The following is a 72,089-nucleotide window of genomic DNA, read 5'->3' on the forward strand; positions in this document are numbered from 1 at the left end:
TGCCGTCACGGCATGCTGCTGAACTATAATCAGCTGGGAAGCTTGGTGAAGTTCACAAAAGCTTTTTTTTTTCACATGCTCTCCGCTGTAAGTAGGTATAGTTTGTTACTGCGTCAGTGAAAATTAACGGGATCATCGCAGAATGCTTAGCTGCCATTTGCAGTTTTGCGCGACCAGATGTTTACAAGCCATAAGTCAACCACAATTGACAGCCGCCCTATGGAAGCCAAAATGTAATTTTCGGTAGCGTGAAAAAAAATAAACAATTGAGACCAATCAAACTTTCTGCATGAATTTTACCCGTGCAAAAAGCGTAAGTTTAATAATTTCAAATTGTTTCAATGGGTTTTATCTTTTTCGCCAGCTTCGACTTTGTTTTTCAAGTGAACTTAGCGAAAATCGGTTAACCGCAACCGGCAAGACAAGCCTATTTCGGAGTCATTTGTGAATATGGCGCTTGTGGGTTGTGCGATGGGTTTTGTTGCTAGTGTTGTGCTACCTGGTTTATGCGTTTTCTGCGTGCAGCTTCTATGTCTGTCCAAACTGTGCGGCAGGTGTGAAACTGATGTGGTTCAGCAAAACCGTGAAAATTCATTTGAACTGCGGGGTGCACCAAAAGTCACGTTCATCGTTTGCGTAGATGGTTACCGCGCCATTGGGGACAAGCTCGTAAAACGCTTCATTTCGCTGAGCCTTGCCGATATGGCAAAAAAGGCGTTTATCGGCAAATTTAGCTGGGTAAGTACATGAAGAATAGCTGCTTTCACACGCTTATGGAGGGGAGTTGTATTTTATTTTCTATGACATTTTCGCTAGCATGTGTTTAGATGAACAAAGAAAGGCACAACAAAAACGTGGTTGAGTGTGTGTGTGTTTTGTTTTTTATGTGCCACATTTTGTCCGTGTGTTGTGTATGTTGGCGTGCGGCACCTGATACCGCGCGCTCGTGTCCCATGGGATCTTTCGATAGTGATCATGACCGATCTGGATTAAAATGTCTCTATTATGAGTGGCTGCACAGTGACATAAATTGTAGTTGCCACTGTTGATCGCGATCAAAATGCCACAATTGGGTCGGCCCTGATGGCGCTGGAAATGTCCGGTGTGACACCGGTAGAGTTATTATTATAAATATGAACAAGTCGACGTCGCTATTCCTGACGACAAACCTGCATTACATTGCATGTATTATTGTTCGCGTGTACTAGTCCCACATTCTCCGTTTTCATTTCTGCGTGGTTATTTATAGTAGCCTGCTCTCCAACTTTAAGTGATCTCTGGTTAAACTATATTTACTGACCTCGTGCACATTGAGAAAAAAATCACTGGCCATGCAACACAATCTTTTCTACCCTAGTGACTGTGAAAATAATGTGAGAACTTGGAACGTAATTGTGCTTTAATAGTTAAACTGATTTTAACAACATATACAAAATGCTAACTTCCATTGTCCTGGTTGCTTTCTCAAGCCCTATGTCTATACAGTACTCGCTCATTCAAGTACGTTTGTGCTAATTGTCAAAGCAAGAATCACTCATCCTGTGTTACATATATTTTTCAAGTTCTGTTTGGTCGCGAAGTAGTAACGCAGAGCGAAAATAAAGACTGCTTCATTTGAAACATTTAGGTACATATGCCAGCTACATCTCTACATGTTCACCATTTTGATTCAGACATGTGTTAGTGTGTAGCACCAACTCATTTATTTATTTATTTAACAACACTGCAGGCTAGCTTGACCCAAGCTGCAGTGGACTTACAAGAAAGGAGAATGGTAAGAAATAATTATTAACAATACTGGCACCATACGCAAATATGTCAGTTTAGCCAGAATTATTGTTACACAGAAAAAAAACAGTACCTATAGTTAACAACTACACTTGTGACTTAGTAATGTAAGAATTTCAGTGATTTAGTACTCAGCACAACAAATGTTTATTACGGGCTTCATTAGAACAGGCTGCCTTGCAACTTCCTTTACTCTCTGCCTAGAAGTTTGGTAAGCGAGTCTGCAACAAGCAGCAGAGCGGAGAACAGGACTGGGTGAAAGCACAGGCCTCCTAGCCAGCATTTTATGTTAGCAAATATATGGTAATCAAAGATAGCTAAGTCGAGTCTGTATGGTGATTGGTGACTGAAAACTTCTCACTGCTTCCTCTGTGGCCCAACGTTGTCTTGAAAAAAAAGACAGTGTCTTATGACATCATCTCTGCTTATTCCTAATTGCGCTCTGTAGGCATTTGAGAGTTAGACCTACAGCTGCAGTGAGGGCCATGCCATGTCCCATGAATAAGTGAAGCATAAACTTGTAAAGGCTCATGGAATGCACCCAGTCTGCACCAGCTGCCATTTCAATGGCTCTCCGTGTGCTGCACCACTCCTTGGGTATAAGCGTTATCGCTGTCACTCACTTCTCATAGTAACCCGACGCGTATGCTGAAAATTTCAAGCACACAATAGCACGGCCGCATCTTCGACTGACGACGAAAGAGAAGCATGTGCTGTGATTGCCAAATAATATTTTCATTTGAAGCTGCAAATAACCGACTGTACGTGCTATCACTATTATTCGTTTTTTTTTCAGTGGCATGGCCTTAGTTGTCACTTTTTTCAACTAACTTTACACTTGTATATTAACGCACATCACTAACTAATGGGCTTATTTTTACGTGTTTGCTTCAGTGAGGGCGCTCAGCTGTTTTTCCATTTGCAGTTGCACCACTCTGTCGCTGTCACACATTGTTGGGTATTGAGTATCTTGTATCAATGTTCACCGTGTGCAATGAGTATCATATGTTACTAAAACCACGTGTTCAGCAGTGACGGCCTGGCTATTGTTCAAATGTTTGTGAATGACATCGACTAGAATGCAGTACTGAAAAAGCTTCGAAAGCGAAATCTGCGGTAACTTTTTTTCAGCAAAGGTGAGCTTCTTTGGCGTTTCCGCATTGCATCGTTTTGGTGAATAAGCTGGTCTGGACAACGCTCACCTCACAGTCAGGGACCATGTTGTTAGGCCTAGTTACCTATTTGCTTGCATGTGCACCAGATCAGGTATGAATAAAGTGACTACTACGATACAAATCCTTCGAGGAACAGTTGACAATATTAGCAACACAATGTATGCCTATTCTACGAGTAGAATAGTGGGGCGCCTTTTCTTGTCTACATAGCGTTACTGACACATCATTTTCTTCAACTGGTAGGAGGTCTTCGCCTTCTTAACCACTACTGATTGGTAACACATCGCTGCAATTGATCTCATTGACAAATGCTGCGTCCGTGGATTCCACGGTGTCACCCCTGGCGTAATGTCGTGCGGCTGTTGGCTGCTCTGTCTTGCTATTTTCTGTATCAAGCTCACAGCTGGCTGCACGTTGCATGGCGGCGATACGTTTTAGGGCAAATACCGTATGCTTATCATGGCTGTGAAGATAGTGATTGTGGTTGTGCTGATGAAAAGTGCACATCCAAATGACTTTCGTACTTAAGTCTTGACGCCTTAGATTCTGTTTCGACGTGCCAAAAAGTTGATGGCCTGTAGTCAACCTGCCATTGATCTTTGCTTGGAGCGCGTGTACGTAAATACCGAATGTGTCAAACGAAACCATCTACGCAGGATTTCCGATAGATATTACCCACCTGACGCAAAGAATTCAAAGGCTATGTCTCTCCACTAAATCCCTTTCAATTTTCTATCTTCGTTCCAAGAGAATCTGAACATTTTTCCCGTTTGGCACTGTTTTCGACAGCTGCACAGCCGGCTATGAATATGCAAGTGACTAGATTGCAACACAATGGAAATGAAAGCCCTGTCTACGGCTCCAAAAACGTGGCCAGCGAAACAGAGTGCCACGGACATCTTGAACTAGAAGCCGATGCAGATGGCGAACATCATGAGCCTTTGGGAGTTTACGCCTCACCTATTTTACCAAAGAAACGCCACTATTTCCCTCCCCAAACACAGCAACCATGCAATTCTTCTTGGAGAAGGTTCACTCGAACTTCTTTGCGCTCATCGGAATGCTTGCACTGTTTGTATTGCACCTTCGTTTTTTCAGTTTTGAAGTGGGCCGATGGCTTGTTACTTGTGACTATTCTGTTCAGAGACTCTTCTTTTTCATCATGGTAGTCCTAGAGAATTGTCAAAATGGCACCCGTTTGTCGTTTTTTTTCATGACCAGTCAGCATTCTAGGGACTGAATTTGCACGCAGTTTGCAGCACTGGAGCTCTCGCTGTGTGCAATCGTGGTATGCAATATGTGGTGTATTGAGCTGACTGTAAGAGTTTGAGAAATGAATTACTCAGCCCGAAAACTCTTACCCATTTATTTTCCCGAATTATCTGATCCGTTCACTCAACAAGATCATTGTTTTACGCTTGCTTCATTCCCAGTCGGTCTGCATTGTAAACATAGTGCATCATGCTTCTCGTTTCCTACACTATTGCAGTGCCTTGCTGTCATGTATTGAAAGTCGTGCTGCACACACTGCTCAATATTCGATGAATTTCAGCTGCACTACACTGTTTATCACCCTGAAATCGAATTGTAGCACACATTTATCACTTATCTGAGGCATGCTTACATGGGCGCTTTGCACCCAGAACTCAGAGCTGTGGCCTCCTAAGATAGACAGGTACACTAAAGAAATACAACACATATGCGAAATATGCATCACAAAATTGCATCACAAATGTGCATCACATATGCATCACGAAATTTTAATTGCTTTTTTTTCGCGGGCTATTTGGATTTTGAAAATTATAGGCATCGTATTTTATGAGCTAAATTGTTTCTCTAGAGTGTCAACACGCCAAAGCAAGCTTCTCAAGTTATACTTATACTGACTGTGTGTTTGTTACGTTCACGAAGCAGTTAATCTTAGCATAAATTCATTTGGCTAAATCATTGCATAAACATCAGCATGCAAATATGATGTGCAACAATTGCATAGTTACAAATTTAAGAGCACATGCAGCTGTTGCTATCAGCGACAAAGCAGGCAGTATGATATTTGACAAGTGAATATTCATGGTTACCTATGAAGTAGTAGGTGACTTAAGTAAGGCTGTTACTGCAACTCTAGTTTTCAGGAAGGTATGTGTTACTAGAAAGTACAGACTTCCTATTACGTTGCCTTTACCGAAAAATTCTCAGCAAGTGCTCCTGGAGAGTGACTGATAATTCGACAAAATTTCAAAAGTAGGTTCTTGCTCAGTCATTGATATATTCTAAGTGAATGCTCCTGGAGAGTAAATGATAATTTGACAAGATTTGAAGAGTAGGCCCTTGCTCAGTCATTGGTAAATATTTCACGTGGAAGTGGAAGAATCACTGAAAATAAAAACATGCACATCTGTGCTTCTGCTTCAACAATTTCTTGAATGCCCATGCATACACAGCTTTCATTCGCACTCACTGAGCAAATGGAAACAGTTAAGATGGTGCTAGAGGAGAAGAGGCTACTTATTTAAAACTTCTTGAAGAAAGTGAGGAGGTGCTTGCTCTGTTAGGAGTGCTTACTCTGGATTATATCGCATTGAGAGCATCTTTACTAAGTGGTAATATTTTGGGTTTATATATATATAGGCAGGCATGGTGGTTGAGTAGCCGTAGCGTTGCTTAGAGTCAAGTAGATCCTCCGTGAGCGGTCACAACGTGGTTTATTTCGACGTTTTGGCCTAGAGTATGGCCTTCATCAGGATTGAAGGTACAGTTTGTTGGTGTTTTTGTTGGTGTTTTAATGCTTTATACAATCTCAAATCAGAGGGGGAGAGAAAAAGAGGAAAAAGAGAAAAAAGAAGAAAAAAGAAAAAAGAAGGAAAAAAGATGAAAAGAGTAAAAGGTGGACTCCTCCTCTGGGCGCCCCCTTCCACTCTTCCTTCCACTTCCTCCTCCATCTCTCTCGCCTTTCTCCTTTTCACCTTTCCGCTCTCTGCGGTCTGTGTATGCTTCCTTTCACTAACGCATTCTTCCCGACCAGACAGGTTCGGGGATTGCACTGATGAGGTGAGCAGGTGAGGTGTGCAGATGAGGTTCCCCGCACCCTAAAAAAGATTGACTTCTGAAATGTCAATCCAGCTCACGCTTCCCAGTTGCAGTGCCACTTTCTTTAAAGTACGAAAACTTGCTGACAAACGAATTAGACTTGAAATGCATAAATCATCATTGCAAGTGTACCTTCGTGCTAGAATAGCCCCCAAGGGTATGACACTCTCCCTCACACAAGCCGCTACAAACCGAGATAAACACGACCAAATAACATGAAAAAATGTCCTCCTTGAGGCATCTCCTAAATAACCCGAGATCGCTCTTAATCGCGGTGATAAGCAGGTAAAGAAACTGGTCGCTATGACCAAAACCATTCTCCGCCACAACGCTTTAACGAACGAAGAAATCACCCGATTGACAGAATTTGAACAGAATAAATACCAAGCCACCATGACCACAAAAATTCATAAACTCAAAAGAGACCATGTGCCCAACCCCGCATTCCCTGATATAGTTCCTTATCACTACAACACCACCACGCAGGAAACCACCAACGGTACAAACGAGCACCCATCTAGGAACACACCCTGTGACACTGTGGTTGTAAACCTATCGGACACGAGCTTGTCACCTGACGAAGAAAAACTGCGATCTAAAGGACTAGGCTTCTGCCCGACCACAAAGTTTTTCGATGAATTCCACTTGCTCCGAGACCTCGACAACTTCGCTCGAAGCTTAAGGTTGCACAAATATTTCTTGCACAGGCCTTCTAACCACGAATTAACTCACTGTCGTAAAACAAATGATTGGACACCGAAAAGTATTCGAGACAAGTGCCTGGACCTTTATATCACCGCAGTACAGAAAGATATAGTACACGAATACCACAGACAGAAAGAAAACCGAGAAAACTTGACAAAATGTGAAATAATAAGTATGAGAAATTTGGCATCTAGGAGAGACATAACGTAAAACCCGCTGACAAAGGAGGAGCAATTGTAGTCCTTAATACAACCAACTACTTACAAGAAGCATACCACCAACTAGACGACTCAAGATTTTACGAACGCCTCCCAGGTGATTCGACAGACGAATACGAACGTATCGTATCAACAGAACTAAAGAAACTGTTGGATACAGAAAATATAACCAACACTGACCCCAAACAAATACAAGCAGCATAACCTCGTCCAGGTCGCTTTTACATCCTCCCAAAAATTCATAAACCCGGTAATCCAGGTTGACCAATCATATCAGGCATCAGTACAATAACTAAACCCATATCAGAGTACGTGAACAAACTAATAAGCCAGATTCCATGCACCCTCGCGTCGTACATAAAAGACACCACACATTTTCTTCGAGACATTGTGGGTCTGTGTGTGCCGAAAAACTCGTACTTGGTTACTCTAGATGTATCTTCATTGTATACAAATATTCCTCACGATGACGGCATGGCTGCATTACAAAACATGTACACAAACCAAAGACAATCTAACACCCCAGATCTCTCTGCCATCGCAACTTTGACGAGGATGGTCCTCAAATTAAATTCATTCGAGTTTAACCAAGAGTATTTTCGACTAATCAGCGGGACCTCTATGGGCACCAAAATGGCAGCTAATTATGCCAACATATTTATGGGAAATCTAGAATCAGAATTTCTTGCACAAAGTTTCTTGAAACCAGTGTATACAGAAGATACATAGACATCTTTCTTATTTGAACTTACAGCGAGGACGAACTTCTCAGCTTTATCGACACTTACAACGCTGTACATCCGTACAAACACTTCACACACACGTACTCGCAAGTAACCGTAAACTTTCTTGATGTTACCACAACCATAGAAGAAGAGAAGCTCTCTACAACCCTATATCGCAAACCAACGGATTGACAACAATACCTTCATTACCAAAGCGATCACCCACGCCACTTTAAAAACAGTATTCCATACAGTCAGGCTCACCGGTTTAAGCGAATCTGCTCTAGAGACGCTGACTTTGACACGAGCTCACAGAGGCTAAAACTTATGTTCGAGAAACTAAATTACCCCCACATGTATTTGATGACGCTGTACAAAAAGCGAGAAAACTAAAGCTTGAAGACTTACTTATGAAGCGACCACCGCAAGAAGACCCACAACAAACAAGCCTCTGCTTGACTTATAGCACAAACTTCCCCAATGTAAACAAAATCCTTAAACGACATTACAACATTCTGGAACAAAGTGAACGTCTGAAACGCGAATTCCCATCCGCTCCAGGCGTTGTTTACCGATGACCACGTAACCTCAAAGACACACTTGTTCACTCTCAAACTAATACATCAGCCCCCAATTATTCATGCCAATCTTGTGTAAAGCCACGATGTCTTGTATGTAAGGCGATGCGAGAAACACACAAAGCAACCAGCACACAATCCATAATAAAACTTGTTGTTGGGCTAGTTGGTTATACATCATATACTTAGAAAAGCGCTGCGTGTCGTGTGTGTTGCTCTGGTGTAAGTGTGTGTGCTTGTGTGAGTGTTTGCGTGAGTCGAGGTTGCGCCAAATTTCTAAGTATATGACACAATCCATGTTTTCGAATAACATACGAGGAAACCTAACATGCGATTTCTCTAATGTGGTATAAATACTCGAACGCAACGTGTGTAGTATACAGTACATCGGACAAACAGAAACACCATTTAGGATTCACTTCAATAATCACAGAGCCCATGCGAAATCAGCCCCCAGTCTACCTCTATCAAAACATCTCAATCTTCCCGACCATGCATTCGACAAACTATCAGTAACGCTCTTAGAGACAGGATTTAAATCAAATCGAGAACGTGAACAACGAGAGTCATACCTTATCCACCGATTTAACACCCTCGATGAGAATCCTGGTACACTTTCTGCAATTAAAGCATTAGAAAACAATAACGGTAATAATGAAAATATTAACTGAGTTAACGGCACTGCAGCTGCGAAGGGCACTGGACAACTCAAAACAATGCCAAGTGTGACTACTCTTCCTAAGTACCGCTGTCGTCTGTTTTCTGTTTTTACTTTACTACCCAATCAATTGTGCCAAGCATGACATGCCGAACAGCAACCCTGTACACAGTTGGGAGGCCCCTACTGCACGCGTAATCCAGAAGCGGGCAAGGAATTCGCATTGCGCCCGCTTGCCAGCCTCTGCGGCAATACGCGGCCACCCTCTTTCGACGACGAATTGTCGACGGGTGCTGAGTAGTTAAAGGCCAAAACTTCTTAAGAAAGCTCTTTTTGCCCCACACCGAACCGCCAGAGCCAGGAGGCGCCATCTGGTCGGGAAGAATGCGTTAGTTAAAGGAAGCATACACAGACCGCAGAGAGCAGAAAGGTGAAAATGAGAAAGGGGAGAGAGATGAAGGGGGATGTGGTAGGGGGCGCCCCGGAGGAGGGGGAGTCCACCTTATGCTCTTTTTATCTTTTCTCCCTTTTTTTTCTTTTCGCTCTCTTTCTTTTTCTTCTCTTTTTTTCCCGTTTTCTCTCCACACTCTGATTTGAGATTGTGTAAAGCTGAACACCAACAAACTGTGCCTTCAATCCTGATGAAGGCCAGACTCTAGGCCGAAACGTCGAAATATACCACGTTGTGACCGCTCAAGGAGGATCTACTTCTCTATATATATATATACACACACACACACACACACACACACACACACACACACACACACACACACACACATATATATATATATATATATATATATATATATATATATATATATATATATATATATGTATATATATATATGTGTGTGTGTGTATGTATATAAGGGAAAGAAGTGTATACCTAAGGGCTCGTTTTTTCGTGTTTTGTCTGTTAGATCTCTCTCTCTCTCTCTCTCTCTCTCTCTCTCTATATATATATATATATATATATATATATATATGGGAGAGAAGTGCATACCTAAGGGCTCGTTTTTCCGTGTTTTGACACAATATTAATGAGATCTAACAGACAGTAATGCCAAAGAGTGTATATATATATATATATACGTATATATATATATATATAGTCCAGTAGATCCTCCGTGAGCGGTCACAACGTGGTTTATTTCGACGTTTCGGCCTAGAGTCTCGCCTTCATAACGTCGAAATAAACCACGTTGTGACCACTGATGGAGGATCTTCTGGACTATATGCAACGCTACGGCCACCCAACCACCATGCCTGCCTATATATATATATATATATATATATATATATATATATATATACATACATACACTCCCATGACCCCCGCCCTCCCGCAGTAAAAAGTAACAGAAGGCAACCATTTAAGAAAAAAAAGAGCCCTGAATGATGATAGCTCTGGCAATTATAAGCTTGTTTGATTGAGCCTCTTCTAGAAAGGGAAGAAAATTATTAAAATGGAACGAGTGGCTAGAGCAACAAATAGAGGCTTTGGAGGAAAGCAATTGCAGACTTCGGAACCTTTCTCAGCCATAGGTCGGCCAACTCCCTCACAAGCCGAGTAACTCAAACTCGGATTGGGCCATAAATGACAATCTGAATCAGCCATATGTGGAAATACATTTTCTATTTGAGTGAACTTCACTTTTTTTTCGGTCAGCCTGCGCTTTCGATTGTCACCTTCGACAATTTAAAGATGGAGTATTCGGTGAGCCTACAGCTTGCATTCTCTTATATTTCATTATTCTCTATTTAACGCTGACCCCTCTGTTCTATGTAAGTACGTCCGAAGCTAAAATGAACATTTTACTTTGCGCATGTAATATAATGAACAAACTTTTGGTGTGCTTACGAAACAAATGAAAGTACAGCTTCTTGTCCACTCGCATTTTTGACAACACGACGGCGCATGTCTCACCTAGTACCTAGTCGATTGGTGGCCATAATACATTGAAGTTGTATCTATTTATCACTTTCTTTAGCCTGCGAGCTAGGTTGTGAATGTAAGGACTACCCACGAAACACCCGCTACTTGCTACGCTTCTTACTTATTATGTTCACAGAAGTCCAGCATAAGTCTCTACCAACAAGCTCAGCTGTTTGTCACTCTAGGATGTGAATATCCATAATGTAGTTAACATTCTTTTTCATGATTTCTTGGTACCTATAATCGGCCACCCCGTAAGTTTCAGTCATATCCTCCAGGTGCCACCTTCGGCACAAGCACTGCAGCTTGTGCCACCACCACCACAGCCTAGATTTCACTTCAGTAATTGCTGAATCACAACCAGTAATACCACTTCTGAGCCGCTACCACAGTCCTTACCAATAATGCCTCACATTGACAGGGCTTCACGCACTTCCAAAAGAAGCTTTCAGGCAAGTGTGCACTGTTAAGAACTTTAGCTTCCAATGGCATTGATGTTTACAATAGACGCAATAGTGTACAAGTCTGCCAACTACATGCTTCTTGAACATAGTTGAATCTACATGTTCTCTTAGTGCAGGGAAAAAACTTTATGTGAATTTCAATCTGGCTTATTTTTATTTTATTTCACAATACTGGAGGCCGTATCTCGGGCCCATGCAGGAATGGGTAGAACTTGAATACACAAAAAAGGCAGGAAAAAAATAGAACTTATGTACGAGCAAGTAAGAGCAAGAAATATGCACATTGTACAGTAAACAAGGTGTTCATATACGTTCTTAATTCTGCTCATGAATTTGACAGAAAAGTAGTTCACAATATCAGCGGGCACCATATTCTATTGCGAAATGGTGGACAGAATAAATAATATTTGTAAAGGTTATGTTAATATTTTGTGCATGAAGGGAGCAGGGCAAGCAAAATTGAGAAAAAAAGTACTTTTTCATTGTTTACTAGATATGACAGCACACTCTTTTTCCATAATTTTCATGTACCGTGCAATCCTGAGCAAGTGCTCCCACTATGGTGAAAGTGACAAGATTTGGAGGGGGGGAGTGGGGTTCTTGCTCGGCCTTGCATCACAAATCATCATGATGGTGGTGAAGTCACATGTGTTTCCAACGAAACTGAAACACTTCAATGAATATGCATGCATGCATTCGCTATAATTTTGCAACCTCGTTGCGCTTCTAAATAAAGAAATTGAAGGAAACTGCAGAAATTGCAGGAAGGCGGGGGGAGGGGTAGCTTGCTCAGTTGTTGGCGCATGTTTTAACTATCTTAAAAGAGCGAGGATGGCACTTGCTTAGGTGGGGGGTTCGCTTAAAATATTACAGCACTGCTCCTTATCCTACGTATCTTTTTTTTAATCAGCTGAAAAAAGCGACCTGAAAGCAAATGGTCTTTTTACAGATGGTATAATCGTAGCTTATTTTTTTTCGTAAATTGACAAAAAGCATCAAGTTTAGCATTTTTTAGGGAAAAGAAAAAGCCGTCCAACTAGTATGTTTAATTTGTTATAGAAGTCAGACACAGTGAAATAGATAAATTGGCACAGTAAAAATTATAGTTTGGCACAGTAAAAACTGTGCAATTTCCATTGCTTAAATTGAACTCTATCTTCTCGAAATGGCATTTTTTGTTATTTCAGTATGATAACTTTAAAATAGCAAAATATGTCATGCTGACTGTTTGTGCACATGCTCAAGCAACACATGATGGTGTACTGAACTGAAATTGACGGTTTATAATAGCTTTCATTTGATCTGAAGCACGTGTACAAAACTTGTCTAAAGTCATGTACAGGAGTAACAAATGCATTTTACTTAAAAAATAAACCATAATTTGGTTAGATCAATAGAACACAAGACTCTGAACAAATTAGTATAAACATGTGGTTGCTATTATCATTACATGCTCAACAATGACCACAATAGGGTCAAAAATACGTGGAAGTCTGGGACTTGCCCGCTCTTCTCTAAGTGACACAGTGCTCTGAAATGGGGCAGAGTTTTCATACACCAGCAGACCTGTCTTATTCAATAATTGTAAAGTAGTCACGTGGTCCAGAAAAGTTATGGTCACAACCCCTTAATAGGAGGCAGTAACCGGGTAGACTTCAATGACTCACTTGCGTCTCTCATAATCATATGGTGGTTTTTGGACGATAAACCCCACATATCAATCAATCAAATGGCTGACTTACCAGCCCACCAAAATACACTGCTAAAACTTGAATTGTTTAATATCGGGTCCTTTTATCAGGGGTGCAACAGCTACGCCGATTGCGCCAATTTGATACCATTCTCGATTGCTGCACCGAGCTGCGTCAAACCCGTGAAATTGTTGTAATTGCATCAGGCCGCACCAAAATGTCCAGTCAGCCTCAATTTTTTTTCAGGTGTTTTAATTTCGGTGAGCAATGCAGCCCATGTCGGCCACCTGCAGCTTCGCGCCATCAGTCAAAGCGTGCAGACCCGAACTACAGTGTCTAGAATACACCTAAAATAATCTAGCCACCCACTCTATGCTCGTGAGACGTGATCGACCAGATAAAGTTATAACAGTGCATCCCCTTTGGTCCGCTGACCGCAACAGATACGTATCGGTGGGACGACCGAACTTCAAAACAAAAATGTGTTGATGTAGCCCCCAACGCTTCGCGGACAATGTAAGTTTTTTTGCCAGAAAACGCGACTATGGCTTATTAAGGCTCGAACAAACTTGACGTGCTGCGAATGCCGGCGTTGATTACCTTATCAGTGGCACATAAAACATTTCTCTCTTGAAGCTGCGTCGTCCTTCCCACGGTCCTGGCGATAGATATCGGGTACCGTTGCCGGGACAACGGGCGCACTGTTGTTACTTTATCTGGTCGAACACGCCTTGCAAGGTAGCCGAAGCGGCACAAGCCTCACGGTGAAAAAAAAGGGGGGGGGGGGGGGTAGGAGGGTGGTGGGTTGTTACAAAATTTGTTGACATTGCTCACATAGACTTTGGTTTTAAAGCTGTTTATCCACCTTTGCCGGACTACACCGATGCCCCCCAAAAAAAAAACGTGTTGAGATTTACAAGGGGCAGTTCGCGATACTGAGACGCTGTACAATTTGCCCAGTTACTCATGCGTTTGTACACCGTTCAATTCTAAATACCAGTATAATGACTGACGTCTAAATAAGCATCCGGTAGTCATTTGAAGCAAAGTGGGACTTTATGCTTGTCTGCAGGAACGAATGCCAGTGAGCCAGAATTGTTTTTCGCCACCCCTACTTCTCGGATTTACGAATCTCCGAAAGTTCAAGGTCGTTATCTCGGCAGATTGATATCGAAATTCTCGGAGTTTGTCAAACAATTTAGCAGGCGCAGTAAGTGCTAATAAGGACTTTATCATTGGGTCCTTAGCGATGTGGTTCAAAATACTACCTTCATTGAAACAGTAGTAAATGGTATGCTCACACTACACAATTTAGGCTATGTTGACTTGTTGACAACTCTTTTTTTCTCTGAATGTAAGCCTTTTTTACACTTCTCTAAAGTGGCTACGTCATGACAAATATGCATGTTTTTTTTGTTCCGTAACCTCCTCCAAACTTGGAATTTAGTGCTCCAAAAGGAACATTTTGCTGCTCTAAAAATTGCTCCAAATTGTACTTCGGCTAATGCACCTCTGTTTTAGCACACGAGCAAATGCCGATCGTGGTCCAAAGATAAATTCTGAGCTCAGAGTTTTGTTACAAGCACGAAGCAATGAATGAAATAGGAGCAAATGGGAATGCTGTACAAAGATTAGCAGCTAACTCTTCAGATTGAATCTCACAAAACAAAGCACTGGTGAAAGTCAATGTGAGTGCTTGAAAGAGTGAGGTGTTTTCGTGCTGTCAGTAGTCTCAGCGAATAGATGAAGTTGAGAGCACACCACGTGAACAAGCCGTGTAGTGATATTTATCTAATTAGGATAAATATCATTAGCACGCGTAACTGCGCCGTTATATTCAAAGGTAGCAGCTGTTGAACGTGTAATATATTTGCTATTGCAATAATTTATTCTGAATGAACGGGTAGGTAGATCACCGAACACCTCAGATGGGTTTAACAATAATGGTGACATAATCAAGTATTGCTCATCACAAGCATGAAACTCGGGCGCTCTACAATATTCAACCCTTCAAGCAATGATTTCATCACCAGCCTGACTAAGTCCCTTCATGTAGACTGCAGTGTTGACCAGGCGCTCCCCTGCTGCAGTCGGTGAATCGTCATTTCTCCTCAGTTTCACTTTGTAAGACTCTGTTTCAAAACACCTCCTCAGTGACTGCACAGCACCATCTAATAAATCTTCTTCATAGACTGACTGACTGATGCCCTAATAAGGTGGCATTAGGAGCTGTTTGGTATGTAAAACATCACACTGTGTTGTTTTTAATTTTTTCTGGTCACTGTTTTTCTCGGCAGCGATGTAAGATGATCGATGGCACTACTTAATAATGCAACACGTTTCTGGCCAACCGAAGCACTCTTCTACATCATAACACAATTTCTCACCAACTGAACCACTTCTTCATTTACCCTGCCTCTGCGTGCTTATATTGAGCAGCACCCTTCATAGGTTAAAAAGAAATGTCGCAGTCATTCACACTCACCCATGAAGAGAGAGAGGAAACTTTATTAGAACTTGGCCGGCAGCTTGGTCTTGGTGGCCTCAGATGGCGGCGCTGAGTCCCTGAACTCGGGCGGCATCTTCGGCCTGCCGGACAGCCCAGAGCTGGTCGTTGAGCTCCGAGCTTCTGAGCGCCGCCTCCCAGCCCATGAAGCTTATTTTTTCCTTTGGCCTTACTCGTGGACTCACATTCGTGGCTCAATGCGAGTTTGACAAAGTCTGGTGAGTCGACTTCCCAGTCCGTTAAAATATGGTGATCTTTTCTACACAAGAATTCAATGCTCCTTAACAGCAATATGTGGCATACTTGGTGCTCCAGTTGATGATCTTTTCAACACATAGTTTCATTGCTCCTTAACAGCAATATGTTGCGTATTTGGTGCCTTAGTTACAACCTTTTAATCTCGAACCTTTATTAAGTGACTGCAACCCAGTAATTTCATCTCTATTCAAAGAGATGGAGCCTCCGATATTTTCATTAGAACATGCCGAAAAAAAATTCACAGAAGGGCATGTTAAGGCACCTTGACTCTCCTCCCCTCCCTCAATGTTGTTCTTGCCTATCAGCTATAAATATTGAGTAGGTGTACAAATGCTTGTGCATTGAGACATTGTGAGCTGTGAAAATTGAGAGCTCAAGGCGCAATGCCCTGTGGAGGGAGGCCGCTACACTGACAAGAGACACTGCAAGGTGCACTGGAGCACCGAATATGCAATATATTGCTTTTATTGAGCATTAAAATCATAGATGAAAAAGGTAATCATATTTTAAGGGGCTCGGAAGTTGACTCACCAGACTTGGTCATACTTTCATTGAGCTGCGAGTCTGAGTGAGGCCAAAAGACCAATTATATTTCATGAGTGAGTGCGAGTATTTCCAGGTTTTTTTGCAAACCTATGCAGGGCACTGATCAACATGAGTGAACAGAGACAGGGATAACGCAGAAGTGTTTTGGTCTGACAGAAAAGTGTTGCATCTCAAGTAGTGCCATTATTCATCATGCTTGTGATGCGCTGTAGACTAATACCAGAAAAAACGAAACACAGGGTGATGTTTCATGTACAAATTAGCCCCTATTGCTGCTTTTTTTTTAGGCATGAGGCACTCAGTCTATGAAGAAGAGAGAAGACGTGACGCTGCGAAGTCACAGAGAAAGTGTTTTGAAAAAGAGTCTCAGACAGGGACACTAAGGACAAACAAGTATTCACCAACTTCAAAAAGGGAACCGCTGCTGAGCAATGCAATCTACGTGGTGGGACTGGTCTTGCTGGCGAATATGAAATTATTGCTTGAACTGTTGTTTATTATTCTGGAATGCCTCAGTTTATCTGAACACAATTTGATTTCTTCCTCAACATTAATGAATTCATCTGATTTGTATTCTATTTTAAGTAGGTATGTGTATGCATTTAAGATGGATGGGTGGATGGATAGATGGTAGAACTTGATGGTCCTGAAAGACGTGGCTAGCACACAGTGAGCTAGTAATTCTTTATTCATTTAGAATACATTATTGCAATAACAATGATATGGACCTAAAGGCGCAGTTGCTAGCGCTGACAGGTGCTATTTTGGTAACTATCACTAGACGGCTTCTTTACATGGTGTTCTCTCAGCACTTAGTTTTTGTTGAGACTACCAACAGCACAAAAAACCCTTCACTCTTGGGAGCGCACACATTTGCTTTAACCAGCGATTTCTTTTGTAGAGTTAAGTGAGATTGAATCCAGAAGACGTATATGCTAATCTCAATTCTCAATTGCTATGATTCCTGAAAAAGGGGACCAATAGTTGCCATTTGCACCCTGGTTCGAGGAATATTGACATGACTCATCCATGCATAGCTTAACAAAAACAAATACTTGAAAGGAACAAGTTCCTTGCATGCTTTCCTCATAGCACTGTAGCGGCTAGTGAGCTTCAAAGGGCTCTTTAGGGGCTGTGCTTGGGGACCTCTCTTTTAATGTTGTTTAAGTGCTCGTGTTTGTCAGCTATGGTTGCATGCTTGTGTAGAATCACCTTATTTCATGACTGACAAAACTATCCAATTTTTTCGCTTTTAGGGGGGCAGGTGCCAGTGCGAGGGGGGGGGATGCCCCTTACAGCTTTGACTCTTATAAATAACAAGGTAGGCAGCAGCGCTTCTTTGAAATGTTTGCTTGCTGTTGATGCATTAGTACTCATCATTACCAGTTCCACGACATTCCTCATACAGCCTGAATATGCCCTTTACACTGCTGCTGCTTGCACTTGTCTTTTTTCAATGCATGTACTATATTTTCTCATATATTAATCGCATTTTTCTTCATTTTTGGACAATTTACTGATTTGAAGGTGTGGTTTGTACAGTGCGTAAAGTTTCGGAACAGGTCGACTAAGTCTGAAACTGGAAGCTGGATATTTGATGGCTGCGTTGTGCCATAACCAAACCATATCAGAAATGCTCAGAATCAGAAATGATTTTATTTTCCAACAAAATTGTTGGGGGTCCTTCAGGCGAAAAGCTGCATAGTACAACTTGAATGTGCCTGAAGGCCCTCACATGGCAGCAGTAACACTAAAAGCAACATAAATACAGATGTTTAGCATATATCAAAATAAAATACACCATTTTAATTGAAACTAGGAACTTGCAACATGTTGAATTACACTAGTGATCTCTCACAAACACATGGTACTTCAAATAACATAAAAATGTAATACATATGTGAGAAGAGATGTGACAGTACATTGTGATACATAAGAAACAATAGAATTTACAACGCTAAGAAAAGCACTACTATAAATATGAATATGATGCACAATATGATGATACTTTGTATACTGAAACACTGAGCGCGAAGTAGATAATATAACCGAAAATGCGAAAATGTAATAACGATGTCTTTTATATGTTCATTTTCATTTACAAAAGTATTGTCTAATTTGTTTGCGAGTCAAAATATTCGGATTAAATGTTTCCCCTTGCACTTTATTTAACAACGAATGTAGGCTATGTCGTAGTGACTGCATAAGATAATTTGTGCGTCTGAATGGTACTAACCACCTGTCGTGGCTACGAGTGCGCGAGTCACTTTTTTTGTATTCGAGTCATGACGTATGTTTTAGGAAGGATTTGATATTGTCGGAGCTGAAACAAACTGAATATAAAAGTCGGTATTCGTAAAGATTTGTTGCACGTATTATATTATGTTTTTGAAAAATTTGAGCGCTAGGATGAAAATAGGGTACATTGGCTATTTGTCGAAGTGCGCGTTTTTGAAGTAGAAGAACTGTACGAATATTAGCTTTCGTGGTGGTGGCTCATACAAGCGCACAATAGTGAATATGCGATTTAAACAAGACGTAATATATTTGCAACTTCACCTTTTCAGGAAAAAATTGCTGACGGCGAGACAGCACACCAGCGGCAGATGACAACGATTTTGATATTAGTTCAACGTGATCGGTCCAAGTCATGTGTTCTGAAAACGTAACGCCTAACACTTGGTATTTTCTCAAAATTTCAATGGGAGCACCGTCTAAGAATAATTCTTGATTGAAACAAGATTGGCTGCGTCTCGCCTTGAACAATATGGCTTTCGATTTCGAGCTGTAAATTGTTAGAGCATTATTACGAGACCCCGCCGACAGATTAGAAAGAATATTGCGAGATTTCTGCGACAGATGAGCAAGTTCATGGCCATAGACAAACAAACTTGTATTGTCAGCGTACAGCACAATGGATGCATCACTAACAATTTCAGAAATGTCATTTACATACACATTAAATAAGAATGGTCCAAATACGCTACCCTGCGGTACTCCCGATTTAATTTCGCGATATGAAGAGCAGAAATTTTCCATAGCCACGCACTGAGTCCGCCCGGACAGATATGATCGAAACAACAAGTTTGCCACGCCCCGAATACCGTAGCTGTCAAGCTTTCTTATTAAAAGTTCATGATTTAAGCGATCGAATGCCTTGCTATAGTCTACAAATATACCTAAAGTTAGTTTTCCTGCATCAATGTTATCAATCACTAGCTCCTTTTGACATAGCAATGCTGTCTCTGTCGACCTGCCTGGGTGGAATCCGTGCTGACAGTCAGACGGAATGTTATTCCTTAAAGAAAAGTAACTGATTCTAACGGAGATCTCCTTCACTAAACCCTTAGAAAAGGTGGACAGAATAGAAATAGGCCTAGAGTTCCCTAAGTCATTTCGATTACCGCCTTTAAATATCACTGAGACCCTGGCTTTCTTCATAGCACTTGGAAAATGGCCAGTTTCTAGAAAAAGATTAAACACACAAGCAAGGTGGATTGCGATGACGTCGATTACAAATTTTATTCGTCTGATTTGAATGCCACCTGCATTAACAGCATTGCTGTTCTTTAGGCCCAAAAAGTACGAGAAATCTCAGTATCATCAGTTGGCTCGAAAAAAATGCTATGCATACATTTATTAACAGCTATGCTAGTGACCACGCCATTCGATGACGTCCTCATATCCACGAAGTGATTATTGAAGCGTTCCGTTAAAGCGACGCCTGTGACCTTTTTATTGTTTAGGGTGACTTCATGGAAAGGCTGTTTCACATTTCATGTCTTACGGCATTGTTGATAATTTTCCACGTTTTTTTCTGGATTTTTCCTCTGTACCGAAGCCAAAAGGGTTTCATAATAGTGGGCATTAGCCTTTCACAGTTCTTTGTTTATTGAATTTCGTAACTTCCTAAATGCAACAAGATCGCTTTCTTCACGCATGCGTGAAAATCTATTGAATAACCTATTTTTCTTACTTATCATCCTAACGTGTTGAGGCTGCACTCAAGGCTTTATAATACGTTTCTTTACTTTGCCTTTTTTGAGTGGAAAAGATAAATTGTAAAGATGAGTGAAAATTGACAGGAATGCGCTGTATGCCTCACTAGCATCTTTTTCGTTATATAAAAATGACCAGTCTGTGCGCAGTGCAAGTGCACGAAAATGTTGCATGTTTTCCTTTGATAGACATCTATAACTGAACGTGGTATCAGGCAAGCATTTTTCATTAACATAAAATGAGCATACTACGTATATTGGGCAGTGGTCGCTGATATCAAAGCTGATGGTTGCGGCTGTATGAATCTGTGTAACAGCGTTATTTATGAAATTATGGAGAGCCGATTGACAAGATGCCGTTGCACGAGCAGGTGTTTTGACAACGCTACAGACACAGAAGAATCCATAAGGTTAACAGTTGCACGGGTCGAAGTGCCATCATCGAGCATGTTAATGTTGAAGTCACCACCAAGAACAACTTTGTACTTGTGAAGAGAAGCCTGCTCTAAAAGTTTTTCAGTGAATTTTAATTAGACACGTTGCCAGTAGGTTGTCATTAAATCACGACAAACAGAATGTTGTCCGATTTAACGCTGAGCACTTCATAATTGGGCGTGGTGCAGGTGAATTCCTCAAGCACATCGCAATGTATTCCGCGCTTAACATGCAGTGCAACGCCACCACCACGTTTTCCTGCGCGATTAACAAAGAAGTGGCTATACCCATCTATGATAAGCAATTCACCGTATTCTTGATACCATGTTTCAGAGAACATAATAACATCAAATGAAAAAATAAACTCGGCAAGAAACATTGCTTGAACGTCTTGCTCATGAGCGAGTGAACGCGAGTTCACATGAAGGCCAGAAATATTTCTCCCGTGTGAAGGCAGGGATATTTCAGATGGTAGGCTAAATTCTCTATACATTGTGCAGTAAAAAGGAATATGAAAACTTTAAGATTACGTATACCGTATTCTACGAGATCTTTTGAAGGTCAGCCTCCGAAGCAATATAAATGACACTGCTAGCCTCAGTTTTGCCCGCAAGTACCTTTCTGTTTTGCGTCCAGACAAAGCGCCATTGATATTCATGCCTTCTTGCCAAGGCAAGTGAAAGAAGACGCTTCAACGCCCGGCAGAGATGCTCATTAACAAATACTCTGGCATCATCAGGAATTCCAACCTGGTGATTTCGCACCCTGGCCTTCCGCGCCTTCTCAAAAAACAGTGTCCCTCTTCTGTACGTTCTTGAACTGAACAATTATGTTAGACTTTCCAGCTTCTCGGGTGGGCACCCTACTGATTATTCCTACATGTACAGGACCTGTACATACGATGTTATTGGATACGGGGCATACAGGTGTCACGGGTCATACGGGTGGTACGGGTCATGCGGGTGGTACAGGTCATGCGGGTGGTGCGGGTCATGCGGGTGGTGCAGGTTATGCGGGTGGTGCGGGTCATACAGGTGGTATAAGTGTAACAAATGTATGGGTATTACAGGTTATGCAGGTGATATGGGTTGGATTAGCTATTGGGGTCAAAATTAACATGCAGTAAAAGAATGTATACATAAGAAAGGCATGCTAGTTCATGAAGCACACAGTAAAATAAACAATGTAATGTAGGTTCTGCAATGATATCAAATAAACACGATCAGGCTAGAGTAATGTTTTGACGACTCACTTATTTAGGTCGTTCAACATTTCAGCAATGAATCTGTTCATTTTTCTTAACCTCTCCATTGGTGCCGTTTCACTGGGTCTCCCAGCAATGTACTTGCTGAAGGCATCTGTAAAAATGAGCAGGAATATGTAGCAATTAGGGACTTACTGGTTCATATAAATGATAAATTTTATTGTCCCTAAATTCAGCAAAATATACTAAGCATGAAACACTTACTTCCGACTGCCTCCAATTTCTTAGGCGTGAGTGCCCTCCTGGGTGGTGCCTGGTTTTCTGAGCGCACATAGCGCCGACAAGGGGCTCCTGTGATGCTCCTGTTGTGGAGGACACTCACACCCCACAGAAGCTTGGTCGCCTCCTTACAGAACAAGCTGTCTCTCGGACGCGAAAGCAGCCATGCCCATTTTTCCTGCTCCAGGAATATGCCGTTTCCTAGGTGAATCTGCGCGAAAAAATGTGGAATCATAATAAAAGACTCAAGAGATATCTTGTTTTTGAAAATGTTATTTGCGTTCTTTGGTCGTGCGAGTATAGTTTTGCTGGTATGTATTCAAATAGTTCTGATGAATCTTACAATTCACTTCTGCAACAGCATGCCATCTTGTATAACACTGGCATACTAAACGTTATCCAAATATTCTTTTACTAAAGCAAATACAGTTCACAGAATGTATGTAAGTCTACAGGTGCATATAGTGCTCAATAATGGCAATACTACACCAGCCTTCACAAGGAGAATCATTAATTTTTAGATACTAAAAGACTGGGCAAAAAGTGGGGTGGCATAGTAAGTTAGAAAAACATCAACACAATCCCTATTTAAAATTTTACACTAATGTGGCTCCAGCGAAACAAAAAAGCATTCGTTTCAATGATCAATGAAAAGCAAATCACATACATCATTGCTGTCTTTACGTCTCACCTGAACAGTTTGAGAGAAGCTGTAAGACATTTTAAGAAAAAAGCTTATTTACAATTTTGAGTGCTCTATATATGTGTGAAAGTTAAATTAACAACTATGTAACATATCTTACAGTTGTGTTACAGTTGTTAGTAATGTTGAGTCCATAATATTCTACTAAAGACCACCAGACACCCTAAAAGGCACTTAGAGCTGGCACTGACAAAAAGTGCTCTGGCACATTGCAGATAAAAATTTCTTTTGTCAACTCCAATAATGAGGAACTCAGGAATCAAACAGACAGAGCCTCAATTCATTCCCCTTTTTCCTGACATTAGGACTTGTCACAAAAATATTTATGAAGCTTTTACTGATTGCCGTGACATTCCAAAAAAGGGTAATGCAGAAGATTGCACTGGTCATTCGTGAAATAACCTCCTGAATGTCTAAATTCACCAGTTCATAATTTACAAAATTATCCGTAGTAGATGAATAAACTAAGCATAAACATACAAGGAAGTGAAAGTACAATGCAAGTTGCATAACCATGTATTCAACCCAGTAGTGAAAGTATTGCACTGAATAAACATAAATTTACAAAATGTAGAGCTACTTCATCGTTTAACTGAATAAGGGCATGCACACAGAGACGGACACTAGGAGAAGAAAATGCACACAACATAAGCGGTGTTCAAGTGTCTGTATGTGCCCTTATTCCGTTAAAAGATGAACGAATACAACTAGCCTAACTATCCAAGCTAATGTAAAGCTACTTACTTGATTGTCCACCTGGAAAAACAGCGGCAGTTCATCACTGGCACCCAAACCCTAAAAGGCAGAACAAAGGAAAAGTCGATCAGCTATAAAAAATATTAGGCACACATATGCCCGCATGGCTTCTGGGTATGAAAGTTAGGCATCATTTCCAAAACTTTTTTTTTATTTTCAGACACAACATAACTATCAGCCCTCATTTGTGCTTTGTTCAGCCCAATAACAGCTGCTGAAACTTTTAACCCTATTGTTTTTCCAGCTTATGCTCCATAAATTGTTAAAAGCCCAATCACTGAGCTGCACAACAAACTGATCAGTGTTCTACATTGTGTTATTAAAACAACCTAATTTTAATCCCACTTAGGTTCATTGTTTATACAGTTTCTAAAACAAAGCTCCCTTTTAATTGGCTATCACAATTTAATTCCTGCAATTCGGTGTGTTTTCTAGGCCAAAAACTTGAGCCTAACGTGAGGTTTACCCATCATATTGCTTATGCTAAACAAAAAACTGCCTTCGGTGTACGAGCCCTCATTAAATCTTCTTTATTTATCTCCTGTTATGCCTTATTGTGGCCCTGCTTTCATAAACAGTCAAATCACCTAGCATTATTACATGGGCAAATATGCATAACAATAATCTTTTGCCAATAGAGAACATTCAGAATACACATAATTCAGGACATACAGGAGAACATTCAGGAGAACATTCAGGACATACACATTATTACCAACAGTTCTTTTTACTCTAATGCTGCTCACCTTGTCTAGGCTAACTTCATACTACTTGCATCTGACTTGTTATCACTTAATCATAACGGTATTCAAACTAGCTTTTGTGTGAACTGAGTTATATAAAATGTTCAAAAATAATAATTGTGCAAAGTTTGCCCATAATTACAACTTCCTTACAACAAAACATACATTAACTATGGCAGAATGACATCCTACTTTACAGTGATTAAATTATAGAACTTACTCCACACACTTGAAGAATTTCATCTCCTAAAAATAGCTTGTCAAGAATGTTTGTTAATGCAAAAAGCATATGCAATTACCGTATTTACTCGATTCTACCACGCCCTCGATTGTAACGCGCACCCGATTTCCACCGCGAAAAAAAAAACGTAAGACATCAATTGCAACGCGCACCCATATTTCTCGCCGGCCCGCACGATCACACCACTCGAAAAAACTACTTCTTTCGGGAGCGTATTCTATTTAAATATGAGGTACGGGCGAAGCTTATGCCCATCTGACGTGTAACAGAGCTTTCCGTCACGGTAGTTTTACCGTGGACCGATGTCAGCACGCGAAGTTGCGTCGCGCCCTTCTTCTCGACGGTTGTGGTGCCAGGCATGTCGAAGTAAAGAGGCGTCTGATGGGCATTCCCGATTTGCCCAAGCAGGTAGCCGTTGTTGCGCCGCAAGTTTAGGACGAACCTCTGAAAACTGTGAAGCTTTTCATCGTACTCCTCCGCAAAACTTTTCGCATATGCATGTTCCCCTTCGGAGGGAAAAGCCTTTCCTCTAAATAAAGTTAGTTAGCCAGCACCTGCTCGCTTTAAACTGGCTCTGCATTAGACCTTTTTCCAAGACTAATTGCATAGCCCGCACTTGGAGCAGTTCTGTCGTCACGGGCTGCTGTGCCGCTCGCTGCTCAAACACATACTTGCCGAGCAGCTCTTTAATTTGCGGAAACCGGCACTGCTGTGGTCCACTGAAGCCTTTGCGTGAAGCTTTGCTGTCGAGAATCTTCTGCTTTTGTTTCCGCCGGTCCCGCACGCACGTTTCGGGAACTCCGAACGACCCCGATGCGGCCCGATTTCCGTCCGTTTCTGCACACGCCATAACTTTTCTTTTATAAGCGGCATCGTGGTGCTATCGAGTTTTTGGAGTCGGCCCTTCCACGCCGTCTATGCTAATGCACTACTAGATGACGAACTCCTCAGCACACGTACGAAGTGCCGCACATGGGAAACACATAGGCAGAAATGGCCGACGCGCCATGCCGACGCACGCAGGGGGCGGCCATTTTGGATTTGCCGATGGCAATAGATTGATCGTAATTTTTTTGTTTGTACTCGATTCTAACGATCATGCAATTTATAAACTCGCTTAACCGGAAAAAAGGTGCGCGTTAGATTCGAGTAATTACGGTAGCTTAAAAATCTTTGTAAATTTACATTTAGGTATTATGGTGAGTAAAGCTACGTGTACAACTATTATTATGTTGAATTCGACTGAGAGATCCAGAACAGCCGCCCAAGTCTTGAAGCGAGCACACGGCTTACACCGTTTTTAGATACTGTCAGTTGGGAAAGCCCGCTATGTAGGTGGCACCGACTCGTACACGCTCAGAGGGGCGCGGTGCTAACGTAGCTTTGAGAACGAGCTACCGCTGGCTTCCCGCGGCAGCGTTGAATTTGTTTTTTTCTTTTAGTTTGCTTGCTCAGATTACAGAGGCGGGAACTTGAAGGTTAGATTTCTGTCACGCAAATCGTATTTAACATGGTACACAACAATCAAGCAAGCTTGAGTGAATTAGCAGTTTAACACAGTAAACATGCTGACCTTCAGTGCGCCGGGCTGTCTAAGTGGCTATGCCTATGAGGAAAACACTTGTGATCAGCAGTACTTCTTCAAACCCCCCAATTACCCTGCAGTTCTCAAGGACTGAACAGCTGCTATTCCATGAAAAGTCTTGCAGGTAATGGTCAAAACATGCATAAATAATCATACATTTCTTAGGTACAGGCCCGAACCTTATTTATCACTAAGTAGTACAGTCGATCCCACATATAACGGCACCACTTAAAACGAACTTTCGCTTCAAACGAACACTATCCGCGTGACCATTAAAATATATATTGGTTCAACGGCACAAAATCGCACTTACAACAAACGTCTCCGAGCGCCGCTGATCGGTTACAGCGAACAGTCAGCGGTCTCCCAACTTCCCGGGAAACCAATTTCGACCACCGATCAGGCATCGGCGAGGTGCCTATACATTCTTATTTTTAAACGCAGACCCTGCGCCCGCGAGCCTCTAGTTGCTGCTCCCCAACCCATGAAGAAAGGAAAGTGCCGACTGCTTTTTGTTATGCACCCCTCCGTCCTTTGTCCCGCCGCTACCCTGAGCCAGGCGAGGCCCGCGTTTTCACACTGTCACCGATCTTTCGAAGACCGGTCGGCCATCTACCCCGTTTTTAATCGCTGGTCCTGTCGTTGGCATCCCCGGCCTGGAGTGACCAGACCATTTGCCAACATCGTCGGCCACCGACTGCATCCGAAAGTCTGCGTCTAGTGCACGGGCGTACGCTACCCCACCGACTCTGATATTTTGTGATTCGTTTCGTGTCAAGGACTTGTTCTCGCTCGCTCACCACTCGACTCGGCATGCCTTCCGCTCACGTGCGGAAGCACGAAAACGGCTGTTAATTTGCGCGGGACGAACAGCGAAATATCGAAGTTTGTGAGGCCACGCGAACTCGCCGGCGCAACAAAAAATTTTTTGACCACGGCTGCCGATTGTTCGAAAACCCCGCGCACTGAACCAGGCGGCCATGCTTTGACTTCTGCGCGCGCAGGCACTCTTTCCAAGTTTTTCTACGTGCGAGTTTCGCGGACCTATCAAGCAAGCTACCCAACCTGCCTCCTTCTCATGCGTTTTGGTTTTCAAGGTCACCCTTCCGCCGCATCCTCTCCTCTCTTGTCGCAATTTGGAAACTAATTTCCGGCTGTTTCACATGCAGAGGTAGCAGACGACGCTCCTTCACCAATCTCAAAGCGACAGCAGCGCCGCCTCCACCGGATACGAGAGGGGGCAGTCCTCGCGGCTGCGATAGCGCGTGCTTACCCAACTGACAGTATCTAAAAACGTCTTACACCAAGCCAAATCTGCCACTGGAACATATGAATGCTGTGCATGGGGTGTCCAGAAGCTGTTTATGCTTACGACACTTAAACCGGCTCCTGAACTTTTCCGACGTAGCCGATTATCTTCGGGCATCTGCACAGCCGGTCGGGCAACTTGTTCTTAAAATTCACTTCCACACACGGTTTGTGGTCGCTGCTGCTACAACTGTCAAAACTGAACCGCCAGTTCATTCAGCAAAGTCAAACGATGCCATTTTTAAAATGTAAAGAAATCCATAGGGTGATGAGACACCACCTAAAAAAACGTTGGAGATAACCTTATTCCCCGATCGTACCAAAAATGACAGCCCTGCATTGCCGGAGTTCCAGAAAAATCTACCTTTGCCAGATGAAACAACATGGAAGCCCCATTGCGGAGTGGTTTGCTCCGAATCTGCCAGTAGAAAGCGGGAAATTGCTCCGAATTGACCAGGGGATTCCGGCAAGAAAATTTTTATCCTGCTCAACCAGTGCGATTCGACATTGACAGATGGTCACACTGCATTTGCTCAACTTTAAAATACTTGTCTACATACCACTAACAATGACCAGATGTATATTGATTAAATAAACAAACTGAAAATGTACAGGAGGCTAGCTTGACAATATAACCCCTAAATCGAATTGAAAAAAAAACAACAACAAAGAAACAGCCATTTCAATTATAAAGTACACCCCTGGCTGGTAGGTTCTTGAGAACCACTTGAAGTGGTTCCAGGGTGTGGTACCGGTGGCATCAATGGGCATGGCTGCATCCGTGGCTGCTCTGAAGAAGGCGACGGAGGCTCTGGTAGCAATAAGTGCTGCGGCGGTGGCAAAGGCAGCGTTGCTGACCACCCTTGTGGAGACAACGGCGAGCACGGCCATAGTGGTGGTGGCGACGGTAGTGGTGGCGACGGTGGCGGTGGCGACGGTGGCGATGGCTGCATGAACTGCAACGGCCTTGCCTGAAAATGCAAAAAAAATCTAAATTACACTTTTGAAGCATACAGCTTTCTTTTTGCAAGTTGAATCGAATTTGTTTTTGTCAGTTTTATAATTGTATCTAACTTGTCTAAACTCACTCCATTATGCTTTTGTCCCTTTGTTTTTGGTGCAATATAGTGAAATATCATTAACTCAAACATGCTTAATTAACAAATAACAATTCAGGGGACAGTGACAGCTCATTGTATGTCATCTAAAACGACAGTATTATCAACAGCAGTGCCCTACTTACCGAGAAATTGAGGTAAATGCACGGGAACAAATGCGCCGCAGTAGGACGTTCGCGAAATGATCCTTATGACGTCAGACAAACTGCCTACAATTAATCACTGGTAATTAAACTAGCTCACTAAATAAAGAACCTTCCAAGTATCAAAAGACGTAAAAAATGCTGCTTGTTGAGTTGTTTCTCATGAAAAAAGAACCGCCGGGATTTACAATGAAGAATAGCGCAAGTGGTTAGAAAATTCAACTTTTTCCTGGTTAAACTAGACAGGCCGTGCCATCTTGAGCCAAAACATGTCTGTCATTTCGGAGCCTATTGTAGGAAATTGATCGATGGCCGCTGTTGCTGATGCGGCTCCTGGTGCTTTAGTTTCGCTAGTAGTGTCGGCAACCGTACAATAAAAAGCCGGGCAACGTTGTGCACGGCAACAGTGACGTGAGACTTTCCGCTTCTTGAGGCAGGTAAATTAAAGTTCACTAGCTGATACATACCACTAAAACACAATTTTATTTCAAAATAAGCACTTCCTTGGCACAAAAGGCTTCTGGACCGGTAATCCAACAATAAAGGTCGACAACTTTGATTCTCCAGCTCGCACATTTGCCTTAACTGTACTGCTGACATCACTTCAAGTCGACCTATGAGAAGTCTCCGTTAACAAAACATGGCAGCACAGCCATGTTTGCCAAGTCATAGTTGAGTGAGGTTTGTAGTACCATACTGGTTCGATTGTGCCACCATAAAGATATTTCCTCTTTCATAAGTTGTGCAGCAATGTGGGATGATGCACACGGTTGACTGAATATTGCATCGAAATGTTTTGAAATCGGCATGTCTAATCATTACTGAAGCAGGAAAATAACTGGGCACAGCTTCAATCCCCTTCACGGCTGCTTTAAAACAACAGATAACGAAAATCTTCCTTTTCCTTTAAGTCGATTGTATTGACCCGCCACGACTCCCAACAGCTTTCTGCACTCCCAGTTGTTTCGCAAGTGCCTCCGGGATAGGCAACCTTAGAACAAGCAATGACATCATGTGACGTCGTGATGACACGACCAATTTGGGAAACTTATTTCTGATGCCACGACGATGGCATCACAAGTTATTATTTGTCACTTTTGTTGGTGCTGACGGCCACTTTTCGCACTTGATGAAGCATCTTAATGCGTTGTCATAAGCTCATACCTTCTCTTGAATGCTCCTGTGGGTGGCCTCATGTTCATAGGCGCCATGATTAGTAGATGTGCTGCATTGGTGGCCGCAACAGGAACGGCTGGCCAATGTTTCTGTAAGAGAGCAAATGTGAAAAATAGAGAGCGCACATTTCTTAATTGCATCCTGAACGAAGCATTACTTTTTCAGAACTTCAAAATATTACAACATGATTAATACAAACATAATTATGTTGTATTTGCTCAAAGCTACACCAGCGCGTCAGGCTGATATTTTGCCCGATTTTACCGGAGTGCTTTTTGCTAAAATCCTCGGGTGCCATAAAACTCTTTCATACTCTGAAGTGCTCCAACCAAGTTGCCTTACCAATTTACTCTCTAGAAAACGTGTTATAAACAAAAAGAAATTAATCCCATGCATAGTGTAGTATACATTCTACTCAAACAGATGGGTGAAGTTGAGATATTGACTGAAGCCTGTTAGGGTGAGAACATGATAAATCAATGACACCAACCATAAAAAGGAATACAAATAAGACATTTCAGCTCTCATGATGGGAGTCTTGTTCAGAGTGACAACTAGACGGAGTGAAAATATGCTTATGAGGACTTAAAAAGTGACTCAAAACCGCGAGTGTAGATAAGAATGAAGGTTCCATGTGTTATCAATGGTTCAATGTGTTATGTGTATCCATTGTTTAAATCAGCATTCATTGCAAGTGGTGTCCTGAAGAGTTTTTTTTTCTAAGCTTATGCCGTTATTCTAATATATTTTATTGCTCAAGTTTTCAGGGTGTTTTGCCATTCATTGATATTTGTTTTGCCATTGATTGAGTGGGGTTTAACGTCCCAAAACCACTAAATAATTATGAGAGACGCCGTAGTGGAGGGCTCCGGAAATTTAGACCACCTGGGGTTCTTTAACGTGCACCCAAATCTGAGCACACGGGCCTACAACATTTCCGCCTCCATCGGAAATGCAGCCGCCACAGCCGGGATTCCAACCCGCGCCCTGCGGGTTAGCAGCCGAGTACCTTAGCCACTAGACCACCCCGGTGGGGCAGGGTGTTTTGCCAAGGCATTGGAAGACACCTTTACCTCGTTGACATCATTTTACATGCCTTCTGACCTGATCTTCAAAATTTCCAGTCTCACTGATATATACACAATCACAGTCCACAAGGTATCCAATAAGCATCAAGATACCTTTCTTTTTTGTCCTTCATCTTTACCAGCCGATAATGCGATTTGTAGGAACGGAACTACTTGGACATCGTAATGGTTTTTGAACTAGTGCCTGACTCGCACGCATCAGACACGTACAGTATAGCGGCACGTTATCTTGGGAACACACGATCAGATCTTTGCGGCTGAAAGAGCTGGCGTTTAACCAGAGTTCGAGTAGCCGGATGCTAAGAGATCTCTGTGCACTTGCTGTAGGTCAGCAGCCCTGCTAGTCTGCATTGTGCAGATGCTGTTGGTTCTAGCGACAAGTGAGACACCACCGATATATTCTGGTTTGTCAGTTGCACCAAGTCAATGCCGGTACCTGATGTTGTGTGTTTTTTTCTGCAGACGGGAAACTTCAAACTGTTCTGGTCCCATTTGACTAGGATTAGCAAGCGTGTGGCCGCACTTGCTGTCTTCCAGAAATGCTTTGGAGAAAGAAGTATCGTTGATGGCTTACGGCACCACACACCAAATTTTTTGGGTGGTTTGTGGCTTCCTCGATAAGTTCCGCTTTTTCAAATAGATGCCACAAAAAACAAGAAAAAAAAACAAGAAAAAAGAAGCACTGCTCGTTAAATTGGCATGAGGGAACACATTTTAAAAACGACGCTGTTGGTTGGCGCCCAATGTGCCATATTCAATGCTCCTCACTGCTGGAATTCAAAATTGCAGCATAACATTATTGGCAAGCTCCCAAGCAGGTGATTATTCAAACACATTCCAGTTCTGCATGCACAATGAAATGCGGGTAGAAAAGCAACTAGCTTTTATCAAAAAGGTAGGAGTCAGTTACCCCCTGAAAATAAATGTAGAAATGGTGGGTGCATATCTCGCCACACAATGCTAAGGTCACAGCATATGTTTTTTTTTTGCCATTGTAAACACGTCTCAGCTCATTTCTAAAAAAAAGTAACCACATACCCATGCCCTGGATAGTATTGCGATACGGGCGATACATCGTAAAAGTATTTCACTACTGAGATACAAATACATTTTTAAGAAGTATCTCGATACAGCAATACAGACACTCAAACGTATCTCTGAAATACTATCGCGATACTGCCCAGCCCTGCCCTTGAGACAGTTGTACACTAACAACTCCTCTAAGGGTCAGACAATTCAAACTGTTCCTTATAGTTTTCAAAGGCAGTCCTCTCTAATGGTCGAATCCTACTAAAGAGATTCATTTTTGTTACGGAATTTTTTTGAAGAAAACTAATAGTTCCAGCAGGGTGGGTCATGACGTTATATGCTCCTCCTCTGCTAAGCCGCCTGAATCCCCCCCCCCCCGGTACATATGAATATAATGAGAAAGAATGCACTTTGATGGGTGGTGTCTGATGGCATCGTGCCTGAAGCCACAATTTTTTCTGTTACCTTGCTGGAGCCGTCTAGAGTTTGGTGAAAAAGGGTAGGAGGAGCGGAGTCCATTCATACAGAACATATGCTTTGCTGGCTGCTGTTTCCTGCTAGTGCTGCTGTAACTACTGCACTGTCGTAGAAGGAAACAACATTCAGCAACTATCACAGCTGTTTCCATACTAAGTGGCCACTCTCTCACACAAATCTGATTCTATAAAGGGCTGCATTGTTTTGGTTTTCTTAACTCTGATCATACAGTTAACATCCGATTTCTCGGACTACCGAAATACTGGACATGCCTGATTTCTCGGACTGATCTGTGGCACCATCAAGTTCCCCATACAGTCAATGTATTAAAAAGTCAAAAATTTCGGACATTTATAGCTTTCACCGTGCGATTTTCCTGCTAACTTTTTACTGCTAACAGCGAAGTTGAACTCACTATCAGCACCACTATTTTGGTTCTTTTCGTACCCTCGAACCCACTGTGACGTGGCAGCCGTACCCTTGACACCAGAAATGCCGGAATCCAGCGCACGCCAATTTGTAGCCAGCCGTGGCTTAGACAAACCTGTGGCCACAACTGCATGGTGCTGTTACTAATGTTACTATAAGGCTGTGATTCGGCGGGAAAGCTACGCTGTTGACCTATAGTCTGCCGCCGGCATGCTTCCCTACTCATAGAAGGCGGTAACACAACAGACTCCCAGGAACTGTTTTTGCCACGCCAGCTTTAAAATGTACGCCGAGACGACAGTCTCACCTAGAGAGGGCAGCGTGTGTAAAGAACTTCCAAATGCGGTCGTTGCTTCAACGACCCACACCGTGCTGGTGTTTCGATTTCAGCCAAGATAACCTTGGAGGGCTTTGCCGACGCTAGCGAAAATCTTGAGCTGTGTGCGGAATTTACCGGTGATGAAATCATTCGAGTTACTAAAGGTTTCGACAACTCCGACACATAGATCAAAGAGGCAGAGCCTACACGGGCAACAAGTTCGGTGTTGACGCGAGCATGACATCGTCATAGGTGTACAGTGACAGCATGACATCAGCTGATATTGAGGCAAACATAATCGGGGCAAGTGGAACTCCGTGCAAACGAAAATAAGAGAGTCCTTTTAGCACTTAATTTTTACAAATGCAGTAGCGTCGGTCACATAAAATTTTTTCTTTTCGCTTTTTTTCTATTACAAACGGCTTTTTTCGGGGCAACCTAAATGATGCACTTGCTGAATTGCAACGAGAATCCTGTACTCTTGCTGTGACCTTTTCTGCCAGTGAAAAATACCAATTCAAAAAGTGTAATTTTACTTGCATTCGTTTTTCCAGACTGCCTGATTTTCCGGACCTTTCGCAATCCCTTGAGTGTCCGCGAAATCGGATGTCGACTGTACAACATTAATCCAAAGGGTTTTTCAGGTACTACATCCTTATTGTGGAACAAAAAGCATCGAAATAACATGAAGATGCCAAAGTAAATGTGTTAGGGTACACATAACCACAGCACTCACTGACTGCATGAAAATGTTTTTTAAAAATTCTAAAAGGCAGCATGGAATAAATATAACTTACTGAGTTCGTTTTGCAGCATGTCTTGCAGCTTGTCATTTCTTTTCTCGAGTACTTCTATTCTTTCCTCTAGTCTTTTGTTTTTTTTTCTTGAGCTGCCTCGTAATGTTCCTCTCTTTTTCGAGCCGACTCAGTTCGACAAGCTCTTCTTCGGAACTCGCACTGCTTCGGCGCCTCTTTGTTCTTGGTTGCTGATTTTTTTCTTTTTTCTTTTTTTGAATGCTAGCAAATAAACACATCAACCCAAAGCCAACATCACTGATTAGAAGCCGAAAACGAGCAAATATGCCAGGAAACATACACGCTCCATTGATACAAACATAATTCAGGTTGTAGCAACTACCTAGCATATGAAGTTCAGTAGGGTTGAAAGCTGGGCTAGTTGGTGAGATATCATTTCAACATATGGTATAGTAGCGCAACTTCGACGAGGACCTGAGGACAAGAAAACACGCCACTGTTTGTGAGACTAGCGAGTGCAGTGTTTTCTTGTCCTCAGTGTCCCCATCAAATTTGCGCTACTGCACCATATGTCAAAATGATATGTAGCGTATTCCAGCCATGACTAGTGAGCATCCTAACACCCTGTCACACAGCAAATCTAATGTCCTTCGTTTGCAATATCCTTTCTTTGCAGTCACACGTGGAAACTAATGCCATTTGATGAAAACGACCTTTTCTGTGGAACGAGTTCCTGCAACACAATCGCATTCGATTTCTGACTGAGTAGTCTCAATGTCAGAGACTTTTAGGGAAATGGCTATAACTTCAGTATATATACATTTTATAATTTATGAAGATCTCGTTCCTTACTAGCTCAACTTATTACTGGCTTGATGACATAATAGCAGGTGCATAAGTTAAAAAAAACAAATTAAGGGACCCTAACCCCCGAATGCAGAGATGTTACTTGGCTCGCGACTTCAACTTAACTTGAGCAAGTCGGCGCGAAGCAAGCAGCGGACTTCAAAACGCCCAAGTCAGCCTTTGCGTTTCATAGATGCTCAGGCTGTCTTGCTTGATCAAGTCAAGAACGAGCTTCAAAGCAGAAACACGCTGCTCGCCTGCTAACGAGGGTAATAATGAAGTTGTTCGCGTAAGGCATGCATTACACCAAAAAAGACGCTACGTTTTAAAATAACTATAAAAACGAAGAGTCACAAGCATATTGTTGCCATTTTACGGCTAACGAGCGGCACGTGGCGCCTGCCACCACAACGATGCGCAGTGTTGCTTCTGTAAAGCGTTCGTTGCCCGCTGGTATTAGTGGCCACCCAAATGCGGTGCGTTTCTCCACGGTTGCTTGTTTGGAGGAGAAACAAGCATCGCGTTGGGTTCCTTCGTCGTTTTTTTTTTCTCATTCGAACGCCATGGCATGTATTTGTGCTGACCTGGCTCACGAGGTGACGCGATTTTCACGGTATTTGCCTCTCTGTTCGCATGTGTGCATGCCTGTAACGGGCTAGGTCGCAGTTATTATGAAAAAAAAAACAAGTTCTAGGAACAAATGTGATTGGTATCCTTTTGTTGAGCTCGGTAAACAAGAGAAAAAGCGGGGGTCAGGACATTGCCCTCAGCAGAATTCTGTCTCGCGGGGTGCAGCAATGTATCGCTGCATGATGGTGACGCAGATAAAAAAACCCGTGATAGGGGCACCTCTTTTTTTGTGTGTGTAATTTTACGTAGCGTTGTACTACAAGCAATGCCTTTCTGACCGAGAAACAGCGCATTAGACGGGACGAAAGGATAGACGACGCACACGGACACAGCACCAAGTCAATTTTTTTTTTACCGAAAGAGGCGGAAAGTGTCGTCGTGTTATAGAAAAACAGAAATAGCCTTTGCGGTTACGGAACACTTCGGCGTTGTCGACACCGGGGCTAATAATACGCACGTGTGTGTAGTCGACACAACCTGTAACGCAAGGGAACTCAGCCACTTCATAACAGTCCGCCGGCTGCGGAAAGCACACCAGCATCGCGTACCGGTGCTTTGCGATGAGTAGCGTAACTTTTCCGACTGCACGGCACACTGTCGACTACGGAATGCGGACGAAATTTCCGGTGACTGGTTCGAATGTGCCAGCGCTGTAAAACCTGAGAGCCATCAGCAGCTATAACACTGGATGCACGGGCTGTCTTCGGTTGTCCCCACTTTCACGAAGTGGCAACATAACGAGCAGCTGCCCCATGACGTTCTTCATGAATCTGTACCTAGCGTGGAATTGTTGCTCGTCGTACAACTCCATCGGATTTCCTTGGTCACGTAAAGCGGTTCCGATAATCTTCGGCAGGCAGTGCGCCTCAAAAAATGCTACGCTTATGGCGAGGCAAGCAAACTCAAAAGCGGCCACCTTTCACGCGACGTCCATTCGAGAGGTGGCCATGTTGCAATGACGCGTGAAGTCGCTTTCAAGTTAGCCCCGCAGCTGACTTGAAACTTGTCCTGACTTCGACCGAGCCAAGTCGCCTTCAAGTCATTCGCAAGTTCGAGAACGATTTATGGCGACCGGCAAGACTGTCTTGAGTCAAGAACGAGTCAAGTACGAGTCGAGTAACATCTCTGCATTCGGGGGTAAAGCTTTGTTTTTAGGAGTTGAAGGCAATATGTATATCCTGTTGCTACTACGTGCATCGAACACTTGGTGCATGAAACCTTTTCGAACTTCTTACGCACCCACTACGTGGCCTTAAGGGAATAGGTACAGTAGCGCATGTGCCTTTGGTAGTGGGTGACCAGTTTTAAACCTCCAAGGCATTATGATAATGACATGTTATGATGCCCGCTAGAAATGGCAGGTTGTACCACGCATTATTACTGCAATATTTCATGTTGCATTGTAAAGCATGTATACAGGATGTGTGTGTTTGTTAAGTATGAATGGTAATTCCACTGCATTTCCAAGCAGAGGAAGTTCGTTCATTGTATTTCTAAACAGATGCGTGGCCGTGTGGTAGAACATCCGCTTGCCATGCGAACGAACTGCGTCTCAAGAATTTTTATTGTTTATTTTATTTGCATCATTCTCAGTTTTTCAGTAGCGCATAAGATGATTTTTCGCTCACAACCAATGATGCCTATGCCGGAATTTCTGCAAATCGAGCTCTCTAATGCCATAGCGTTAAAAAGAAGCTTCTCTCCATGACAGCAGCTGAACGCAGGGCATGTTTCGTTTGTGCCCTGTTGTCATTATTGCCTGTATTGTGGATAATATTCATGTGGTTACCAAGGTGGTGACTACACGAAATCGTTGCTGCCGTCTCATTTCTGCAGCGGGGGAGGAGGTTGTGCACCTTGCTTCAGTTGACTGTACTCATGCCCGGTCATACCATCGGCCAACGATATTTGAGTGTGTCGTGCAGCTGTGGCAAGGTTTTATTTAAAACTGCCACTTTTTTTATTATAGGTGCACCTTTCCACCCATAAAAATTATTTTTTGTGGATACACGCATGTTACATACAAGTTTTATTATATGTTTATTTTTCCCAAAGCCATGGGTCAGGAGGGCTGAGGTCATGGTCATCATTTCAAAATGACATTTGTTTTTGTCATGGGACAGCACGCAGGTAAAATGAAATTAGGTCCGCTTAATGTAATTTGTTGTGAATGGCATTGAATTTGCCATGTGGCAAGGGTATAACATCTCTCACATTGCAAAACGTCCCGATAACCACCACAGTTGCAGTGATATTCGATTTCAAACAGTGCAATTTCCACACACCCCAGACTTGTGCTAAATTGTCGAGAAAAATTCTTAGCTGCATCACAACATCAATAAACACATAGTTACCATGACTGCAACAAAAACAACTATGCCACACCAACTTTTGCCACATAATAGGATAAAAGCAACAACACTAACACACAATGTCATCTAAAAAGCTGACAAATGCATATCTGTGAAATTTAACATAGGTCACTATGTAAATTGTAACCAAAATGCTGGAAGTTGCTGCTCTGTGCCTGCTATTCTCTCTAATGTCACTCTGTGCAAGGCAAAGTTACCATTTGTGTAACAAGCAGCCATATTATGCCTACCTAGCTTAGTGTACACTGATCAGATTTATACACAAGTTTCAAATAAATCAATTACTTTTCGAAAACTAACATTCTGGGTAACTCAATTAGGTTTACTTGTCATTGATTACCAGTTATCACTGACTTTTTCATAAATAATCAAGTTATAACCAGTATTCTACAGCACTTCTTGTCCTAATACCCTGTAAGGACAACCCTCCCCTCTTTGTCAGACAATAGCCACAACAGACTGCACATGCATGCTCCTTTCCTTAAGGCCTTCTCAGCTGTTGCGAAAGCAATGGGAGAGTTTCTCAGTATGTTTTGCCACCTATCGGTTGTAAGAGTGCTGCAACCCTGACTTTGCATCTCCTGTGTCCCGTACACATCAGAAGACTGTTGCTCGATATAAAACCGCGAAATGGGAATTGTCCACTGGGAGGGTGATTATTCAAGAAGCTGTAATTTGATCACCACTTCAAAATTGATGCTCAGTGTACACTAGCTGCATTATCTACACATAGTGCCCCTTAAGAAGAGCTCTCCAAGACTTTTGTCCTTTCAAAGAACTTCTGAGCAACTTCCACTGCTATAAAACTGCCAAACGCAGTCACGAGGGAACATGTCGTCCTTGTTTTGCAGCTTCATGAAATTTAGAAATATGCCATTTCAATACAGTTATAAGTGCTATAAGTACCAAATCTGGCAGCATAGTATTAGCACCTATATTTGAAAATGCAGTAGTCATTTCTTGCCCAGGTGCCTGATGCAGGTCACGGACGATTTCAAGAAAACAAAGTTTCATGTATGTTACCTTTTCAGTTGTCTCTTCTTCACTCTCTATGTCGTAAAAGACAGTGCCAGGAACCGACAGCCGTTTCTTGCCCATCTTCTGGATCAGGTCACTGAAGGTGGCTACAGAAATTATCAAACGAAATTGAATTTTAGCAGGCCACTAAAGCACCAATGTGGTATGAAGACCACAAATGCATGCAAAGTACAACTACATATCTATTCTACCACAAAAGCTTGGTTCTGCAGAAAGAAAGCTGTGCTGTACATGCATTCGCTTCTAGATGATGCAAGTCAATAACTGATGGTAAGAGTTATGCAAGTATTTAAACCTTGAGACAAACCACATGTTGCTAGTTATAGCACAATCTCAATTAATTTACCAGGTGATCACATATGAGCTATTGGAACACATCAAAACAATTAGTCAAAGCTTTTGAACGTAATTCAGTCTGTGTGAGCAACTAGGAATGCTTATTAACTGTTCCGCAGTAGCTTTTTGAAGTTTTATTTTATTACCATTGCAATCTATTCCAGAGAAAAAAATATCTAATTATATTAAACTCATCAAAATACTTTTGGCATTGCCATTTACTTATAGCTTCCGCATGCAGCAGTTCAAAGATCTTGTCAATTGAAATGTCTAGGTGCAAAGATTGCATCAACTTAAAATAGAACAAGATAATCAGAAAATATGTGTAGCTCAGCTGATCGCAAGTTGGGCATTCAGTTCAGTTTATTACCTTAAAGGCCCCCCTTTCTAGGAGGGGCATTACATAAGGGGTGGGGTTTTATTTAGGTTAACAATAAGCAGTAAGAGTTGTTTTAGCATTGAAATGATTAATAATACGATCTTGAAAGGCAGATGATGACATTTATGGCGTTGTTACAAAGTATATACCTGCATTACCGAACAGGCCTAACCAGCCTGAACTGCCTATATGCCAACGGACCGCACGCTTTAAACTACTCGACCAGCTGCACAATATAACATTCCACGGACATTCTAATTATCTTTGCGTCCACCGGGATGACTGTCACTGTGAATAAGTGCACAATTTGTCTTCTGGTTTTCTACATTACAGAATGATCACTTGCTCGCTGTTTTTCCTGCTGCGCACGTGTTTTGATTAAGCCCAATTGTGGTGCGTTTGTGGACTGAAAGACTGCTGAAACATTCCAATGACATTTAGAGTATACATGAAAAATGTTTTGCCTCTTTGTATAGCAGCCCGCAAGATCATACCGTATTCCAAATCATAAATTGAGTGCCCGAGACGACCACCACGTGCACACGAAAAGAGCTACGTGGGCTAATAAGCATGAACAACTTAGTAGTAGTTGCGCAACCACCACCAACGGGTCAAATAAGGCACACTGAAAACACAGAAGCCATTCCGTGCGTCTTATTTTGACTACGCACCGAATAACGCACGTGCAAGCAGCGACGTCTGCCACACATTTTTCCTGTATTGTAAAACGGATTCCTAAATGCCACCAAAATTAACACCTCAAAGAAGGCAGAACTCACCACCAAGGAGGATGACGTCTCCTCGATAATACCCTTCGTCGACGTGCCCTGCTTCATTGGTCTTCCAATATATTTCTTTGTGTTTTTGGCAGTCAGCCACACTCGCCGGCTTGAAGTCCTTAACGAGCTTCACGCTCCCTATAGCCCGGTAGCCATCGTCGTAAACGACGTAGGCCACCTTCGGTGCTGCCGGCATAATTAAGCGGGAGCGCAAAATCAACACTCACCTTCAAAAACAAAAAAAGAAAGACTTCAGGGACTACTGCCGTGGCACGTCTCACAGGACTCATCCAAAACATCCAGTACTTCAAACGTAGAGTACTGCTCTTGGATTGGCTAAACTGAACAAGCCAACGACCTGACTTGAAAAACGTTTAGTGTTTGTGGCGCCACCTATTGTGTAAGAAATATACCATAGTATGTGTATTGTGAAGTAAATGTGCGCGTAAAATAGTGCATTTTTGCCTTTAGATGACAAAGCATACTAGTAAGTTTTTAAAAAGAAAGGATTGTGTTTGAGTTTTCATGATTTGGACTGTTGTAGAACAATGTAATCACAACTCATTAAACTCGAAAGGTCTGCTTAGTATTTTTAGTTTACTTACCTGTATTGCTTCTTGAGGGTGTTTTTTACTTCTATTTTGAGAAAGGGCTGGTGGGTTTGTGGGGCGAACATGTTATAAGGTAGCGTTATGTTTAAGGAAATGAGTTACGATACCAGCTGGAACATTACAAAACTTGTAGTTTGCTCGGATCCAAAATGCGAACACACGCCACATCTACCGCGTAACAGGACACTGGAGGAATAAATAAAATGTACTTGATTGCATCTTTTTTTTCTTGCTTATTTTTCAAGACGTTGGTAGACGTGCGTGTTTTACACATCACCCATAATGTTATTTATGAATATACAGGCACGACAAGATAATACCAATCAATTAAGGAAGAAACCAGCCTATAAACCACCGCACTGCTTTTATGCGATATTCACTGAACGACACAATAAAAAAGAAAAGTGCACGGCTTGCTATGATTATCGAAACGATAGGCATTCGCATATTTGAAATGTAATTGCGGAATGATAACACTCACAATAACAATATAAATGTTGCTGTTTAACGTTCCGAAACAATGACAAATGAGAGATGCACCTTAGCGGCGACCACATGGAATCCATAAACGTCCACCGAAATCTAAATACAAGGGCCTCAAGCATATTCGCCTCTACTAGAAATCCGGATTCAAACGCAGACCTTCGGGATCAGCAGTGGAGCAACGGGAAAGAATTGATGCACATGCCACACGGCATGTGAATGTCCACCTTCGGGATTGTATTAGGCTAATTTAGGGATAAGTATTGAGTCCATCTTGGTAGAAAGTGCAGCCACTATTACACAGGACACACAACACAAGCGCTTATGTTGTGTCTTCTGTGTAATAGTGCCTACACTTCCTACCAAGATGGATTCATGCCAACTGGCCCGATACAATTGTTTATTGACTTACATTTCTAGTTCGGCGGGCTCTTCATTATTAACGTCTCTTAAGCGCTTGTGTTGTTTGTTCTGTGTAATAGTGACTGCGCTTTCTACACAGATGGATTCATAAGAACTGGTCCGATACAATTGTTTATTAAGTAATGAGCCCATCTTGAAATATCGGCATATAATTTCGACTCGGACGCGAAGATCAGAGCCAACATTGCCTTTATAGAAACCACATTCGTCACGACATAATATTTCTATCTCGAGTACTTGCGCGTACAAGTCGTCAAAGCAAAAAAAATAATAATAGCACGTTTTATCCCGTGAGTATACTCATGTGAGTAACACGTACATGTACTTCAGATCGGCAAAGGAGGACCAACAGTAATGCTGCAGCGATCGATGGTGCCCTGCGGCATAACTAAAATTGAGGTAGTTGCATGTCGACATGTCGACATTGGCCAGCAATCACGTCTGCATCTTTACATGTTAAATTAATGCAAATATATGCATGTGCACTGAGGGCAACTATAAGCGGCAACATTTTCTTACGTCAATCTCCAGCGTGTTCACTATCTCAGGTTATCCGAGGTGTCTACCTGTACCCAGGACCCAGGATGCAGCCAAAGATTTCTTTTGGGGTGGGGGCAGAAGTTTAACCCCCCCCCCCAGCTTCTGCAGTGACCTGCATGGTAGTAATGCAGGTGTGACCTGGGGTGGCTCGAGTGCGTGGAAAGTGGATATGCGGGCTTGAAGCATTGCGCTCAGAGAACTGCAAACATGGAGAAAAGACGGATATACAGAATCGGTAGTGTTTAGTGATTTTACTTAGTCCTTTTTCCGGCTCTTTCAGTTGATTCAGCGGATAAACTTTGGGGTCAGGTTTCCGGGAAGTGCTGTTGAGACATGACAAATTTAGACAATCGACAGCTGCCGGTGGAAAATTCTCGTTTCGGAGCTGGCTCTTTATACAGAGGCATTCAATGATAGGCTTATGAAGGAAAGTACTTTTAGGTAGCCATATCAGTGGGCAATAATAACAGTTATGAGCAGACCATTATTTTATGAAACTCTAACCATGGACAGACAATCTCTCGGTCCCGTCCTTTGTTAAAAAAAGTCTGTGCAGTGATAAACTTGCAGATAACAAAAATAGTGCATTCCTTGAAGCGACTACTTTTATGACCACCTGTTACGTGCTCTACATAACAAAAGTACACGTCAATCGCAAGAATCTAAACACCACTATCTACCACAGCGCCAACTTTTATTTAGTGGGTTGCTGATCGTTACATGTTTTGCTTTTACATTGTCTGCATTCCGCCACTATGTTTATTTTTCATACGTTTACATTCCAGGCACTATACCGACTATATTGCTACTGCGGTTAATGCTGTCATTCATCCGTCGTCATCCGTATCGTTACCTCCACTATCGTATCGTGGTCTTCAGTTGTGCTTTGCTTAGCTAGTCATGAGTCAACTAACTGCAAAGAAACGTCGAAAGCTGTATTTAAAACCAGACATTGAATTTGTAGTACCCCGTTCGACGCGATGGTACAGCCAGCAGTCGACCAGCAGTGCTTCGGCGACCGCTACGACTCGTCTCGCGGGTGTTTTGAACCCGCCACCAGACAGTTCTCACGCGTCCCAGACATCACCAGGAGATCGATGTCTCACGGACGGCTGTTCTGTTGACACGAGTTCTATAGGAGTACGAACAGAGGTGCCAGAAGGAAGCGACGACTTTTTCAACAGCGCGCATGGCGTGGGCGACAATGCATACCAAAGCCCCGAGGAATGCCCTGACAACGAAAGCAATCGTTCAGAAAATGACAGTGAAGACGGTGACACTCGATCTTTCCGAGATACAGATCAAGACCCAAGCTCCGGAACCGAAGAAGATAGTGGTGACTATCTTTGTGAAGACGACGCTTCTGTAAATCGAGACCAAAACCCTGGAGCCGAAGGAGATATTTCTGGCGACCGTAGTTCTGTGGCCTCGTTCGACGAATCAGAATTGCTTGCCAGATGCGTCACGGATTTTAGAACAAAAACACTTCCGGGATCAGCAACCACAATTGCAGTCGCTATCGTTCTAATAATGTCGTTCATAGCGGCTCACGGCCTTTCCTGGTCTGCTGTGGACGACTTGTTAAAACTTGTGGAAGCCTTGTTCGGTTTCGAAAAGTGCGGCCTGCCGCAGTCGAAATACCTACTGAGGAAATTGTGGTCCGCGAAATGCGATTCCGTCAGCAAATACCAATATTGCTGTAGTCAGTGTGGCAAGCTGCTCGACATTTCTAGCGACAAAATCCACCTGACTTGCAGTGTCTGCCAGAGTACTGTGAAGGTGTCGGACGTAAAAAGCGGGGGCACATTTTTTTCCATTCTGGATGTTGGAATGCAACTTTCCAGCACTATAGAAAGTCTCTCTGGTGTTTTGTTTGAGAACCTCAGCAAGTTGAAGCAGCAGGCAGAAGTCGGATGCCACTTGATTCGTGACATCACTAGTGGCATGATGCACCGCACTTTGCGAGAAAAGGGTGTGTTAAGGTGGAGCGATTTGACTATTACCTTGAACACCGATGGCAGCCCTTTATACAAATCATCTTATTTCTCAATATGGCCCATACAAATGATAATAAATGAACTTCCTGCACCCTACAGGTATAAGAATGTTATTCTTGGAGGCTTATGGTACGGACGAAAAAACCGCAACATGCTGGTCTTTCTGGAGAAGTTTGTTGAATCCTTGTGTAGGACTGGCGAACTTATTTGGAAATACTCTTCAACTGTTATTCACAGCAAGATTTACACCATCTGTGTCTGTGTTGATGCACCGGCGAGGGCAGCAGTTGGAAACCAAGTTCAGTTCAACGGCTTTTTTGGCTGCCCGTGGTGCCTGGCTTGTGGAGAAAGCCAAGAGGGTAAGTGCACGAAAATTCATAAAGCAGAGTGCCTAAACAAGCTTTCATAATGCTTGAGCATCATCAGTAGTCTTTTTTTCAGGCAATTCGAGAATTCCCAATAGTTCTGTATGAGGAAAAGTGTTTGTGTGGCGTAAGTACACTTTGCAGCTGCTCACTGTTCGTTCAGTGTGTGGGAGTGCAAAAAAGAAAGAACATGTTGCCATTTAGTGAATATTCTTACAAATGCACCTACATGTGTCTTCTCTGTGCGCAAAATTTGGAAAAAATAATTCAGTCAGTGTAGGTACTACCGAAAGAATGTATGTCGAATATGGCATTTGAGCAGTATGTGCTCATTGTGCCGATGTTGTCAAAAGGCATTGTGAGCAATATGAGTTGAAATACCAAATTGATGTTTAGTCAATGACAGAGGCATAGCCAGAAATTTCTTGGAAGGAGGGAAGGTAGTAAAGTCACATTTTTGAAATGGTAATTTTTTTGTTTTGTGCCACAACAAAATAAAATTTCCCGGGTCGTGCGCAGGTCCGGTGCTCCACCCTCTAGCTTGTACAGAGGTGAATGTGACGTAAGCGCAATAATATTAACAGTAAATATAAGTACATGAAGTATTTAACATCCTAAAAACCATATGAAAATGAGGGATGCCGTGATGGAGGGCTGTGGAAATTTCAACCATTTTATGTTCCTCTAACCTGCACTGGGAACACACAGGCCCCTACCATTTTGCATCCATAGAAATGCAACCATTGCAGTTGAGATCGAACCCGTGACACTATGGCGTTGCTAAAGATATCGTTTCTCTCTATAGAGCAGTCAATTTCATGAACAATTTTGCACTCACCAACTGCATTTAAACAGTACTATTAGTGTTGCATCTCATATTGCTTATGTCAGTACATATATCTACGGTATTATGGTCACCTTTGCGCAAACACTTCACAACAGCATCGGCAACTGTAAAATCCAACACCTGCTGTTAAAACGAACAAAGGGTGGTAGATGGTCATCATTTGTTGCTTCTAGTGGGGATGAAAGCTAACTGTCTAGATTAGGTATCTCATTTTAATAAATTGAAACTGTACCCTCTCACATTCTCAACAGAACCTCGCCTTTGCTCATTGAGTGTTCATGAACCTTTATTCCAAATGCATCCGTTAATTTCATTGACTGATCCTGGACGTTATCTAGAAAGCTGACTTGAATCCTCCTTTTTTTTTATCCCGGCTGTGGCAGCTGCGTTTCCGATGGAGGCGGAAATGTTGTAGGCCCGTGTGCTCAGATTTGGGTGCACGTTAAAGAACCACAGGTGGTCGAAATTTCCGGAGCCTTTCACTATGGTGTCTCTCATAATCATTTGGTGGTTTCGGGACAATAAACACCACATATAAATCAACTTGAATCTTTTTGTTTTAATCTATGCCATGTAGCAAACGGGTGAAAAAAAAGAAAAACGATACTTCAGAACCACTCAGCTGGTTCAACAGTGGCACACATAAACACTAGACAGCGGAAATCACAGACACTATCGAAGGTGAACACAGAAATTCACGACTGAATACACTGCAATATGCTGCACCTTGCAAAATTTGCTTCATTTCAAAAGTGCTGGCACGGTACAGGTTCAAAAGTAAACGTGTGAAGGCAGTGTGCTTGTCATGGCAGTTGTTGGGGCGTACCCACTTTCCCATGAACAAGTAGCTTGTGCGCCTGTTTGGTGGTGCTTGTGCCCTTAAGGAATCTCTATAGCATTTACTCAGTGAAATACTTATCTTGTTTCTGCTTTATTTCATTGCAGGGCGCCTAATATACTTGAATGCAGAACCTGATGTGGAGAGGACATCAGCAGGCATCCGAAGAGACATGACCCTGGCATCTAGACTAAAGACCCCAGTCAATGGCTTGAAAGGGGTGTCACCACTGGTGAAATTCCCACATTTCGACCTTGTGTTGGGCTATACAGTGGAGTATATGCATAGTGTTCTGATGGGCGTAACAAGGCAGTTTGCTGAGTATTGGTTCGACTCGTCAAACAGCAATGAGCCATACTACATGGGTGAGTGCACCATACAGCTCATGGTTGAAGTATTACGGATAAATATTTTAGAACAGTGCATATGGCCCACTTTTGTATTGCTGCCAAATTTTTGACATACATGTGTTTGTATGAAGCCGTCTCATGTACACTTTGGCATCTTCCCCTATTTGAAGGTTTGCTTGCTTGAACGGGCGATACTTTTTTTTTCTCGAAAGCTTCTTCTGGAAAATGATGGAAATCGGTATCAGAAAAGCCTGGCATTTGACCAATGTAGAAAATACTGTAGTGAACAATGGCACGTAGTCTATGGATAAATCAATCTAGGTCCACGAAACCAGCCAAGGCTTTTTGCAAAGTGCCCCTTCAAGTGTTCAAATGTAAACAGCACATTGTTTTCTCAAACAAGAATACTAATGCCACCTAGCGTAATGTCTAGCTGTAACAGGAATGTTGTTTTGGGGATTTCACATGCCAGAATCACCATATGGTTATCAAGCACACCATATGATTATCAAGCATAGTTGAGGTTTCTGGAAATTTTTACTACCTGGAGCTCTTAAAGGAGCACTGACATCAAGTTTACTCATGTCCAGATTTCCGCGTCAACGAGTAGCTATCGTCCCTTTAGTAGCTATTCGCGACCTAAAACGCATCTGAGGTACGAATGAATATCTGTAATATAGATTTATATATCTGCTATCGATTGAGGTTCAAAATGAGTCGAAAGCCGTCAAATTGTAGTGCTGTCAGCGCTACCTCGCGGCCACACCTAGGCCGCTGCATAGCTGATGTTGCTTTCACAAAAAATGGTGACGTCACGCACACTGGCGTTTCGTCTGCTAGGAGCGCACGTGCAGTCAGTTCAGCTGTGTCTCTGATTATGTAGACTAAAGCCTCTCCATGCATTTTTGGCCGGCTAGCTTAAGCAGTGCCAACTCGTTCTTCCCCTCTTCCTTTAGCCCCGGCCCTCACAAGGAGCCTCATACTGCCAGTGAAACCCACCTTATTCACCAACACAGAATTTACCCTGGAGCAGCTCGGCGCAAAGTGAAGCGAGCAAATGTGGCTATTCTTAGGCGTCTAGTCTCTCTGTCCATCAGCGCATCAACTCACTGGCTATGTTGAGGTTCGTGGCTTGGAAAGGCATGAAACGCCACGCTATTTCTTCTTTTTCCACGCCTTGACATGCCGGTTGTCACTGCGCAGCAGTTTCTCGACATTCTGGCACGTATTGTCACATTGAATGTTAGTACTCATGCTGCGGAACACATGCCAAATCAGTCGATGCAACACTATGAATTGCACGCACGCTTCAACACAGCAAGGAGAGTCAATAGTGAGAGCATGGCTGGGAGTCGGCTCCAAACACACTCAGATCGTCGACGTCATTGTTACTAGCGTATCGTCACTCAGGGTGGTATTTGTGGAATTTATCACACCGAACACGCAGCTCTTGTGTTGATGTCGCAGGGCAGTATATTTCCAGTTTTCTCTCCTTAGCTTCTCTACGCTGTTTGACATCGAATTAAAATAACTTCCTCGCATTCCATGTCATTCACATTTGGCCAAAAAGGCCTACTCATACCAAGCGATCAAATCATGGGCATATCTTGATCTTGAAATTTGATGTCAGTGCTTCTTTAAGCATGCCCATATATCATGCAGCACTTGCACTTCTAGCACTTCGCCTTTGTCAAAATGGTACTGCTATGCATGGGATCAAACTCATGTCTATTGGGTCAGCAAACAACACCGCGTCCACTATGTCACTGTCCGCAGCAGTAACATGAATGCATGAAGTTGCCATGTAATGATGTTTTTAGTGTTTCATAAAAAGCTTCCTTTGGAATGCTTCAGGGGACCATTAAAATCATATGGAGAATTTCTTACTAGTAGTTGACTAGAACTCTTTGCTGCCCCCCTACAGGACGTCCAAGCACCTTGAGGGTGATCAACAAACGCCTGCTGAACATTCGTCCTCCACATCATTTCACCCGGCTGCCTCGCACGCTACGAGAGAGGTGCTATTGGAAGGCGCACGAGTGGCGAAACTGGCTGCTATTTTACTGTTTACCATGCTGCTACCCTGTGCTACTGCCAAGATATTTCCGCCACTTCGCCCTCCTGTCTGAGGCAATTTTTCTCTTGCTTTTGCAAGAGCTGTCATCTGACCACATTGATCGTGCAGGTAAGAACACGTTGACAACTGAAAGCACAATCACTTGCATTTTACGAAACTGTCTTCAGTTCACAGTAAAAAACAATCGTGCCATTGAAAGAATAATCAAGTTCTCAAGAAGACTGTCTCTATAAGAGGTGATTTGAAATGGCCTTTGATGTTAGTGGGAGACTCAGAGTGAAATGGGAAAGGAATTGTTTTTTTTTGTTATCTGCTGACGTTTTGAACTTTGAAGGCTAATAACGTCCTTTACCGTGTTCCAATTTCGATAATTCTTTTTGTGTTCATCAGTATTCAGCACTACACAAACTTCAGTGCTGCAGAATTCACAAGAAAAAGCGTTGCAGACCCCTTCCTTTTAGAGGGCTCGTAAACCACCGAGAGGTCGAAGTTCAATTGTGGTGGGGAATTGTGAACGAGTGTATGACAAACACGGAGCTGTGAGAATTTTTCGAAACGGTGCTGTAATAGTGGAGTTAGACGCGTTTGATTATCGAAACCGGGACGATCATTCCTTTCGTTCTCTTCTGCACTTCCCTTCATGGTATGCTCTCCTAAAGCTGCTTTACCCTTTCGATGAGCACCCCACTCTTGCTCCTCTCAATCTCACCTGGCATATGTCAGTGCTGACGCGCTGCTTGAAACACCGTCTACTTGCAGTGGCCGGGACTCCGTGAGTTGCATTGTAGCTGTGTGCTTGTTACGAACGAAATTTTCAGAAGCATAAAAAGGTTAGTTTATGGTCCCCAGGTCCAGGAAAATGGCCTATTTTGCGGTCTTGTGAACGAGCTCAGAACGCGCCCCTCTGACTGCGATTCGACACTGAGGAGTAGCTGCTGGTGAAGCAAAAGAAAAGCATCCAACAGCACTTGACCACCACTGGGGGAGAGGGAGAGCGAAAGCTGAGAAGACGATGTGGCGATAGGGTCAGTCGCAAGTTGCCCTCTGTGTCGAGATTTGAAATGAAATGAAATTAACAGATTTTATTTCTGGAGAGAATACAGAAAAACGAAGCGAAGCTAAAGGCCATTCGGCCTGACGTGGCTTCGCTACGCGGAAAAATTTCAGCAAACAGTGCTACATTGAATAATAATTATCACAATGCGCAGCATAATAATACAAGGAGCAGCATAATAATAGAAACACAGAAATAGCATAAAAGCGAAAATAGGTGGTATATAAGTACAAAAAATAGGCTGCATAGACACAGAATCAGACATCGAGGCTCTTTTCATTACATATTAAAAAAAACAAACACATACGTATTGATATATTCATATAATACACTCGCATATTAATACATACATGTGCCCATATGTACGTACATACTACTGTATATACACGCGTTTTGTACCCAACGGTGAGAGCATATGTGTAACCTAGCCAGAGGTTTATTGAAAACATGATGTTTAATATACTCAATTAATGAGGAGATGTTTTATCTGATATTTAAATTGTGTTAATGAGAGGTTAAAATTTACTTGTTCACCTAAATGATTTATAAGCTGTGGGGCGTGGTATGCAATCAGGGCTCTGCCATATCCAGTCCTAGTAGCAGGAACGCGAAATGGTTGCCTACGGAGCGAGTATTTGAGTGCGCCTTCCGGTGCCGTAGTAGTGTGGAGTTTATTTTTATAAATGTAAAGTTATAGCTTATATTCATACACCTGTCTTGCTTTAAGTATACCATGTTTTATGAATAATAGACCGCTAGGAATCTCCCTTGCGTTGCCATAATAATCATTGAATAGGCGGAGAACTTTCTTCTGTGAGATTTCTAGTTTATTTAAATTCTTCTCATTTGTAGTGCCCCATACTAGCATACTATAATTTAAACTGGGTGAATAGCCACCATGTCAGAGGCTCGGCCTGGTGTAGTACGCACTGGTTCGCATGTGTTTATGTAGACATATACGTAAGGCATATCGACGTGAGGCATGTATTGGCTAATAATCGCAATGCCCTTGTGTGCATAGGGAGTGGGGGGTGCAAAGCCAGCCCTAACATTGATGTAATAGAGAGGAAGGGGGTCTGTGACTGGGAGGGGGGGTGCACAAAGGCAGCCCCGTAAATTGATGTATTTGGAAGGGGATGCTGCTATGAACTTTCACCCCCCCCCTCCTCTACTGAAAGATAACTCCTGTGTACACCTGTGATGCTCTACACAATATTTTGAAATTCTTGTCACCAGTGCGTGATGACGCTTAAAGGCGAACTTTGACATTTTTGCGATATTTATAGATTTCAACAAAACGCTTGCTTCGTAGTGTTCATTTTAGGCCATTCCACTTTTGAAAGTATTTAAATACAGCTTTTTAGTATGTTCATCTATTCACTGGTGGCTTATGCGCAGTAAATGTTACTTCTTTGAAACAAGAGAGGCTGCACGAAAAAGGTGTTGTAATATTTTATAGCATCGTTGAGGAAATAGTTGTTTATTGCATTTTTCAGGACGGCTTCTGACATCCTTTGTATCCCAGGCAGCCGGGCTCTATGGACAGCGAAGTATGAGCTTCAATGTGCATCAGCTTCTCCACCTGGCTGATGCTGCGAGACAGTTTGGTCCTTTGTGGGCCCATTCTGCTTTCGCATTCGAAAACAGTAATGGTTACCTCTTAAAACTTGTTAGTGCTGCAAAAGCTGTGCCTGCGCAGGTGCTGGAAAGAGTAGTGATGGCACAAGAGCTCCAGTTATTGCTTGCAGGGCTTCCATTGCCATCAAAAGTGCTCAGTTTTTGTAGTAACATGCTCGGTAACCCAATCACTGAGCATGCACGGCACATTGGAGCTGCATGGTTGTTTGGAACACCGAAACAAGTTCCTTCTCTCAGTCATCAGGAGTCTTCTTGCTTGCATACATGGTGTGGACAAGTTCCAATCGTTCAAGAACATTTCAGATTTTCTATTTTGGGCACAATCTTTCACAGTGAATCGTACAAAGCTGGAAAGAAAAACAGCTCTGTGTTCGAGAGCAAAACTGGAGGCTTTTATTCTATTAAAAGAATATTTGAGGTGACAGATCCAACTTGTGCTTTAAATGGTGGGACTGTCCTTCTTAGCACAAGGATAGTTGCTGGCAACAACGTTGCAGGACTCCCGCCACACATTTCCGACTGTTTTTTTTCTTTAGTGTATTCGCTCCTCCCTCTAACTATGAACGACATTGGCAAAGCATGTGTTCTGGTCTCTTTGAATGACAAAGAAGACTACATTTGTGCAGTTCCTAACATGGTGGAACGTGACTAAGGTTACATTAATTTCACAGGCAGACACAGAAGTGGTAAAGAAATACATTTCAAAACCACGATATGATTATGCGGGATGCTGTAATGGAAGGCTTTAAAAGTTTTGACTCTTCGGTGTACTTCAATGTGCACCTTAATCCAAGCAAGTGGTTCAGTAGTTTTTGTCTTTATCAAAATGCAGCCGCCGTGGGCAGCATATGATCCCGTGACCTCTTGGTCTGCAGTCGAGCATCATAACTACCAAACCCCTGTGGCAGATGAGAAACATATCCAGTTAAGGCAGGTACACATTGCTGCGAACCACACAAGTAACTGAATGAGCTGCTTTTGATATGGCAGGTTCGTTCTTGTCACGAATGGTAGTATGTGAACTCATAGATTACTTTTATTTGTCTCTATATGAGCATGTTGTGGCCAAAAACGTTGAACAGCAGCTCGAACAACATCGCACATTGAGGCGTTCCATATGGCCTGGCGTAAAAGTGAGTGTGTTGCTCCAAACACAGTAGTCACTTCGTGGTCTTGCGAAAGGTCCTGAAAGTAATCTAAGATAGGTTTGTCTACCCATGCTTGTAGGAAGTTCCGCATGGCTGAGTAAAAGTTAGTCGTGCCTAGCTGGCACGTGCAAGCTGCAGTGAACTTTCAGTAAACGAACATCTGTATAACATGGAACTCAAAAATTTTTTTGATTTCTTGATCAATGTTCATGAAACTTGGTCAGTTTATGTATATTTGTGTGCTTACTTCAAATATGTAATTATTTTTTTTTGTAAAGTGTACTTTTTAAAAATACAGAATATTTTGTTTGCCTTTCAAGGAGGCAGTTTTCTTTCTGAACAAGAGTTTCTGAACAAAGAGAGGTGGAGTGTAGTGTCGGGCAGCAGCAGCATAGCTCATGGCTTGGGGTTGCGGTTGCGATGTCTCAGCGATATTTATTGAGAGCCGGATTTTCCGTCTGACAATGTCTGCGATCGATGAAACTTGTGGCTGGCATGACAGAAACATTCAGCGAAGTTCTTCCCGCACTACGGCCATTATGGTCTTTCGAGCCTTGTTTTGTAGAGGTTCGTACTCTGGTGGTAAACATTGCTGCCTGCGGCTTGTTCGCTGCTTGTGGCCAGCGTGGGTGTCTTCACCGCGACGTGGAATGGGTTCACGGCTTGACGGGGGAGTCTAGCACATGAAAGAAGCAGCACCTCCACCAGATGTCACGGGGGCGTGACGGGGACAATGGGAGCAGACTGTGATTGCGAGACGAAACTGTTTATTCGGCTGAACTTGTGGCCCATAAACTGAAGGTCAGATTACAGCGATTCGCACTGGCTCTGATAGCAGTAAACAGAAAGTTGGCCGTTGATTAACTGGCAAGTGGTGAGGTGCATCAGTGTTTATACATTTGCCATCGACTATTCTAGCATTCTCGTTAGCAGTTACCTAGGTTCCGGAATATTCTGCAATGTTCCAGAAGTGGGCGTAATCTTGACAAAGTGATCTACTGCAGTCTTGAAGCTTCTTGAACATCGCAGGTGCTGTTTGTGCTGAGAATCACTGGCAGTAAAGTAGTGCAATAACAAAACTTGAGAAAAGAATATGGCAATACAAAACAAATTAACAGGTGAAGTAGTTCTGTAATTTGCTCAACAAACTTTTGGAAAAGCAGTATGTAGAGTAGTTCGAGATTTCAACTGTCAGTGGAACAAAATTTTTTAAAGCAGTTCAAGTGTGACCGGTAAGGAACAGTCCATATGCAATGTCAGGTTGTACATACACTAGAATATATGAAAGAGAGAGGTTCCTGAATGTGATTATAAGTGTGAATGATCCTGCACAGCATAACGATTCGTTGTTGTAAGCACCCACATTTCAATGTCTGCAATAATAAAACATAAGCATGCAATGAAGCTGAAAAAATGTGAATGTAACAAGTGTAAATGACTCTTATTGCTTTTTTATGAACTTATTTTATGGTATTTATGCAATTGTGTCATACTGTGAGGTGGCTGAACAGTTGAAGTGTATTTCAGTATCGGGCAAACCAATGATTTGTAAACAGCTGACTTTCATTTTTTGTTGCATTTTAAAATCTTCATTTAAGGTAATCATTTTGATGGCCTTGTTATTTGTGCTTTTGTATATTACAGCATTGTAACTGCAACTATTGTCTTGGCAGTGTTGTGTGTATGAACAAATAAATAAATTACATGATGGCTCTGCATTTCATTGCTGTGGAATGTGGATATATGCCTGTATGTAATTGAAGCCATGCATCATTTTGTAGTAAGTCGCAGAAAACCTCAATAGCCGCAGCTTTTTTTCCAGCCTTGCATTGTGGCAATGTTTGTTTTTGGAGGTTTCCTGCAGTAGCTGTACTGAGTGTCAATGTTTATTTTTGAGGCTTTATGTACTAGTTGTACTGAGTGGGGAGTATGTTGCACCAATAGTACAAAGCTATCTTAATATTTTCTTGCCTTGCATTGTATTAATTTTGAGATTTTATGTATTAACTGTACTGGAGTAGAAGCATGTCCTCTGAATCTGACTCGTACAGAATTGACCAGTTCATATGTAAAAATAAAGAAACATGTTTTTCATCTTTTTGTGTGGAAAGCAATTTGTTACGAGGACTGAAAACTTCATTACAATGTGCTCAAATTTTTAAACCTTTTCACATGCCATATGAATGAGACAAACTATGATAAATGGCATAGACATACACAAGTTTCACTCTGACACAACACTAAAATATATACCAAGCAAGAGCAGGCTGTAGGCTATTTTACCTATCCAGAGACCCTCCACATGTATTCTAAACTATGTCAACATTTAGCCCGATATAGGTGCATAATTCACTCTTTTTCGTTAGGATTAAGGAACATCAATCAGTAGCACATTTACAACATTTGTATGAATTGGCTTGTGTAGACAGCACAAGTTATGTAAATGGACTTGAACATGTGGGCAAGTAAGCTAATCACAAATGTAACTAAAAGGTTTTGGGAATATATCTTATATACTTTGGGATATACTTTATTGTCATGATATATACAAAATAAAAATTGTTTACTTCATGTAAAAGGACCAAAAAGTAATTGAGCTAAAAAACTTATGGTCCTTTTTAGGCCCTTCTAATTTCCAAGGAATGTTATACATGTCTTGCGTGAGTTATTTCAGAAAAAAATATACATATAACTAATTGAGTTAAGAGATTTGGCATTTTTAGGCTCTTCATGTTTTCAAAGGTTAAGATGGAAGCACACAAAACACAATCTCTAGAACTATATGCTCGTATTCAGCTTTTAAGCACATCCAAGTACATTTCAGGAGCAAGCAAGCTTGTGTCACCCAAACACCATTGAACTATTTAAAGAAATGCATCGAAACTTGAACTGAATATTTGAACCAATTTTGTTTTAATACATAAGTGCCGTTGGAAATACATGGTTCACCGGTGCATACATGCATACGTACGTACAACAAGCTGTTTCCAAAGGTTCAGGTGAAAGCACATGAAACAAAAGTTTTTTGCCCTTATTCATATTCAGACAAATAAGAACAGCCAAGTACGGCTCTTAAATGAGCAAGCTTGTGCCAAGCCAACGAAATTCTCCGATTGACCATTTCAAGCAATGCGTGAAAACTTAAACTGAAAATTTGACGTAGTTTTGTTTCAACAACCTAGTACTGCAAAACCTTTTTTTAACTTTTTATAATAAAATTTTATGTGCTTTTTTATTGAGGGGAAGTATAGATGGATAAATGGCATTATTGAGGTCTTTCAGTGTTTAGAGCACAGAGGGCAGCTGATACGTCAGAAATGAGAGGCCTTGCCCCTCGACTGTGTCATGCCCTCTTATAGATAGCCCAGAGCTGTGCCTCAAGATTCGAGGTGCATAGAGATCATTCGCACTTTACCTTGGTAATCCTGGCTCCTTGTGCCTTGAGGCAATGCCAGAGCATGTGAGTGAGACTAGGTGTAAGTATCTCTCCGGAATCTAATTCAGGTTGAATTGTCTGTTATATTTTTTGTGTATTGTGTTTATAATAGGAAGTTATTTACTATTTACCAATTTAATGAAAGGATTATTCATTGCACAAATACATTTGAATGATATTTTGCATAAATATCATAACATAAATTGTGCAAATGTAAGTATGCATACAACTAAGGTGATCACAAATGAAATTACTTTGATAATTATATTGCCACGTTCCATTTCCCAAGTTTTTGTTATCGTCCCAAAACACCACACGATTCTCAGCGCAAACCGCGCCTGCAGTTTTCGAGAGGGTTCCGGACTGTAGTAGATCATTTCGATAAGATCACGCCCACTGTGCGAATGGTACAGATTGTTCTGGAACCAGCGGTAGCGCTAGAACATTCGACGGCGGGAGTATAAATGCCGACGCGCTTCGCCGCTTGTCAGTTGTTGATCGAAGGCCGACGCTCCGTTCGCCGCTATCAGTCCGAGACTGCTATCTGTGCGAGACTGCTGCTGTAATTGGACTTTCCGTTTACTGGGCACAGGTTCGCCCAAATGCCACGTTCCATTTCCCAAGTTTTTGTTATCGTCCCAAAACACCACACGATTCTCAGCGCAAACCGCGCCTGCAGTTTTCGAGAGGGTTCCGGACTGTAGTAGATCATTTCGATAAGATCACGCCCACTGTACGAATGGTACAGATTGTTCTGGAACCAGCGGGCCAGCGCAGTGCGCCGAGGAAAACCGACGTTTGGCGCACCCCTGACCACCGCCCACTGTGCTACCACTGCGGCGAGGCCGGGCACACTTACCGCCGTTGCCAGTACCGACAGATGGGACTGCGTGGCTTCGCCGACGATGCACCGCGTCCGCAGCCAGGACAACGACCACGTGACATCGCCGACTACCTGACAGGAACTCGGTGGACGCCATGAAGCCCTTCGCGTTCACCGTCGCCCAGCCGCCGCACGTCACCGCACCACCGACAGTACTCTGGCCCAACGCGGGGCCGGTCTCCTAGCCCGTATCCGGGAAACTAAGGGCAGCAACCGGTGGAGGTGCGGTTGCTGTGCGACGAACTACCGAAGATCCTCCGACGACGACGACGCCGCGACGGAGCTTTCCGAACACAACGCCAACCAGGCAAAGCCCTGACGGCGAAAGCTCACTTACTGAAGGTGGCCTGACGACGCAACATGGAAGTAGCGGAACAAGCCGACGCAGCCGTGACCCGACGCCACGCCCTAACTGTAATGCGAGACGGCGAACTAGCGACCTCGACGTTCTTATCGACGGCCACAGTGTGACCGCTCTCGTCGATACTGGAGCCGACTATTCGGTCATCAGTGGGTCGTTCGCCGCGAAGTTAAAGAAAGTTAGGACAGCTTGGAAAGGCCCTGAAATCCGCACAGCCGGAGGTCATCTCGTAACGCCTGCAGGAATCTGCACAGCGAGAGTCACCATTAACGGCCGTATTTATCCTACAGACTTCATAGTCCTACAGCGTTGCTCGAGAGATGTCATCCTTGGCATGGACTTCTTATGCCTCCATGGTGCTGTCATCAACCTAAAAACGAAGTCGATAACGTTATCCACAGAAGAAGCACTACCGCCGCGCACGCCGTCTGGACATCATGCCTTGAATGTGCTGGAAGAACAAGTCACCATTCCGCCTCGCTCAAGCGTCATTATTTCAGTCGGCGCTCCTGAATCACCTGACTTCAAAGGCGTCGTTGAAGGCAGTCAGCGTCTGTTGGTCACCCGAAATATTTGCGTCGCAAGAGGAATTGCAGAGCTGCGGGGAGGCAAAGCAACGGTTATGCTCACGAATTTCAGCAATGAGTACAAACTTGTGAACAAAGGAACAACGGTCGCATACATCGAAGAAATTGTCGAAGCCACCAGTGCTTTCGCCCTCGCCGATTCTGCGGAACCTGCTCAGAGGAACCAAGCCCCTCCTATAGCTTTCGACGTCAATCCCAGACTTCCGAACGATAAGCAAGAACAGCTCAAGGCCCTGCTACTGCAATACGAAGATTGCTTTTCGTCGTCATCGAAAATTCGGCAGACCCCAATCACGAAACATCGCATCATAACCGAAGAAAATGCCAGACCACTCCGTCAGAGTCCGTACAGGGTTTCGACGCGAGAACGTGAGGCCATGAAGAAACAAGTTGATGAAATGCAGCGGGATGACATTATCCAGCCGTCCAAGAGCCCATGGGCATCCCCCGTGGTGTTAGTGAAGAAAAAGGATGGGACCCTACGTTTCTGCGTCGATTATCGCCGCCTGAACAAAATCACAAGAAAGGACGTGTATCCTCTCCCACGAATAGACGACGCACTTGATCGGCTCCATAACGCCAAGTACTTTTCGTCAATGGACCTCAAGACTGGCTATTGGCAAATCGAAGTCGACGAAAGAGACCGAGAGAAGACGGCGTTTATAACACCGGACGGCCTCTTCGAGTTTAAGGTGATGCCCTTCGGCCTTTGCTCAGCGCCTGCAACTTTTCAACGCGTTATGGATACAGTACTGGCAGGATTGAAGTGGCAGACTTGCCTTGTGTACTTGGAAGACGTCGTCGTGTTTTCCTCGAGATTCGACGAGCATCTTCGGCGCCTTGAAGCTGTACTTCAAGCCATCAAGACTTCTGGACTCACACTGAAGCCAGAAAAGTGCAGATTTGCGTATGAAGAGCTCTTGTTTCTGGGGCACGTTATCAGCAAGTCTGGAGTTCGTCCCGATCCACGGAAAACAGCCGCCATCGCCGACTTCCCGCCGCCCACTGACAAGAAAGCCATGCGCCGATTTCTGGGCCTGTGCGCCTATTATAGGCGGTTCGTGAAAAACTTCGCCCGCATCGCCGATCCTCTCACTAACCTTACCAAGGCCGACGTGGAGTTCAAGTGGGAAACGCCACAGGAACACGCTTTCCAGGAGCTTAAACATCGCCTCCAGACGCCTCCGTTACTTGCCATTTCGACGAATTCGCCGAGACAGAAATACATACTGACACAAGCAGCGTAGGTCTTGGCACCGTTCTTGTGCAGAGGGCTGACGGACTTGAAAGGGTTATTAGTTACGCCAGCCGATCGCTATCCAAAGCAGAAGCAAATTATTCCACAACAGAAAAGGAGTGCCTCGCCATCATCTGGGCTACGTCAAAATTTCGCCCATACCTCTACGGCAGGCCCTTCAAAGTTGTGAGCGACCACCACGCCTTGTGTTGGCTAGCCACTTTGAAGGACCCTTCAGGTCGCCTCGCACGATGGAGCCTGAGACTTCAAGAATATGACATTACTGTCATTTACAAGTGCGGCAAAAAACACTCCGACGCCGACTGTCTCTCTCGTGCGCCTGTCGACCAACCGCTACCCGACGACCCGGATGACGACTACTTCTTGGGAACGATCACTACCGACGACTTCGCTGAACGACAGCGGGCCGACCCGGAACTTAAGGCCCTAATAGAATACCTCGAAGGCAGGACCGCCGAAGTCCCGAAGGTATTCAAGCGCGCACTTGCGTCGTTTTTTCTACGAAACGGTCTTTTACAAAAGAAAAACTTTTCACCGCTTCGGGCTAAGTACCTCCTTGTGGTGCCTTCAGCTCTGCGACCAGAACTCCTGCAGGCCCTGCACGACGATCCGACGGCAGGGCACCTCGGTGTTTCTCGCACGCTCGCGAGGATACAAGAAAGGTACTACCACCGACGTCACTCGTTATGTGAGGACATGCCGGGACTGTCAGCGACGCAAGACACCGCCGACAAGGCCAGCGGGACTTCTGCGGCCAATAGATCCACCTTGCCGACCTCTCCAGCAGATTGGTATGGACCTACTGGGGCCGTTCCCGACGTCGGCTTTCGGAAACAAGTGGATCGTGGTAGCTACCGACTACCTCACCCGCTACGCCGAGACAAAAGCCCTGCCACAAGGCAGTGCATCCGAGGTAGCTAAGTTCTTCGTCGAAAATATCGTCTTACGTCACGGCGCCCTGGAGGTCCTTATCACCGACAGAGGAACGGCATTCACTGCCGACTTAACTCAAGCGATCTTGGCATACAGCCAAACAAACCACCGCCGGACGACAGCGTACCACCCACAGACCAACGGCCTCACCGAGCGGCTTAACAAGACGATCGCCGACATGCTGTCAATGTACGTCGATGTCGAACACAAGACGTGGGACGCCATTCTTCCGTATGTGACCTTCGCATACAACACGGCGGTGCAGGAGACGACGCAGATATCTCCATACAAATTGGTCTACGGAAGGAGCCCGACAACGACGCTCGATGCCATGTTACCTAACGTCACCGACGAAGAAAACCTCGATGTGAGCGAGTACCTTCATCGCGCAGAAGAAGCCCGACAACTTGCGCGGCTCCGTATCAAGAATCAACAGACGACCGACAGCCACCGTTACAACCTTCGACGACGCTTCGTGGAATACGAGCCCGGTGAACGTGTTTGGGTGTGGACGCCGATACGCCGACGTGGACTAAGTGAAAAGCTTCTGCGACGGTACTTCGGACCGTACAGGGTAGTTCGACGTCTCGGCCCACTTGATTACGAGGTTGTCCCCGACGGCATCACGAACTCTCAACGACGCCGATCGCGACCTGAAGTCGTCCATGTCGCACGCCTAAAGCCGTTTAATGCGTGTTAACAAACTGAAACAGTGCTTTTTTGTATTATTGTTGTATTGTAATTTATTCATTGTACTTTCTTGCATTATTATTGTACCTTCATCTTTAGTTAAAGCATCGAGACGATGCCTTTTTCAGAGGGGGGCAATGCCACGTTCCATTTCCCAAGTTTTTGTTATCGTCCCAAAACACCACACGATTCTCAGCGCAAACCGCGCCTGCAGTTTTCGAGAGGGTTCCGGACTGTAGTAGATCATTTCGATAAGATCACGCCCACTGTGCGAATGGTACAGATTGTTCTGGAACCAGCGGTAGCGCTAGAACATTCGACGGCGGGAGTATAAATGCGGACGCGCTTCGCCGCTTGTCAGTTGTTGATCGAAGGCCGACGCTCCGTTCGCCGCTATCAGTCCGAGACTGCTGCTGTAATTGGACTTTCCGTTTACTGGGCACAGGTTCGCCCAAACAAACAGTTAAATCCCAACACGAAGTCTCCTGTCTTCGGCCACGTCACGACCCCGTGACAATATGATATACTTATCTAATTTGCTGCAGCATATATTTGCATCTCATGATATATACTAATTAAAATTGGTTATTTTTTGGGGTTGCATGTGTACAGCTAACTAATAGAGCTGAAGAAAATTTGGGTACTTCAATACCAGAAAAAGTTATACTTGCCTAGATATTCAGTCTAATAAGTTCTATTCATGTTCTACATTCATTCTTAAGGGTGACATTGAGCCCTATGCAAGTCCTATAGATGGTCTCCATTCAGCCCCATTAGCTCCTATATTGTGCTAGATGCGACCTACATAGCATTGCCATAGCTCCTACATGCCCCTATATGTTCTTCCCAGGTCCCATTCAGCTCCTACATAGCTCCTACATACCCCTATATACGTCCCATTCAGCTCCTACATAGCACCACGAGGGTCCTGTATAAGCCCTATATACCCCATTTGGTCCTCCCACAGCTCCTGTATTAACCCCTGTAACCCCTGTATTGAAGCATACAGTTCCTGTATGAGATTATATGGGTTTTTTCAGTAGGGCAACCATATAAAGCATTGCCAACAAAGGGCACACTTGCGCCAGAGACACTTTTTTTCTTGTTCTTTGAGTTTCTTGACGATTTTATGAAATTTCGGGCAATTTAGGGGCCTGGGTCATCTGCTGTGATCACTTAAACTGTTTTCAAATTGTTTTTTATAAAGTGTGGCAGATAGCAAATATACATAAAATACGCATGCTAAAAGTGGCACTTCGTTCAACAATTTCAGTAAAGTGAACACATCACCGTCCATGAAGAAATCGAAGTGGCCCCGTAACACTTTTTGAGCATGGTCAGAAAATGCTGCCAAGGGTAGTCATGGCCCCTGAGACCATGCGAGACGGACATAATAGTGCAGCACGCAGCCTATTATTCATAATTTATTATCAGTCGCCAGAAAAACGCTGTTTTTCCCCAACAAATGAGGCTCCAAATCCAACTGACTGCACTTCAAGTGCTATATCTACAACCGCAACTGGAGGCTGCCACATGCCCGTGCACCTGTTCGTGATTACACTGAGAAGAAGCCTCATGTTTGAAGAAAAAAAGGGGAAATGAAAGCGCTCATGGTCAGGACGCACGTTGATAATTAGGCATAGCATCTCGCCCCCTAGTCCTCCCCTCCTGCATAGCTTTGAGTGTACTCACTTGCACGAAATGTGAAAGAAAGCACGTGAAGCATGTGACAAATTCCTGTAGCTCCACTAGTACTTCGCAGATTACAAACATTTTCGCAACAGTCGATTTGGGATGAATTAGTTTCTCTAATGAAGACATTTTATGGTAACTTGGGAAGGCTTGTCAGGGCTCTTTCATTACAAAGCAATGCGAAAATGTGCCTGTAACATGATGGTAGGCACTCTTCAACTTGATATTTCTGCTGTCGCTGCTGCCTTTCTGTGTTGCTGTGTACCTGCCGTTCACTTGTTCACTTGTTTTTGCGTTATACATTCTTTCAACTGCTACTATTCTTCATTTCGAAAGACATGACAAAGCCTACGAATGAAAGAGAAAGCCGATCCGAAATTCGAGAATTTCGTGCTGAAATAAAGTCTTTAACAGACAGTGTCAAGTTTGTGAGCGATGAGTTCGAGGACATGAAATAGCGCCTTAGGGAGGCCACAGAGGAAAGGGAAGCCCTGAGGAGAGCTAATGAAGAGCTACGTGCTAAGTGCAAAGAGAATGATAACATCATTCAGCAACTTCAGAAGAGAGTCGTTCAATCTGAGCAATACTCGCGCAGGTCTAACGTAGAAATTAAAGGGCTTATACAACAGGAAAACGAATGTGTTGCAGGACTCGTTGGAAAAAATGGTGATGTACTTGGTGAGCACATAGCACCTTCTGATATTGAAGTTTGTCACCGCCTGCCCTACTGAAAAAACCTATATAATTCCATACAGGATCCGTATGCTTCAATACAGGGGTTACAGGAGCTAATACAGGAGCTGTACAGGAACCAAATGGGGGTAGATGGGTCTTATACAGGAGCTATATGGTGGTATGTAGGAGCTGAATGGGACCTGGCAGGACATATAGGGCTATGTAGGAGCTATACCGGCTTTATGGGTTTGGTATGTAGGACTCTCATCTAGCACAATATAGGAGCTATTAGGGCTGAATGGGGGCCATACATAGGACTTGATAGGGCTCAATGTCAACCTTGATAGTCAATGTAGTACATCAGTAAACTTATTAGACCAAATACCTAGGCATGCATAAAATTTTTGTTTTTTTGTGTGTGTTGAAAGGTCTAAAATACTAAGTTTTTCAGCTCCATTAGTTGGCTCTACACAACCTCAAGAAATAACCAATTTTAACTAGTTCATATCATGAGATGCAACTATGTGCAAAAGTATAACAGATAAGTATATCAGATAATTACCAAAGTACTTTATTTCATTTGATCACCTTAGTTGTACACGTGTTATATTTGCACAAATATTGCTGTTCAATTTATGAAAAAAAAAACAATATTTTAAATGTTGTATTTGTGCAATGAATAATCTTTCTATGAGAAATCTCTAACAGAAAATAGTGAGTGAGTTATTTTCTAATATATGAACATACACAAGAAGATAAAAGACAATTAATCCTTATATTCAGGAGAGATATACCAAGCCTCACTCACGTGCTCTGTCATTGCACCAAGGCACAAAGCACAAGGGGCCATGCAGGACTGCCAAGGAAGAGTGCGAATGAGCTCTACGAAGCTTGGACCTCGAGGAAAAAGTGCACACGACACAGTCGAGAGGCAAGGCGTCTCTGTTATGACATAGCAATTGCGCTCTCTGGTCTAAACACACACAATGAAAGATATCAATAAAGTCTTTATTCTGTACAAGTACAACATAATTACATACAAATACATTAAAAAGGTTTTGCAATACTGGTATTGTTGAAAGAAAACTACATCCAATATTCAGATCAATTTTCCATGCACTGCTCAAAACGGTCGATCTGAGAGTTTGGTTGGCTTTGCACAAGCTTGCTCACTTGTGAACGGTACTTGACTGTGTTTATTCCTCAGAATCAGAATAGGAGCAAATAATTATCAAAATTTCGTTTGGTGTGCTTCCATCTGAGCCTTTGAAAACAGCTTATTGTGCGTCTGCATGAAAGTATATTCACCACTGGCCAACTAAGTATTTCTAATGCTACTCCTGTCTTACAACAAAATTGATTCAAATATTCAGTTTAACTTTCAACACATTACTTTACATAGTTGAATAAGTGTTTGGGTGGCACAAGCTCGCTTGCTCGTGAAATGTACTTGGCTGTGTTTATTGCTCAAAAGCTAAATAGGAGCAAATAGTTCTCAAGATTTTGTTTCGTGTGCGTTCATCTGAACCTTTGAAAACTTCTTGTTGTACGCATTCATATACCACATCATTCCAACTCAACAGCTAATGGTCACGATACTCATGTCTTGCAAACAAGAGTTGCTCAAGTTGTTGTTTTGAGCTTCCATGCATTACTTGAAAGGGTTGGCAAGAGTGTTTAGTGGCACAAGTTTTCCTCTTCCTGATACTTGGCTGGGCTATCACAGAGAAGGTGTACATTAGCAAATATTTCTCCACGATTTGTTTTGTGCGCTTCTTACTGAACCTTTCAAAATGGCTTGTTGTATGCTTGCATGTACAGCATCATACCGATTGGACAGTTATTTGCAACGGTACTCATGTCTTGCAAACAAAATGGGCTCAATTTTTCATTTTGAGTTTCCACGTATTGCTTTAAATGGTTCATGAGAGTGTTTTTGTGGCACAAGAATGCTTGTCTGTGATACTTGGCTCTGTTTATCACTCAGAAGGTGGACACAAGAAAATAATTCTCCACGCTTTGTTTTGTGCGCTTCTATCTGAACCTTTCAAAACGGCTTGATATATGCTTGCATGTACAGCATCATGCCCATTGGACAGCTATTCGCAATGGTACTCATGTCTTGCAAACAAAAGGGGCTTTATTTTTCATTTTGAGTCTTTACGTATTGCTTGAAATGGTTCATGAGAGTGTTTTTGTGGCACAAGAATGCTTGTCTGTGATACTTGGCAGTGTTTATCACACAGAAGGTGGACAAGAGGAAATAAGTCTCCACGCTTTGTTTTGTGCGCTTCTATCTGAACCTTTCAAAACGGCTTGTTGTATGCTTGCATGTACAGCATCATGCTGATTGGACAGCTATTTGCAACGGTAATCATGTGTTGCAAACAAAAGGGGCTCAATTTTTCATTTTGAGTTTCTACGTATTGCTTTAAATGGTTGATGAGAATGTTATTGTGGCACAAAAAATGTTGTCTGTGATACTTGGCAGTGTTTATCACACAGGAGGTGGACAAGAGGAAATAGTTCTCCACGCTTTGTTTTACGCGCTTCTATCTGAACCTTTCAAAACGGCTTATTGTATGCTTGCATGTACAGCATCATGCTGATTGTACAGCTATTTGCAACGGTACTCATGTCTTGCAAACAAAAGGGGCTCAATTTTTCACTTTGAGTTTCCACGTATTGCTTTAAATGGTTCATGAGAGTGTTTTTGTGGCACAAGAATGCTTGTCTGTGATACTTGGCTCTGTTTATCACTCAGAAGGTGGACACAAGAAAAAAATTCTCCACGCTTTGTTTTGTGCGCTTCTATCTGAACCTTTCAAAACGTCTTGTTATATGCTTGCATGTACAGCATAATGCCCATCGGACAGCTATTCACAATGGTACTCATGTCTTGCAAATAAAAGGGGCTCAATTTTTCATTTTGAGTTTCCAGGTATCTCGAAATGGTTGATGAGAGTGTTTTTGTGGCACAGGAATTCTTGTCTGTTATTCTGGGCAGTGTTTATCACTCAGAAGGTGGACAAGAGGAAATAATTCTCCACGCTTTGTTTTGTGCGCTTCTATCTAAACCTTTCAAAACGTCTTGTTATATGCTTGCATGTACAGCATAATGCCCATCGGACAGCTATTCACAATGGTACTCATGTCTTGCAAACAAAATGGGCTCACTTTTTCATTTTGAGTTTCCACGTATTGCTTTAAATGGTTCATGAGAGTGTTTTTGTGGCACAAGAATGCTTGTCTGTGATACTTGGCTCTGTTTATCACTCAGAAGGTGGACACAAGAAAATAATTCTCCACGCTTTGTTTTGTGCGCTTCCATCTGAACCTTTCAAAACGGCTTATTGTATGCTTGCATGTACAGCATCATGCTGATTGTACAGCTATTTGCAACGGTACTCATGTCTTGCAAACAAAAGGGGCTCAATTTTTCATTTTGAGATTTCAGGTATCTTGAAATGGTTGATGAGAGTGTTTTTGTGGCACAGGAATTCTTGTCTGTGATACTTGGCAGCGTTTATCACTCAGAAGGTGGACAAGAGGAAATAATTCTCCACGCTTTGTTTTGTGCGCTTCTATCTGAACCTTTCAAAACGGCTTGTTGTATGCTTGCATGTACAGCATCATGCTGATTGTACAGCTATTTGCAACGGTACTCATGTCTTGCAAACAAAAGGGGCTCAATTTTTCATTTTGAGTTTCCAGGTATCTTGAAATCGTTGATGAGAGTGTTTTTGTGGCGCAGGAATTCTTGTCTGTGATACTTGGCAGTGTTTATCACTCAGAAGGTGGACAAGAGGAAATAATTCTCCACGCTTTGTTTAGTGCGCTTCTTTCTGAACCTTTCAAAACGGCTTGTTGTATGCTTGCATGTACAGCATCATGCCAATTGGACAGCTATTTGCAACGTTACTCATGTCTTGCAAACAAAAGGGGCTCAATTTTTCACTTTGAGTTTTTAGGTATTGCTTGAAATGGTTCATGAGAGTGTTTTTGTGGCACAAGAATGCTTGTTTGTGGTACTTGGCAGTGTTTATCACTCAGAAGGTGGACAAGAGGAAATAATTCTCCACGCTTTGTTTTGTGCGCTTCTATCTGAACCTTTCAAAACGGCTTATTGTATGCTTGCATGTACAGCATCATGCTGATTGTACAGCTATTTGCAACGGTACTCATGTCTTGCAAACAAAAGGGTTCTCAATTTTTCATTTTGAGTTTCCAGGTATCTTGAAATGGTTGATGAGAGTGTTTTTGTGGCACAGGAATTCTTGTCTGTGATACTTGGCAGTGTTTATCACTCAGAAGGTGGACAAGAAGAAATAATTCTCCACGCTTTGGTTTGTGCGCTTCTATCTGAACCTTTCAAAACGGCTTGTTGTATGCTAGCATGTACAGCATCATCCCCATTGGTCAGCTATTTGCAACGGTACTCATGTCTTGCAAACAAAAAGGGCTCAATTTTTCATTTTGAGTTTCCAGGTATCTTGAAATGGTTGATGAGAGTGTTTTTGTGGCACAGGAATTCTTGTCTGTGATACTTGGCAGTGTTTATCACTCAGAAGGTGGACAAGAGGAAATAATTCTCCACGCTTTGTTTAGTGCGCTTCTTTCTGAACCTTTCAAAACGGCTTGTTGTATGCTTGCATGTACAGCATCATGCTGATTGTACAGCTATTTGCAACGGTACTCATGTCTTGCAAACAAAAGGGGCTCAATTTTTCATTTTTAGTCTTTACGTGTTGCTTGAAATGGTTCATGAGAGTGTTTTTGTGGCACAAGAATGCTTGTCTGTGATACCTGGCAGTGTTTATCACTCAGAAGGTGGACAAGAGGAAATAATTCTCCACGCTTTGTTTTGTGCGCTTCTATCTGAACCTTTCAAAACGGCTTTTTGTATGCTTGCATGTACAGCATCATGCTGATTGGACAGCTATTTGTAACGGTACTCATGTCTTGCAAATAAAAGGGGCTCAATTTTTTATTTTGAGTTTTTATGTATTGCTTGAAATGGTTCATGAGAGTGTTTTTGTGGCACAAGAATGCTTGTCTGTGATACTTGGCAGTGTTTATCACTCAGAAGGTGGATAAGAGGAAATAATTCTCCACGCTTTGTTTTGTGTGCTTCCATCTGAACCTTTCAAAACGGCTTGTTGTATGCTTGCATGTACAGCATCATGCCGATTGGACAGCTATTTGCAACGGTACTCATGTCTTTCAAACAAAACGGGCTCAATTTTTCATTTTGAGTTTCCACGTATTGCTTTAAATGGTTGATGAGAATGTTATTGTGGCACAAGTATTCTTGTCTATGATACTTGGCTGTGTTTATCTCTGAGAAGATGGACAAAAGGAAATAATTTTCCACACTTTGTTTTGTGTGCTTCTATCTGAACCCTTGAAAACAGCTTGTTGCACGGATTCATGTACCGCATCATTCCAACTGAACAGCTAATGTTCACGGTACTTACGACTTGTAAACAAGAGTGACTCAAGTTGTTCTTTTGAGCTTCCACTCATTGCTTAAAATAGTTGACAAGAGTGTTTAGTGGCACAAACTTTTTTGTTCCTGATACGTGGCTGTGCTATCACAGAGAAGGTGCACAATAGCAAATAATGCTCCATGATTTGCTTTGTGCACAAGATGCTCATGTGCTGTGACATGAGTATCGTTACAAATAGCTATCCAATGGGGATGATGCTGTACACGAAAGCGTGCAACAAGCCGTATTCAATGGTTCAGATGGAAGAGCACAAAACAAAGCATGGAGAATTATTTGCTATTGTGCGCCTTCTCTGAGATAGCCCAGCCAAGTATCAGGAAGAAGAAAGCTTGTGCCGCCAAACACACTCATAAACCATTTAAAGCAATGCATGGAAGCTCAAAACAACAACTTGAACCACTCTTGTTTGCAAGTCAAGAGTATTGTGACCATTAGCTCTTCAGTTCGAATGATGTTGTGCATGAATGTGCATTGTTTGAAATGTGTTATCTGAGTAATTGTGTGACACAAACTTGCGCATTTTCTGCTTGCCCGTTTTGAGTTTTCTTTAAAGGCCTAGAAAACGTCATTTGAAGACATCTTTCTCATTTTATTGAGGGACGTAATTTTGCAGTGCCATGCAAGCATGGTTTAAAGAAAACGTTGGTGTAGTGTAACTGCAGAGAGAATTCATTCTTCAAAGAATTGAAGAGAAGTGTCTAGTGTTAGCCCTCTTTATTTACTTTAAGGAAGTCTTACACTTATACAAGAAAACCAAGAAATACTTTCTGTCAAGCTTGTATTTCCGTATTATGATGGCAATCGAGTCTTATAACTTGTGAATTCTTGTGCGTCGCTTCGACTTCAGCATGTTAATATTGATTAGCACTCAGGAAAACACTGGATCCTACGCCAGCTAGGAGTCACATAGAGAAGCATACTGGGTTGTTTCCTGTTTAACTTATTATTAGCAAGGTTGTCAGTATCTATTACTCATTTTGTTTTGCACACTTATGCATGGGCGTCAGTAAGGGGAAAAAAATGGGGTAGTTGTCCCCCGCAAGCCTCACTAGCACTTGCACCCACCCAAGCTATGGCAGTGCTTTCGCCCTACACCAGCCATTTGCACCCCTCAAGAGAGAATCCTTCCGATCACCATGCACTTATGGCACCGATCATACAGTTGTGCATGAGAGCTGATCTCAAGGCGTGTGCTCCTGGGTCATGCGGCTTCGCTGTCTGCGTTGGAGGCGTAACCGATAGATCGAAGGCGAGAGAGTAAGCGCGGAGTCTGTAGATATCAAGAGCGACTGCAGCCTCGTTTTCTTCCTCAGTCACGCAGGCTGTCTCCCCACCCCTCGCTTTCGTTGCTTATGGGTGAAGTTTGTGCGCATGCAGTGCGGCAGGCTTCGATTGTCGTAAAGTGGCTGTAGGCGTTCCACTTAATCCATGGCTTCTTGAACGCACATAGTGTTGTGCGTGAAGCTTGAGCACTGGCAGTTTCAGTGGCAACATGTAGCGAAATAATGTTATGCTTCTACAACTGCGGAGTGCATGTGGCTGTAGTTAGCATTGCTTCAACAAGAAGCTGTGCGTAGAACGTGCTTCAAGTAATATCGTAATCTTCGTAGAATGTTTGGTTAGTAAAATTGGAGCGTGACTGGAAAAAGTGCACTAGAACTTGTTGTGGCTAATACGAGAGGGATCACTTTTTGGCCACTAGGTGAAGCATGCGCTATGACAGGAATCAGTGACTTGCAGCTCTAGAAACATAAAAATTGTGCCAGCTATGTAAAATTCTAGGAGTTTGGTTAACATAAGAGTTGCTGAGGGATGTGCAGGCCAGTCTCGTGCGTTAAGCTGTCTCACGTTTTAATTGTTCTACCTACTAGCAGCACTTTAAAGAAGCTCCACGTTATTCAAAACAGAGCTTTACGCATAATTTACAACTTAGCCAAAGATAATTCTCCACAGCTCAGCTGTTTTTACACTATTACTTACGCTGAATTCTGGCATATGCATATACAAGATAAAGAATATATTAATGCTTACAGATACAGTAAGGTCAGCTGAATACTCATCTATGTAACACTTACGGCTCGTGAAAAAATTGTAAACAACACCACACTCTAATTATGGGGCCCAGACGAGAATATCTCTACCATTACTCTGTCTATTGAACAAAAAATAGTCAACATCTCGCAGATCTGCGCTTTATGCTTTCGTCGTTAATCTAGAATAACACGGACGAATTTTATCTTTGATGTGTTTTTTTTTCTGTTGGTCTCCTCGAAGTTGGGTGTACTGGTCGCGTTCTTTTGGCGATTATGTCTGCTTATGTACGCCAGTTAACGTATGCCGTCACGGCATGCTGCTGAACAATAATCCGCTGGGAAGCTTAGTGATGTTCAAACAAGCTTTTTTTTTTCACGTGCTCTCCGCTGTAGGTAGGTCCAGTTTGTTACTGCGTCGATGAGAATCAACGGGATCATTGCAGGATGCTTAACTGCCATTTGCATTTTTGCGCGACCAGATGTTTACGAGCCATAAGTCAACACCAGCTGACAGCCGCACTACGGAAGCCAAAATACAAATATATGGTTGCGTGAAAAAAAAAACGAATGAGACCAATCAATCTTACTGCATGCTTTTTTATGCGCACGAAAAAACGTGAATTTATGAATTTGAAATTGTGTCAACGAGTTTTTTCTTTCTCGCCAGCTTCGAGTTTTTTTTTATTGTAACTTCAGGAGAGTCGGTTAACGACAAGCGGCCAAGACAAGCCCAGTTCGGAGTCATTCGTCGTCAATATGGCGCTTGCAAGTTGTGCGATGGGGTTTGTTGCTTGTCATGTGCTACCGGGTTTAAACGTTTCCTGTGTGCAGCCTCTATGCCTCATCGAACTGTGCGACAGGTGTGAAACAGATGTGGTTCAGTGAAACCGTGAAAAGTCATTTGAAATGCGGGGTGCACCAAAAGTCACGTTCGTCGTTTGCGAAGACGGTTACCGCGCCGTTGTGGACAACCTCGAGAAATGCTTCATTTCGCTGAGCGTTGCCGATATGGCAAAAAAGGCCTTTATCGACAAAGTGAGCCGGGTAAAGACATCAAGAAGAGCTGCTATTACAGGGATGTCCACCTTCTTTGAGGTGAGTGTCATTTTATTTTCCATGACGTTTTCGCTGGCGTGTGTTTAGGCGAACAAAGGAA

General features: G+C 42.8%; 2 protein-coding genes across 2 annotated transcripts; both read right to left on the reverse strand.

Annotated features, from left to right (window-relative positions):
• Positions 1–22,019: 22,019 nt before the first annotated feature.
• Positions 22,020–28,079, reverse strand: LOC142803217 (BEN domain-containing protein 5-like). Its single transcript, XM_075888312.1, has 4 exons — positions 27,955–28,079; positions 23,702–23,752; positions 22,240–22,465; positions 22,020–22,129 (listed from the first exon to the last, which is right to left on the reverse strand). The coding sequence occupies exons 1-4, from the start codon at positions 27,973–27,975 to the stop codon at positions 22,020–22,022; spliced, it is 408 nt and encodes a 135-aa protein (XP_075744427.1). The 5' UTR covers positions 27,976–28,079.
• A 120-nt stretch (positions 28,080–28,199) lies between these two features.
• LOC142803561 (uncharacterized) lies at positions 28,200–34,366 on the reverse strand. Its single transcript, XM_075888684.1, has 3 exons — positions 34,167–34,366; positions 30,016–30,116; positions 28,200–28,561 (listed from the first exon to the last, which is right to left on the reverse strand). Exons 1-3 carry the CDS (start codon positions 34,183–34,185, stop codon positions 28,277–28,279), a joined length of 405 nt encoding a protein of 134 aa, XP_075744799.1. The 5' UTR covers positions 34,186–34,366; the 3' UTR covers positions 28,200–28,276.
• Positions 34,367–72,089: the final 37,723 nt, after the last annotated feature.

The sequence above is a fragment of the Rhipicephalus microplus genome, chromosome 3 (genome assembly GCF_043290135.1).
Source record: "Rhipicephalus microplus isolate Deutch F79 chromosome 3, USDA_Rmic, whole genome shotgun sequence".
Taxonomy (NCBI): Eukaryota; Metazoa; Arthropoda; class Arachnida; order Ixodida; family Ixodidae; genus Rhipicephalus; species Rhipicephalus microplus.

Excerpts from the sequence above, each read along its gene's own strand:
- LOC142803561 (XM_075888684.1), bottom strand. Across the intron at positions 28,562-30,015 it reads ACAGGAGCATTCAAGAGAAG|GCAAGGCCGTTGCAGTTCAT; the intron begins GTATGAGCTTAT and ends TTGCATTTTCAG.
- LOC142803217 (XM_075888312.1), bottom strand. The coding sequence starts at position 27,975 with ATGTTGTTTCATCTGGCAAAG. Across the intron at positions 22,466-23,701 it reads TTTTCCAGGTGGACAATCAA|ATTCACCTAGGAAACGGCAT; the intron begins GTAAGTAGCTTT and ends TTTTTCGCGCAG. Across the intron at positions 22,130-22,239 it reads GAAATTGGAGGCAGTCGGAA|ATGCCTTCAGCAAGTACATT; the intron begins GTAAGTGTTTCA and ends TCATTTTTACAG.